Below are 60,948 nucleotides of genomic sequence, written 5' to 3'. Positions count from 1 at the left end.
TTATAGTCATGGCAGCGTGTTCATCGGTTTTTCCATATGCACTTGTTGGTGGAAAAATCCCAGACACACAGTGAAGGAAACCAGAACAGCACAGAGACTCTTTTCACTGGGGCCAATTTTGTGACTTTTTCCATGTTTAGATGGGAAGATATTTATGGAGTACTTTATGGCATGACATTCTCACATATTCATCCAGATAAAGTTGTTTTGTGGTGTTGTTTACTGACTCTATTATTAAAGATGTGCACGAGTTTGTTGTTCTGAACGTGTCGTAAAATAAACCCAATCCCAGGCTCCGACACGCTCCATTAAGGCTCTCAGCAGAAGTTAGTGGAGAATGTGCATTAGCAAAATGACTATGCACGAGACTCCAGGGCCCTTGTTTTACTGTCTACACACACACACACACACACACACACACACACACACACACACACACTCTCAGAAATAGCTGATGCAATGCTTCCAAGATACGTGATACAAAGTCTGCTTTATTGGTTTCGTCATAACAGTCTTCATTCTCATACAATCACATTTGGGTTCTGCATATACAAACATGTTTCAATGGGCTAAAATGATCAACAAGCTTCATTTTTAATGGATTTAATTAGATTTTTGTGACATGCATGTCTGTCCACTTTTGAGGTGGGCTTCAAACATTAAAGTGGCTTTGAGGAGAGTTTATTTGCGGGCTCTCCAAAATGGTTTTCACTCCCTAACAAACCAAACACATTGGGGAACAACCTAGTTTTTAAATGTAAAGTCATGTGAAAGTCATGCAAAAATCATGCAGCAACACAACATGAATAAACATGGCTGGTACAAACTGAACAAAATTCTCTCCTCGCCTTTGTTATGCAATTGTCCCACTCCAGAATTTTTTTTATTAATTCTGGTTTCTTTTTGCATCTGCTCTGACCTCGCCCTGACCCCTCACCCTAGAGAATACTTCACCAGTATCTGCCATTGATTGATTGGGGAAAATGGAAAGGATTCATTAACAGAAAGCATAACGTTAAATCAGGGGAAACATTAACGATACTACATCATGTAGAAATGGCTGGTCCATTAAGATTGTATTGGACTTTTATTTGATTAAAATCAGCATAAATTCCCCCAGTATGTGAATGCAAATACTTACAGCTGTATTTTTGTAATAATTAAAGAGAATTACAGTAGCTACTGAGAACTGAGAAAAGAGGGGGTTTTTTTTGTTTTGTTTTTCATGAAAACAATGCACAATTACTGGTCCTAAAATTAGGATTTTCTTAATGCAAGCTTTAATTTCTTTTGATTTTGGGCTGAAAGTCCCAGACGATTTCACGCCATTCACCCTTTTGATGAGCAACTTTGACTGGGACCGAATGGCAGTTAGTTAATAGTTTAAAAACTGTCCTTGTGCCTCAACTCAGACTTTGTACGTTACGTAATCGGTGGAAAAGTTGAATGAAAAAAGTCAAACAGCTTGTTATAACCTTGAGTCTCAGGAAAAAGCACAAAATGAGCTTTTCTCAGCGGGTGGAGCGGATACTTCAAAACACAGAGAACACATGCTATCAGGTTTAATGGCGCATCTTTCCGTGAAACGGCAATGGAATGAACTGCGAGTTAATTGCGGGTAATTAAACTATCAACCGGCATCCTATGAACCCAAATAAAACACATGGAAGGTAAATGCAGTTTCAACAGCCTCATTTGAGAGATAGAAAATAGCTGTTACTCAACAGAAAAAGATTCAAGCTCATCCAGGTTTGAACTTAACAATCCCACTCCAGTCTCAACCCCACCCGACCGCATTTTCCCAGCATGGCCCTCAGCCAAAGTTCCCTGGGAAACAGATATGCACCTCAGGGATATTGAGCTGTTAACCCGGAGTCATCATCCGAAGAGAGAGAGAGAGAACAAGGGAAGGTAAAACACGATGTTGAAGACTCATGCTCCAAATTATTGAAGATAGAAGTGTTTAAGAATACTTGTATGCAGATATGCACTGATAATTGGTTTTATCGATATTTGCTCATCTACTTGATCGGTCTTCAATGTTAAGTCAATAAACAATCCATGCATATTTCTCAAAAAGAAAGAAAAAAAGATGCATTTACAAGTGTTCATCAGAGTACAAGACAGGACGGGTAAATAATTGAATGCATTACTTGCATAAATTACTCAACTTTTTATGCAACATGCAGAATTAAGTTAGACATAGCCCTCCAAAAAAGAAATTAAATGCATTACTGTTTAGATGGCTAAAACATTACATTTTATTCTCAATGCATATTTTTATTGTAGTGCATGATCCGATCTATTTAGATATTGCGTCAAAAGCAAAAACTGATTCTACATAATATCGGCCATTGTACTTTTTGGTTTTAGTTGTTGGTATCAGTCATTAATTAAGCCAAAACTGAATTGGTCGATCCCTTTCCCTGCCCTCTCTGGTGATTCTGACTCGAGATACTTTGACTGGAACCTTGTTGGATGTGTTTCCGTGCCAGATTTTTCAGTAGCTGAAGCTGTTGAAATGGACAGAAGGCAAGAGTTTCTTTCCCTTCCCAACATTTTTAACACTCGTGCACAAACGAATGAAGTTTCCCTTAGAGTAATAAAAATAATAATAATTTACCATGGTAACCACATCATAATTTTTCACCAAAGTTACTATGATTAATGTTATTATTGGGTTTTCTGAAAACATCTTCCATTGCTTTAACGGCATTCCATGCATTTTTTACTTTTACAGCAGTAACAATAAATGCTTCAACATTGATATTTGTTGATATTTTGGTTGAAACTATGGTTATCATGGTACATTTTTGAAAGGGTTACATATAAAGGTAAAGCACCAAGAGCATCAAACAAACAGGGGCATTCTGGGCATGCACTCAAGCTCCGAGCACTTTCCACATTAAAACAAAACTTATAAATGAAAAAGAAGGAAATGACACAAATGTGGGACCTGACTGCAAGTTTATTTTTATATAACACTTTTAAAAACATGTATAAAATTGGTCCGGCTTTGGAAACAAGGCACGCAATGTCTTGATTCACGATCTCAGTGTTTGTATCAAGCATTCCCTATATAAAAACATCCAAATTACGGAGGATAAAATTCCGAGCAGCGAGACAACCATGCAAATAAACTTGTGTGATGCAGACTGAATGCTTTAATAGTAGGTCTCCCTCTCCACCCAACCTATGACAAAGATACAAAATTCAAATTAGTTTAGCAGGACAATTGCATGCATGTAAACTCTAATCTGTATATCCTGTTCTTGTAAATGCACCAACTTCAATTAACTGAACTGAAAAACATTAGTTCTTTACCAAAACCTAGTGACCTAGGCAGCATTTCAAATCAAACACTGGGCTCAATCACATATGTTCTTCACTAAGACAATCCCAGAATGCATTGCAACATGAAAAAGATCCATCCGAGGTGGCAGATGGAGTCAACAGAAATCTTTAAATGATTGAAAATACTAACTAGGTTTTGAAAAACAAGATTTATCTCATTATGCAAATAAAAATGATCTCCGATGTTTTGAGGCATGGTACGATTAAATATTCTCTTACCTCCTGGGCTGCGTCGAATGATAAGTTTTCGGATTTCATCATAAATAAAGATGAGGAGTGAGTAAGGGAAGGCGCAGAACCACCAGTTTGGTCTGAAGAAGAAAACGTACCAAAGTTACAAATCACACCTGTTCTAGACTATAGCTGTTTGATATGCATTCATTTAGCAATACATTTTCTCGATAAACTCTCTCAACAAAATAAATGTTCACCTCAAAATTCATTTAACATTGAGTGTCACCAAACACAAGAGTTTAGTGACTTGCACGGAAAATATTAATTATTAAAATATAAATTAATGCAAACATTTTTTACAAATAAAACCGTAAAGCCACTATGACATAAATGGCTAAATGTGTTGCATAAACTGTCCTGATATAAAACTATTCTTACACTTAATAAAAATATACAACAAATGACCCCAAAATATTGCAAGACTTACTTCAATGGATACATTCTGAGGGCAACGTCCATGCCTGGACAGTAGGACAGGAAAGCAGCCAGAGCCGTTTCTTCAAACAGTCCAAAGATGAGAATCTTATTCCTGCAAAGGAACAAAAGTCACTTTATATCCGTTTTGAGCAAATCAAATTAGGACAAATTATTGGCCGTCTACTTACTTCATTCCTTGCTGGAAGACTGAGTTTCGTCTGGTCTTGCAGATGATCAAATCAGCCCACTGTACTATTACAATACTGGTGAAGAAGGCTGTGTGGCATGTGAACTCCACAATCTTCCTCTGCTCGTACGTCTAAGATGGCCAAGAAAATTAGTTCAGACGGGACTGTGGAAAAACAGAATGATTGGAACATTGTATGATTGAAAACACTCACCCATTGCTGGCCATAACTGTCCTCCAGGTCGTTCATGTATTTGTCGTCCCAATACACTCGAATGCCCAGCAATGACGATGGCAGGAATCCATTTTCAGCCAAGATGACAAAATATGTGAAGAACCCGGCCAGAGCTTGAATCATACCTGTGGAGAAAGCAGAAGCAAGGAGATTCAATCATCCAACTTCTTTACGCAACTGCTTTGCACCAGGGACGCAGAGAAAAGGGATTGCACAAGATGATCGTTTATACTAATAAAATATGAACTCTTACCGATCTGACCGTAGGCTATGCTAATGAGTCTTTCATTTACAAGTTTGTCAGTCTTGGGGTTTCTGGGTTGACGCTTCATGATGTCACTCTCAGCAGCTTCATAGGCCAATGAGATAGCAGGAACCTTGAAGATAAGAGGACAATGGCATTTATGCAAGAACATGATTTGGATGACCAATCAAAGAAATAATTACTAGTCAAGTGTGGTGCTTACCATGTCTGTTCCCAGGTCAATGCAGAGAATGGTGACGGTACCCAAAGGAAGAGGGATGTTGGCAATGATGAAGAAGAGGAAGGGGGTGATCTCAGGGATGTTACTGGTCAGAGTGTAGGCAATGGACTTCTTCAAGTTGTCAAAGATCAGACGGCCTAAAGTGGAAGACACATTTGAGAATTAAGTCTTAAAGTAATCTTTATAATTCCTCAGTCAATTAAGTTTCCAATAACATGTCATACCTTCTTCTACTCCAGTGACAATTGAGGCAAAGTTGTCGTCCAGAAGGATCATGTCAGCAGCCTGTTTGGAAACATCAGATCCAGCAATACCCATAGCCACACCAATGTCAGCCTTCTTCAGAGCAGGAGAATCATTGACACCATCACCGGTTACGGCTACAATGGCACCCTGTGGACAAACACAAATTAATCTTACACCATGCCAACGACACGTCTAAGTTCTTGTCCTAACCAACTACGAATGCAACAAGCCATTTTGTCATTCCTTTGGTTTCTACTGCTGTTGTGTCATGCTGGGTTCCTGCACCAACAGTTAAATCTCACTGATCCAAAATCCTGCTTCTCATAGCTTTATATTAGACTTCAAATATGTTCAGTGTGGGCAGAAGTTACTTGAAGCTGGAAACTGGTCAAGTTGTACTAGCCAGGTCAAGTATTGACCTCTTATCTTATCAAAACAACCTGGTGAAGGTTTGATTAATCTGAGATAGTAATGGCGACTAACCTGTCTCTGGCAGCCTTCAACGATAATCAGCTTCTGCTGAGGAGAAGTTCTGGCAAACACAATTTCTGTGTGGTACTTCAAGATGTCATCTAATTGCTCAGGGGTCAGATCCTTCAGGTCACCACCATGGATAACACAAGCCTTGGCATCCCTTCAAAGAATATTACATGAAATGAAAAACTAAACGCAATAAATATCTAGACAAAAACATTCAAATCAAGGAGGAGGAACCCGTTACCTTGGGTTGACCTCATTAATAGGAATGTTCAAGCGAGCAGCAATGTCTTCAACGGTCTCGTTGCCCTCAGAGATGATACCCACTCCCTTGGCAATGGCCTTTGCTGTGATTGGATGATCACCAGTAACCATGATAACCTAGAAGTGCGATTTTGAATAAAAAAAATCAAGATGTTTCTGGTTGTTTCTTCAAGACGACAAGCAGTTATTCGCAATGGCTATGACGTACCTTGATTCCAGCACTCCTGCACTTTCCCACAGCATCTGGTACAGCAGCACGAGGAGGATCAATCATGGACATAAGGCCAATGAAGCACAGGTTCTCAGTGGGGAAGTTCACCTCTTCTGTATCAAACTGGAAATCCTCAGGAAATTGTTCGTCGGGAAGGTTGAAGTGGCAGAATCCTGTGGAGAATCAACGTTTAAGAAAAGCGTAGAATAGGAATGCATAGTTTAGAAACGGCATTTAAAAAAAAGCTAAATTACCAAGTACTCTTTCTCCAAGGCCACCAAGTTCCAAGTATGCATTTTGGAAGGCGTCCCTCATCTCATCATCAAGTGGCTGCTCTTTTCCTTGGATCAAAATAGAGGTGCACCTGTCCAGGATCCTCTCAGGAGCACCTTTCATTACCAGCAGGTGATTGGTTTCAGTTTTATTGCTATTGATGTTCTTATGGATGGATAGCTAAAAAGGTCCACAGACAGAAAGCGTTAGACATCATAAATGTATCCAAAGACTTGCCCCAAGCAGGAGATGGCTTTACCTGGTATTTGTTGGTAGAGTTGAATGGGATCTCTGCAATCTTGTTGTATTTCTCTCTCATCTCTTTCACCGATCCACAGCAGAGCTCGATACACTTCAGCAGGGCAGATTCGGAGGCGTCACCAGCCACGTCTCTCTGTGAGAGGAAACAGGAAAGCGTGAGAACAAGGAACAGTCTGTCTGTTGCATGTTAAGAAAGACTGCTTTGATGTTCCAGCAAATGCAAGCAATGCAGTTTCATTTGAGGTTACAGTCCAACAAATTAGTCCCATTACAAAACAAGTCAGAATTGGCAGAAATTGGAGGGTGTTTACAGGGAAACACTGTGTTCCAGTCAAAAGCTCAAGGGAGCTCAAGGGGCTAAAACAATCCCTGGAGGCAAACAGCAGATCTAAGCACAAGCAGTCAAACGTGGCTAGCAAATAGTCAACAACTCTCCAATGGCGTCAGTAACATGCAAAACTACTTTGTGAAGATCTGTCAAAAGATTTTACAGTCTGACAAAGTATCAACACAGACCTTAAGAATTGCGATACTTTCTTGCTCAGCAAGGAAGACGGCACGGTTGCACAGACCAGCGACACGTGCGAGGGCAGCCCAAGTAGCAGAGCTCCTGTCAAACGAGGTTCCACTCTGGTTCTCTGTGGTGTCTGCTTCATGAATCTGGTTGTCAAACCACATGTGAGCGACGGTCATTCGGTTCTGGGTCAAAGTTCCAGTCTTGTCAGAGCAGATGGTGGAGGTCGAGCCAAGAGTCTCCACGGCTTCCAGATTCTTAACCAGGCAGTTCTTCTTTGCCATTCGTTTGGCAGTCAGAGTTAAGCACACCTGGAAATAACAAGAAGGTTAAAGAGTTTTAGATAAATAGATAAAGCGGTTTATCTATATTTGATATTACAAATAATCCAAGCTGTTATTGTTCTGCCACTACACAACTGCAATTATTCTGGCACTTACAGTTACAGTAGCCAAGAGACCCTCTGGCACATTAGCAACAATGATACCAATAAGGAAGATGACAGCTTCCAGCCAAGAGTATCCAAGGATCAGAGAGAGGATAAAGAAAGACACGCCCAGGAAGACAGCTACACCAGTGATGATGTGGATGAAGTGCTCGATCTCAATAGAGATGGGAGTGCGACCAACTTCAAGACCAGAAGCAAGAGTGGCGATACGACCCATGACAGTGCGGTCACCAGTGTTAATGACGACCCCTCTGGCAGTACCTACAAGCAAAACAAATTCCAATGAAAATGGCTACTTTTAACAAACACAAATTTGACTTCCAAAAGGCTTAATGTTTTTGTACCTTCAACACAGTTGGTAGAGAAGAATGCAATGTTCCTGGTCTCAAGTGGGTTTTCATTGGAGAAGTCAGGAGTACGACTCTGGGGCTCAGATTCGCCAGTGAGGGAGGAGTTGTCCACCTGGAAAGGACAAGATTGCTTGTAGAGATGGAATGTGCCAATGGAGAAGACATTTCACCATGATTTAAAATGGTACTTCACTTTGCATCCATGAGCAGAAATGATGCGCAGATCAGCAGGAATTCTGTCACCACCTTTGACTTCCACCAGATCTCCAATCACAACTTCTTCAGCATTGATATTACTCTTCTCACCATCACGGATGACCAAGGCTTGCTACGGACAAAGTGGAAATTCACTTAACACCACTAAAGAAAATAAAAAGATCCTGATAATATGAAAGGATTATTGTCAGTACCTGAGGGACAAGGTTCTTGAAAGAGTCCATGATCTTGGAGCTCTTGGCCTCTTGATAGTATGAGAAACATCCAGTGATCATCACAACAGCAGAGAGCACAATACCCAGATACAACTGCACAGGATAATAGAGGAGGCATTAGGGGTACTGCTAGAACAACAATGTAATCTTAAAAGGCATACCCTTAAGAAACACAAACAGGGTTTTCTCCTTACGTTATCATTGGCAGGTTCCTCCTCGGAGGCTGCCAGGATGCCGTAGGCAAGAAAACAAAGGATGGCTCCAATCCACAGGAGAGTTGAGAATCCTCCAAAGAGCTGCTTGCAGAACTTGACCCATTCTGGGGTTGTTGGAGGTGGAGTCAAAGCATTGGGTCCATCACGTTCCAAGATCTCCTTAGCACGAGCGGATGACAATCCCTGGAGAACGAGATAGGTTAGACAATGAAGATCCAGCCTGAGAGCTTTATGCCATTATTACACTTCAAAAACAGTCAATCTTTAATTTCAAATCCAGTACTGAATCAGATTTACCTTGTTTAAATCAGTGCCATATTTCCTATTGAGTTCATCCAGGGACAGTTTGTGGTCATCCTACAACAGTGCAAAAAAAGAACATTTTACCATCTCATCAACGACTACTGTAATAGTTTTGCCAACAAGTGTTTTGAATCACTAAACAGACTTACCAAGTCCACCTCTTTTTTTAGTTCATCCATGTCTTTATCCTTCTCTTTCTTGCCCTTGGGCTTTGACTTTTTGCCCCCCTGCTCAGAGGTGGCCGCCAGCTCATATTGTTCTCGACCTTCCTGTGGTGGAGAAGGCAAAAGCAAACATTAAATCTAACAATAGTATTTTACTTAAAACGGATGCAACTACTATAATCTGTGAAATCAATTCAGAAATCACAAAGTGTGATGCAAGACTGTCATTTTGAACTGATAACATTTATTGATGGGATTGTTTTTTAGGATAGACTTGTAAATGCACAAGAAACTGGTATTATCCAACTTATGCGTGCAAGAGATGCATGTAAAATATTAGCAAGCGGTAACGTAGTGCTGATTTCACAATCCAAATGTGTAGTAATTGACATTTAACTTGAAGGAAAATTAACCAAGTGACCTCTACTAGTGTTAAGCAACAGTTCTTATCACAACGGCATTCTGTGAATACAATAGGTGACTCATTGTCTAGGCAAGCACATGAGCCGTTAAATGAACCACTAAAGTATAAAGCATGTGATTGCTAGTTTGCATTTGAACCAAGTTGATTGTCATTTTCAGTCAGCTCAGTAATCAACAGGCTCTTTGTTTGAAAAACGATGTGTCAATTTACTGAATAAATATGCAATTATACGTTTTTCAGTATACTGAAAAGAGAAAATCCACAGCATGTATGAGCACATAAGGACAGTAAAAGATAGTCTAGTTTCAGAAAATATCTAACCTACAATCTAATCTAATCAAACTTTCTAACTTTGTGGCATCATAGACAGTCCATTAACATGCAACTGACATCTTTGATGACTACGGATCATCTTACTAAGATATTTATCTCAGCATGAAATCTATTTGGTTTTGGTTTTTGGCAGGTCCTGATATAAATCTGCAAGTACATCAGACTGGATATTTTTTGCACATGAAAGCAACAGCTGATGCAAGTGGCCACAAACAAAGAACTCAACACATGTAGTGCTCAACTGAACATGACAGCTTACTTCAGCGCTCTTTCTCGTCTGCTTATGCCTAGTCATCAGGTTCAATATGCATATGCACATGTGAGTGGAAAATGTTAAAAGGTTGAAAGAAAGTGAGCCAGAGGGTGAAAGATTAATCAACCATGGCAGAACCAACTCATAAATGGTCACATTTGTGAGAGAATATTCTATTTGGATGCTACCATGTTAATATTCTTCCAAATATTTCCTACCTTGCACATGAGCCAAAATCGGTTCGCTCATGCATATCAGTCCTATCATACTGGGACTTTGCCCTGTTGCCATTGGAAACAGAGCCACACCTCTAGACCTGTGAATGGGTTAAGTCACGTGTCAGACCCAACACTCTTTGTTTCAGAAGTGACGAATGAACAGAGGAGGGTGAAAAGAAAACATGGTGTACAAACTCCTCCACACCAGTCACAGGTCAATTAGTGCTAAACTACAGCTTTTCATAAGCTCATTTCAGTTTAGGAGCACGGATAGAAAATTAACAAAAAAGTACAGTGAGGTCCAAGAGTTTGCATTTTAATACCCAACCTGACATTAAAGATTATATTTTTTAGCATAAAAAAACAAAAAACTTTAAACTTCAGAATAAATAGAATATTCTCTCACAAATGTGACCATTTATGGTATTATACATTCATGAACAAAACCTGATGATCATGCATGATTTGAGACGTTCCAAAGAGCATCTTTATTTTCAATGAATGAAGAACATCAAAGGGTCACATGGTCAATGACACTCATTTAACTAGTCGCCTAAAAATTATTAACATTTTCAAAATTCTAAAAAGTGACAAATTACAGATTTCCGATGTAGACTGAGAATTTGGGAACCCAATGTAGTTTTAAAATGTCAAGTTAAACACTATGCATTCTGGAAAGTTATTTCTTTCTCCATTCGTGGAGGAAAAGCAACGTTTTAGAATGGAGTTTAACATAGCATGTTGCTATACTCAGAGTACCAAAAAAGGTAAGGGGGCCATGAGACAGCCTGTCGGGGTCGGCAGCCTCTGTCAGATAGGATTGTCAATGACAAAAGGTCTCACTAACACAGAGTGACCGATGAATGGAAAGAATGTTAAACCCTTGGGAGACGGAATGTCAGTCTTAGCTTATATACACACTCAGGAGAGCGACTACACAGCTGTGGTCAACACCTGATGCTGGTCCTAAAACACCGTATACTAACATTTATGTATGAAACAATACTTTACGTTAACTTCAAAGTACTGTACAGTATAGTTTAAATACTATGGATATGAATACGGTTACATGGCATACGTTTTTGGTACTACCATATAATGCCATCTACAGTACTTTAAAAGGTTAAATTAGAACAGTCAGTTCACATTCTTATTTCAATATGACCCACATCACAAAATAGACTAAATGCTGTTATTTCATTTCAGTCTTTTGTACACAAAGACTACAACAACCCTGTGTCTGCAGAGGCGAGACATCTGCCCCATTGCGGTGGGATTTAATGGGGCTGGGGGCGTAGCTCAATGCACCAAACCCAGATGAAACATGCGGATGGCTGTTTGCTCTCCATCACATGAAGCATCCTGGGACTGAATGCATAATTTACATTTACACTGGTGCTCAGAGCCTCACATTAGGGAGTGGTATTCAGCTCTTATGCAATGCCACTGCACACTGGAATCATATTAGGAGTTAATGAACCCCACAGGAAGCAAATCATAAGACTATGTCATAAGAATGTGAAAAGAGAAATGGAAATTTAAGCATGTGAGATATTTTACAGCGATTAATATCCATTCACCTTGATTGCAAGACACACAAAAACGATGCCCCCATTTATTTTAAGTCAAGCATTTGTTGAACCTACTCAGCCTGAGATAAAGATGACAAACAGACGCGATGAGAACTAGCCCACTAACACGAGAAAACTTTTATCATGTCAGCTACACCCTCAAATGTGACATATTTACTTGGCGTTACTGTACGGTCAGAGACAAAACATGAACCACAACACAACGCCATTACATTTGTACTTCAAATAGTTAAACTACGCGTCGCGTTCATTTCGAGGTTTTTAAACTATCTCGCAGTTTTAAATGTAGTAGTTTGACGAAATAGCTCGTGGTAAAGGGGAGTTAACTGTTTATCTTGTGTAGGAGTTGCATGAATAGTCATATTTTATGGTTGAACGATACATTGAGATTTTCAGTATACGGGTCGTTTAAAACGAGCAATACACGTGCAAGTGTTTTCTTGAAATAAAAATGTGGAGTATTTTTTTTAATACACACCTCTTTCACCTGGAACGTTTTAAAGGGATATTTAGACTCTTAAGTGGATGTATGTCAAGATTTTAAAACAATGTATCGACACCGAATATTTAAACTAAGCACGGCGTTCCATGTCGAGGTTTACGCGGTTCAATTGTTACAATGTATCTCGAGGTTTCGTTAGTCAGAAACACGTTGTCGGCCAAGCTAGATGTAAAGTAAAGGTAAAAAGCTGAAGATTTTTCTCAGAGCTGCTAAACGTAAGGGTTACCCTTAGCTGTTCTCTTATTAGTACAGCAATATAAAAGTCACGAGACTGACTTTATCTGCTTCGACAAGCAGGCCATGCAACATCGCGGCCATATAGGAGGAAGTTTGTCTGCTACATTCCTGAAATCTTTGTACTGAACCAAGAAAGTCTTAAAGGGGTGCTTGACTCTCTTTTAAAGCCACATACCTAAAACCTGTTGCTCCATCCGAGAATACAGACTTTATATGGTTTAGACGAACCCTCGCGCACATTTCATTCATTTAAACCAACTAATTTGAATATTCGAACTGCGGAAGTCTCGCGCTCTGGGAAGCCATTTGGAACTCTTTACCAACACATTCGAATTACTTTGAAACAACCTGTTTGAACACGGAAATTCCAAAACAGCCTTTAAACATTAAACGACAAAACACGTTCACACTTACTCCTCGTCCCATTTTGCTTCTTTTGGTTAAAAACGACCACCTGAGTTTCCAAAAGAAAAATCCAAGTTTTCTTTAAAAACAACAAATTAAAAGTCCCCAATCCCGTTTCCTTTTTTTCTGGGCTGTTTTTCCTTGGTCACCGCTGGACTTGTCGTTCAACCCGGACACGCATCCAAGCCGCGTTACAGTCTCTGAACATTCAATGCTTATATATACAGTGGGGTTTTTCACAGTGACGTCTGCCCGGATTGTCATGGTAACGCGGAGGAAAGGGGCGTGGTCTGCAGGGGAGGCTAGATCTGGCCTGGGGGATTGTGTCAGACTTTTACCTCTGAACTTTGATCACGTTGAAAAAATGCTCATGAATCTCTTCTCCATATCAGAGTGAAGACACTCTTTTTGTTTGATCTTATCTTTATGAAATGCGGGTAGTATATAAGTACTTATAAGTACCCTTGACAACTCTTGAAAGTTTCTACCCTGTTAGAAAATCCAGTTTGAGATTATAGCTGTGTTTTACAACATGCTTTCTAACTGGTCATGTTCAGAAAACCAGTTAATCTATGATTTTCCATCTCTTTAATCACTACATGGTTGCATGCAAACCTGGTTTAAAATGTTTTTAAAAGTATTAAACTATTTACTATTAACAGTTAAAAAGTATTAAACTATTTACTATTAAACTATTAACATGGCCTTCTACTTGTGGTATGTGCTTAGAAAAGCGAATGTAATCATGTTCATGGTGTTAAAGGGATAATTCACCCAAAAATGAAAATTCTGTCATCATTTACTCACCCCCAAGTTGTTCCAAACCTGTATGATTTTCTTTCTTCTGCTGAACACAAAAGAAGATATTTTAAAGAAGGTTGGTAATTAAACAGTTGATGGACCCCATTGACATCCATAGTATTTTTTTTTTTCTTTTTTTTTTCATACTATGGAAGTCAATGGTGTCCATCAGTCGTTTAGTTACTGTCATTCTTCAAAATATCATCTTTTGTGTTCAGCAGAAGAAAGAAAGTCATACAGGTTTGGAACAACTTGAGGGAGAGTAAATGATGACAGAATTTAAATTTTTGGGTGAACTATCCCTTTAATCAGTCTAAAAATCACAACTTGCTTGGTTTTTCATTGTCTTATAACCTACACACTAGTGCAATTTTGTTTGAAAAATACATTTAGCAAATTAAAAAGCTTGTGTTCACTGTAAATAATGTGAATGTTGTTATTTATATGGGTTAATATAGTATTAAGATACCATACACTAATTTGAGCTCAATTTGTCAGGCTATTTTTGATCTTATTTCATGGTCATTATGTATGTTTTTCAGGATTATCTTCATTAGAGGGATTATGCTCATTAAACACATGTATAGTGTGTGTTGATGATGGAAATTGACCGGTTGAAATGGTGCCCGTTGGAGACTGCATCTTCAAAGTAGGGGAGCTAAAAATATCTTGAATTTTATTTACAAGCTGTGGGCTCTAGCCTATAAATGTGTTGTCATGGAAACTATCATGTCACCCCCTAATTTTAGACTAGAAGAACGCCCTCTAGTGACAGTAGTGGATTCTGATGCGCCTGATCACGTGATGTGCCTTTGTTTCTTTTCTGAAATGTCAATAAAGCATATTTTAAATACTTGTTGCTTAGTTAACTTTTGCTTTTTAGATATATTGGTATTGAGCATTAATGTGTTGAAACTGAGCATTTGAGAGGAGTTTTAAAATGTGTCAGATTGAGATAAATCACTAGTAAGCCCAATGATGTCATCATCACAAGTGTTTTTAATCATGATGGAATATTGCATCAGTTTCTATTGTTCTTAAATTAAACTGATTACATTTAATAGAGACTGCCACTACTGTTGGTGTTTTTACAACTGAAGAAGACACACAGTAGTTTAATTAATCAATAAAGTGATTAAAGCAATTTTCCTATCAGTAATGTGATTTTTCTGGTTTTGCATTTTATGTCTCTGTAAGGTTTATTATTTGATTGTTGGCTTCAGTGATTTGTACACTCTTAAAAATAAATGTTCTTTATTGGCATCGTTGGTTCCATGAAGAACCTTTAACATCCAGGAACCACTAACGTTTCTTTAAAGTGGAAAAAAGGTCCTTTAGTTTATTAAAATGTTTTTTTATGCTTAACTCTTAAAAATAAAGGTTCCATAAAGTGCAGTGATCCATAGAACAATACATTTTGGTTCCACAAAGAACCTTTCTGCGATCAGTTCTAAAAAGAACCTTTTTTTTTCTAAGTGTGAAGAGCATTTAAAAAAATCTAAAGAACCTTTTTCAAAATAAAGAACTTTTTATGGAATGGAAAGATTCCATGGATGTTAATGGTTCTTCATGACTACGGAATTCCCAAAGGGACATGGTGATAAAAAAAATGAAAAAAAAGATGGGAAGAAAAATAATAAGTCAATGCTTTTGCGTTCTATCTTTGCGAGTGAAAGCAAAGTTTCTCGGCAGCGCACAAACGTTTTTTTGCGAGGGAACACAAAGTTTCTCGGGGGAACGCAAAATGGTTTGCGAGAGAACACAAAAGCATTGACAAATATTTTAGGGGCTCCATAAGAATTTTTTTTTTAAGAGAACTGTTGACTGAAAGGTTCTTTGGTGAACCAAAACCAGTTCTTCTACTGTGAAAAAAAACACCTTTTGGAACCTTTATTTTTAAGAGTAGAGACACAATGCTCACAGTCAATACTCTTAGGTTACCGAGAACTATAAAAAGAAAATGAGTGGGTGAAATCATGCTATCTTGCTCATATAAATCATCACTTTATCTGCATCTTTTCAGATTCATAGAGCACATTGAAGACACAAACAAACTCAATCTAAGTTCACAGGTTTATTGATTGAAAATGACCAGATTTTGTATCATTTTGAAAATATCAAAACGAATGTCTTCTTGCATGTGTTTGCGACATAAAGTCTTCTTGTTTCAGTAGTATGTTTCTTTTTCCACCCAGCCTGAAACAAAACAGCACAGATATTAGAGCCAGTTCATTCTTAATCTCTCAAAGCACTGAAAAACAACAAAACGCTGTTAGGAAAGTTATCAGAAGTCCCATTCAAACTCCAGCGTTAACAGATACTTTAGCTTTAAAATGAAAGCAAACATAGTTGATATCAATGTCGAAGTCTGTTATTACCTCCTGGGCTCCGCCTAAGGATATATCTTCTAGCTTCATCATATACGAAGATGAGCAGCGAGTATGGGAAGGCACAGAACCACCAACATGGTCTAAATCATAAGAACAATGTTAGGTGGTTAATGGTTTTCCAAAGTCTGCTATATGTTATAAAAAATAAAGATTCCAATTTGAAAAGAAACCTACTTGAGAGGATACATTCTCAAAGCAACGTCCATGCCTGGGCAGTAGGACAGGAACGCTGCCAGAGCAGTTTCTTCAAACAGTCCAAAGATAAGGATTTTGTTTCTATGAAAGAAAAGTGGTGAACATTATGGCATGGCCTTTTAAAATAACACATATTACACACGTTTATGTCTGGACCCTTTGTTTACATACCTCATTCCCTGCTGTACAATGGAATTCCTTCTGGTTTTACAGATGATTAGATCTGCCCACTGCACAATCACAATACTGGCAAAGAATGCCGTATGGCACGTGAACTCCACGATCTTTCTGCGCTCATACGTCTAGGAATATGAACAGATGAGCAATATTAACATGATTGATAATTCACATTTGCAGACATCCCACCACGCATATTGATATATTGCAAATTATATACAAGATCCCTGAAATCGAGCATGAGAGAGAGAAGCCCAGTTTCCATCTAGTTTTACCAAGACAGCAACATAGTGTCTGCCCAGATCCGGGCCACATCTGGTACATGTGGATTCCATGTGTACCAGATGTGGGCCGGATATGGGCGAAACTATGTTGCGATCTGGGTAAGGTGCGTTTTTGGTGATCCAATCACAATTGGTCAGCCAAGAAATATTACCATTTTCACCTGGTATTATCGGAAATTAGTTTTTGCTTGGTGGGATGTCTGCGTTTTTTGTTTAATACAAGTTTTTGATTTATAGAGCTGTGACACCTACCCATTGCTGGCCATAGCTGTCTTCCAGGTCGTTGAGATACTTATCATCCCAGTTGACTCGAATTCCTATTAAATCGGAGGGCAGGAATCCGTTCTCGGCAAGAATTACAAAGTAGGCAAAGAACCCTGCGACTGCTTGCATCATACCTAAAAATATGTATGATGACATTAAAATTTAAGTTAGGAGGGTCTGACAATAGATTAAAATAATTGTGTATAACCTGCAATTTATAGGCAAATTTGCATATTTTTTGTTGTTGTATGTATTTATGTAATACTTTGCATTTATTTTTTGAAATTGTAGTGCATTCTATTTTTATTAAGTTATTTAGATATTCTTTAAAAAAAACAGTAGGTGGCGCTGTTCATAATTAGCAATTACGAAGTTTCGTTGACAGTTTTAAGGTGCTAAAAATATAGCCACCCTTCCTGGTTGTGCTTCATGAAGCCGTGGTTTACAGTGAATTTAGAACAGCTAAGCTTGCTCCGCGTCATGCCTAACAATGCCATAAATTCACTGTAAACCACTGCTTCTAGGGGCTTATTGCTTTAGGGTATGTTCACACGTGTAGTTTGGTTCGCTTGGTTTGTTTGGTCCGGACCAAAAAAACATTTAGTCCTGGTCTGCCTAGCATTCACATTGGCATTTTAACGTTGAACCTAAAGATACCGAAACTAAAGGCATAGGGATGTCGTATATTTCGAGACGGAACTTACCAAACATCCAAAACTATGCTGTGTGCTGGGCTAAATGTGCTCGTTGTATGTGCGTAGCCTTCAATTGATGGTATTCTGACCACCTGAGAAGAGCTTATAAAATGTGTAAAGGCATCAAAACAGCGGCAGGAATCCCTCCGTCACACACACAAATGAAGATCTGCTGCGATGAGACGCGGTTCTAATGCCTGTACTGAACTGTGATGGGAATAACGAATATGACGAGAAAAAAACAGGTATGCTTGAGCATTCTGTCCTTGTTAGGGTCCTTGTGACATTTGGTCCGTGTTGCGTACATATTTCAGTCGAACCGCACCAGAGTTCGATTGGAAGTGGAGCGAGACCCATCTTTTCAGCGGTCTCGGTCCTCTTGTTTGGTGCGCATCATGGTTCGTTCACACTTATTCAAATGAACAGAACTAACACAGCAATCGCACCAGGGTTCGTTTTAATCGAACCAAACATGCAAAGTGTGAACACACCCTTAATAAGTAACAAAGACTGCTGCAATGCATTAGTTCCATTAAAGGTGTGTTTTGCTTATTGGTGATATTTTGTATGTTGAGCATCCATGCTAATTCATTTAAGTGCTATGGTTAGAGTAAAATAGTTAACACTGTTTAAGAACAATACAGTTCTTGTTTAAAACCAGGTCAATGAATGAACATAGAGCTAACAGGTATAAATATCTGTTTAGAATAACCATGCTCTTACCGATTTGACCGTAGGCCATACTGATTAGCCTCTCATTCACCAGTTTATCTGTTTGAGCGTTTCTGGGTTGTCTCTTCATGATGTCACTTTCAGCAGTTTCGTAGGCCAATGAGATAGCAGGAACCTGTGGAAACATTGAAAAACAAATCAAATGCAATGCAAGTGCAATGACAATTACAAGGTTTCATTCTATGCATCCATGCATTGCCAGGATAAGGCCACATTTCCTAGTTGGGATGCTATTCATTGGCATCACCATACGATTATCTGAGAAAAAGCTGGGGAAGATCTGTAAGTTGGTTTCTTTTAAAGATGGTGGAAACCATGATCCAATGAATCAGAAGAAATAGAATAACATGGTTCTAAGTTATTAGCACAAATGTGTGTCAAACATTGAGCTGTTGGTTAAGTTAACTTAAGTCTCTTTGATCAACTGAGCTCACAATGCTTTTGAGAAACGCTGCCCAGATTGTTTATAGAGATGAACAGGAAAATAACGATCAATGATGCAAAGATAATTCAATTCTGCTGTAAAGTAGCTCTAGACAATAGCATCATTGTTCAGCAGAAGTCGGTTCAGTGTTGATTCAGTTCAGTTCAATATCTGTAAAGTTCATCAATTAAAAAATGTGTTCAATTCAGCTGTAAAGCAGCTCTGCAGAAAACATTGATGTCATCATCCAGCTCAGGTCAACTCTCATCCAAATGATCAATCAGTTTACCAAATACGTTTTACCATATGGCTCTAAGGCTGCTAACCCAAAGAAGAAGAGGAAAACTAATCTATACAACAGTTGTATATGCACCTTCAATGCTTGACACCCCTGATTCTCATACTGGACAATATTGTACACACAAAAAAAGTGTCCTTTCACCTACCATGTCTGTTCCCAGGTCAATGCAGAGAATGGTGACTGTGCCCAAAGGTAGAGGAATATTAGCAATGATGAACAAGAGGAAAGGTGAGATTTCAGGGATGTTACTGGTCAGGGTGTAGGCAATGGACTTCTTCAAGTTGTCAAAGATCAAACGTCCTAAAATTGAAGACACATTTGAGAAATAAGTCTTGAAAAAACCTTAAAGGTGCCCTAGAATGTGAAATTGAATTTATCTTGGCATAGTTAAATAACAAGAGTTCAGTACATGGACATGACATACAGTGAGTCTCAAACACCATAGTTTTCTCTTTCTTATTTAAATCTCGTTTTTGAAAAACACCCCTGAAAAACAGGCGAATCTCCACATAACACCAACTGTGACGCAACAGTTGGGATCATTAATATGTACGCCTCCAAAAATTTGCATATGCTAGCCCATGTTCAAGGCCAGGCGAAACTGCACAGCCGAATCATCAGAAGTTCTGCAGGTGAAGAAACAAGCAGGAGGAGGATCATAGGGAAAATGGCAGATCTATCTATAATCTATCTATATATAATCGGATACCGCTACAGTTTAATTCGAAGTTGTTAGTTGCTCTGCCCATTTCACCGCGGACTTTTTTTCTAACCTGGAACAATATCAAGCAGCCAGGCTTCTCTCGGCGTCTCATACTGACGAAGGGGGCAATTTCAACTAACGTTATATTCCCGCAAGCGGTAAGTAGTGATTTAGGGCTGGGAATCGATTAAAAAAATTAACTAATTAATTGCACAATTTCTGTAATTAATTGCAATTAATTGCGCTTCCCCCAAGCTTGTAATCATCAATATTTAAACTTAGAATCACCTAATTAAACAACACAGGAAAAAAAGGGAACAGAAAATAGCCCTATATTAAAATATTAAACATCAATATATCAATATATTATTCTTTTTCAATAATCAATCAACATAATCAATTTAACAGATTATTATTATTATTTTATTAATTATTAAAACAAAATATAGTCCTACAAAGCTATTATTACCAGAGCATGTGATCAGAGCAGGTCATTTTACCATTGTTGCCCAGCATGGCTATACCAGCTCAGCAAACAGAAGTCAACAGAGAAATTTCACGTTACTTGAGTGGACTTTACTTTTCCAGTGCTTAGTACATGATTGAAGCCTTTGGGCCGTTAACGACAGAGCCGCCGACACACACACACACACACACACACACACACATACGGAACGGAGAGCTCGCCACTGCTGGGCCATTAACGACAGAGCGAGCCGACACACACACACACACACACACGCACGCACGCGCGCGCGCGCGGAGCACAGAGCGCGCCGACCGACCGACACACACACACACCACACACACACACACACACACACACACACTCACGCGCGCGTGCGCGCGGAGCACAGAGCGCGACGCACATACCGAGCGGAAAAGACTCGCTCATGAAAGCTGTCCGAGAATGAAACCTGACCGCCGAACATGGAGGGGCGGGACGGCATATTTCGGCCTTTTTAATAGCAGACACAACAGGAAATCATTAAAACGAGGCAAAAAAAAAAAGTGCTGCGTCAATTGCGTTATTTTTTTTTAACGCGTTAAACATTTCAAATTAATCGCAAAGATTAACGCGTTAATTCCCCCAGCCCTAGATTTTACTAACGGTAATTTACACTGTGTTATTTAGATCCAGCGCGATATTGTTTTTTTACTCGAGAGACATTGTGGCTTGCAAACGAGCGAACGAAGCATGGCAGTTGCTCAGTGTTTGGATGTACAAATGAACACAAACATATATTTTTTAGCTCCTTCATCCGAGCCTCTGGAGAACCAGTGGGTTATGTGAATTTCTGATGTGTAATTGTTCAAATTCAGACAGATAATCTTTCTCTCAAAGTCGTTCAACATTGTTAATGCATCAGTAAATCGCGTTGCAGTGATAAGATCTTCATTCACGCAATCAACAGACTGTCATCTGCTCAATGCTCACTGCAACCTTTTATGTGACGGGAATAGATCTAAATACTTAAAAAACTTCTCACGATTTATTAATCCCGATAGCTGTAATAGTAAAAACGTATAAAAGCTGTAAAAGTAAAAGTTTTCCTGATAGCTCTACATTTAATGCCAGATATTTCATATGCAAGCATGTCAGCCAATCACAGCAGAGGGCGTTTACACTGAAGTCTCACAGCAGACACGCCCCTTCAAACTGAGTGTTCAAATCAAAGGATAAAATCAGGCTAGGAAATATGCCTTTTATTTCTAAATTATAAAAAATTTTGATCTAAAAAACATACTAACATTATAAGGGGTAAGGGCACACTAGGAAACATTATAAAATAATAAAATAATCCATTCTAGGGCACCTTTAATAATTCCTCAGTCAATTAAGTTTCCAATAACATGTCATACCTTCTTCTACTCCAGTGACAATTGAGGCAAAGTTGTCGTCCAGAAGGATCATGTCAGCAGCCTGTTTGGAAACATCAGATCCAGCAATACCCATAGCCACACCAATATCAGCCTTCTTCAGAGCAGGAGAATCATTGACGCCATCACCGGTTACGGCTACAATGGCACCCTGATAAGAGCAAAAAATCCATTTAAATGGTCCCTGCTGGGTAAAATCATCTAGCATCAACTAGGATTGGATAGGTAACTCTCTGACGGTACCTGTCGCTGAAAACCTTCCACAATGATCAGCTTTTGTTGAGGAGAAGTTCTGGCGAACACAATTTCTGTATGATGTTTCAGGATATCATCCAACTCGTCTTCACTCATATTCTTCAGTTCTCCACCATGGACCACACAGGCCTTAGCATCTCTAGAGGGGCACTTTGTATTAGCAGACATCTAGAGCAAATGCAAAACGTGTTGTCCATAAAGTTTTTGTTTGAGATGGCGAGTTTACCTTGGATTAACCTCTCCAACAGGGATATTCAAACGAGCAGCAATGTCTTCCACAGTCTCGTTGCCTTCTGAGATGATACCAACACCCTTTGCAATAGCTTTAGCTGTAATTGGATGGTCACCAGTAACCATGATAACCTGTAATAGAAGATTCTGAATTAGCATTTGATTAACTGAATGTCACTGCAACAAGAGCGCAAAGGTGCAACATATCCAAACTGTGGATCTTGAATCAAGAACAACATCTTGATTCAAGACCCTTTACAATAGCCTTAGCTGTAATTGGATGGTCACAAGTAACCTGCGATAGAAGATATAATGCTTGATCATCTGATTAATTTACTTTAATACAGGTACAATATAATCAAGCCATCAGTCTTGAATCAAGGTGAAGCAACACCTTGATTCCAGCACTCCTGCACTTGCCCACAGCATCTGGTACAGCAGCACGAGGAGGATCGATCATGGATATAAGGCCAACAAAACACAGGTTCTCAGTGGGGAAGTTCACTTCATCAGCATCAAATGCAAAACCCTCAGGAAACTGGTCATCAGGGAGGCAAAAGTGGCAGAAACCTTTGAGAAAGAACACAATCACTAGTGTGCATAGTCATAGTTTTTTATGGCACATGGGTCTTCATAAGGTGGCTTTACCCAGCACTCTTTCTCCAAGACCTCCGAGTTCTACATAAGCATTTTGGAATGAATCTCTCATTTCATCATCCAAAGCTTGCTCTTTTCCTTGAATCAAAATGGAGGAGCATCGATCCAGGATTCTCTCAGGCGCTCCCTTCATTACCATCAGGTGCTTAGACTCTGAGGAATTGGTATTCTTGTGGATTGAGAGCTGGAAAAAAGCAGATTAGGTGTTGTTAGGGCGACCAGCCAAATCTGCAAATCTCCAAAGAATACATCAACAAAAATACCTGGTATTTGTTGGTGGAGTTGAAAGGGATTTCACTAATCTTTGTGTACTTCTCTCTCATTTCAGTGACTGAACCACAGCACAGCTCAATACACTTCAACAAGGCAGACTCAGAGGCATCACCAGCAGTTTCTCGCTGCAAAATATTGATTAAGTTATTTTACTAATAGAGTCTTTACAAACATATATTTACTGATGGACCTCTAAAAGTCACTCTAATGGTAAAACATCTAGATATTTCCCTAAATATCCTAAAGTTAGAAATATTGAGAAACTCAAGCACACCTTAAGAATTGGGAGATGGCTCTGATCAGCAAGGAAGACGGCACGGTTGCACAAGCCAGCAACACGTGCAAGAGCAGACCAAGTAGCAGAGCTCTTGTCAAATGAGGTTCCACTCTGGTTCTCTGTTGTGTCTGCTTCATGAATCTGGTTGTCAAACCACATGTGAGCGACGGTCATTCGATTCTGGGTCAAAGTTCCAGTCTTGTCAGAGCAGATGGTGGAGGTCGAGCCAAGAGTCTCCACGGCTTCCAGATTCTTAACCAGGCAGTTCTTCTTTGCCATTCGTTTGGCGGTCAGAGTTAGACACACCTATATAAAGTTACAAATTCAGCAATCATTTTTGGCTCAAGTGTTCTAGAAAAGAATATGAAAAGTAGATACAGTTGACTTAACAAGAAGCATAACGAAAGAAGCACCCTGACTTACAGTTACAGTGGCAAGGAGACCTTCAGGTACATTAGCGACAATGATTCCAATAAGGAAGATGACAGCTTCCAACCAACCATATCCAAGAATCAGAGAAAGAATGAAGAAGGACACGCCCAGGAAGACAGCTACACCAGTGATAATGTGGATGAAGTGCTCGATCTCTTTAGCAATAGGTGTTTTTCCACCATCCAGGCTGGAGGCAAGAGTGGCAATACGACCCATGACAGTGCGGTCACCGGTGTTGATGACAATCCCTCTGGCAGTACCTATTGAATATTGTAACTTTTAATTACATAATTAGGGGTTCAAGCACATCGGCTGAAACCCAATTGTATTGTTAGAATTTCCAAGGATCAGTATTCCCCCATAAAATCGATCGGGCAGACCAAACCATAAGTTGTAGAGACTTGAAATTTTGAGGGATAGTAGTACTTACCCCATCTACAACGTCATCAAAGCTTGCCCCAATCAGCCTGATCAAAAGTACGGAATGGCTCATTACTCCTAAACCTTTTGTCTCAGGCTCAAGTGTCTTATATCGTTGTAATCCTTGATCCTCGAATCCAAATTCGATTGACACCATGGTGAAATTTTCGGGTATTTTGGATTTTTAGAAAAACCTACTTTTGCGAAGTAGTCCTAGGTTTTACGCCCAATCGGAACCAAACCAGTGCATAAAGATTCTCTGGAGTCTGATTGTAAATAATTACAAAGAATATTGAAATTTCGCTTCACGTCCATGGCTACTTTTACTAAAACGGCTATCCCTCTTGAACGGAATGAGATAATTTCACCAATCTTGGTACACCGATGTATGGGCTCAATCTGTGGTCATGTGAGAAAGGACGCAGCGACTGGCCACTTTGTGGCACTACAAAATAAAAAAAACCCACAAAAATGACAATAGCTACACAACTGTCAGTACAATTGAAAACTGGCATGCGGTGTCTTTGTCCAAGGTTCTGCAGTTGTCTACAAGGACATTCGCATATCTCAAAAACATGGCCACCAATGACCAATGATGTTTGAGCATCTGTCAGACAAGGTTAATGTTTTGTCCTTGTCTGTTAATGTTTTGGTTCCGATCGGAACGAAACTCGCTGGGCCTGTTTGACATGTGAAAGAAATCGTCCATCAGAGGGGGGCGCCTCTGGATTGTATATCATGCCATTTTCACACAGGCCCACGGCATTTATACCACATGGTAGAACAACTTTCCCTCAAGAACAACCACTGTCAATCGAATTGTCCGTTAAATATTGGAGATTATTTCAAAAACCAACTTTCGCAAACTAGTCCTAGGTTTTTGGCTCAACCTCGATAACTGTTAAAAAGCTTTAAAAACATATATTTCCAGTAAATTCCCTGTTTTGGCTTTAAATGGTATTTTCCATCTATGAAAAATAAAACATAATACCTTTATACACATGTGCTTAAAGGTCTTAAAGCGCTTGAACCCCCTTAATTGCTGCTTGCAGCTACTGTATATATTTCTGTCATTGTTTTTGTTATCCAACAAACTTTAACTGTCTTATCATTGTACCTTCAACGCAGTTGGTAGAGAAGAATGCAATGTTTCTGGTTTCCAGGGGATTTTCATTGGAGAAGTCAGGAGCACGAGTCTGGGGTTCAGATTCACCAGTGAGTGAAGAGTTGTCCACCTGCACAGAAGGAAGGAAGATTTCCATGAATATCCATGTTGGTCCAGGCTTGTTTATGCTGGTTAGTACTGGTTTGGTGTTGGTCTAGCTCAGGGGTGTCCAATGCTGTTTTACCTCACCCACCAGGAGCAGGTTTGGACACCCCTGGTCTAGCTGGTAGACCAGCATAGACAACCTGTTCACCAACAAAACCTTGGTTGACTTGCATAGTAACTAGGGATGCACAATATATCAGCCACCGATATATAATATCGTTATCGGCCCAATGAGAAAATTTGGCTGATATATCAAAGCCGATAAACAATGGATTATTTCCTTTAGCTGAGATACTTCAGATCCGCACTGTTCGCCATGATGGTTTAATTGAAATTGCTTGAAATATGATTGGAATCACTTCAAAGAAGGAAAATACAGTTCTGTGCATCGCAAGTCTGTCATATAGGCTACATAAAATTATAATAAGAACATTATAATTGTGTGCTTGGGACATGGCTTTTAATGGTAAGACTTCAGGCTCTAAAAAACTATATAACAATTTGGATTTAGATTTATCGGCCAATATAATGATTATCGGCTTTCAAATATAAATAATTATCGGAAATCGGTATCGGACAAAATGTTTATATCCGTGCATCCCTACTAGCAACCAGTTAGACAAAAAAAAAAAATCATGGTTACGCTACTTAAGAAGTCTGGTTGCTGGCGACCAGCATTCTGGCGTCTAGCATTCAAAACACAACATATCTATGCCAGTCTTTTCAACAGTATAGGAGTATGATACCTTTGCCATTCTAATGAGCTTTAGGTCTTACCTTGCATCCATGTGCAGAGATGATACGAAGATCAGCTGGGATTCGGTCTCCACCTTTGACCTCCACAAGATCTCCAGCGACGACCTCCTCAGCATTGATGTTCTTTTTCTCTCCATCACGCACAACCAGGGCTTGCTACAAAACCAGAATGTATTAAAACGACTAGTTTTTTTGTGAGAGCTAAAACGTCTATCAGAATAATATTTGAATTTCAGTACCTGAGGAACAAGGTTCTTAAAAGATTCCATGATCTTAGAGCTCTTGGCTTCTTGGTAGTATGAGAAGCATCCCGTGATTATGACAACACCAGCAAGCACAATCCCCAGGTAAAGCTGCAAAAATTATTATACTTATTATTCTACAAAGAATTGATGTTTGTTGACATTAACTATTTATGCATAATTAAGAGAAGACCATTTTTGCTCCATAGTACATTGTCATTTGCGGGTTCGTCTTCGGAGGCAGCCTGGATTCCATATGCCAAGAAACAAAGGATCGCACCAATCCACAGCAGCGTTGAAAACCCACCAAAGAGCTGTTTGCAGAACTTGATCCATTCTGGAGTCGTAGGAGGTGGGGTCAGTGCATTCGGCCCATCCCGAGCTAAGATCTCCTTTGCACGGGAAGAAGACAAGCCCTGCCAAAAATGATTTTTAAAAAACAAATCAATGAGTTGTCGCAGGGTAAGCAAACTCAAAACAGAAGCTGTGGATTTATTTTAAAAATATATATTTTTAAAAATAAATATGAGACTCCAGGTAGATATTGTGTAATAACTGAAAGGGGCATGCTGTCCTTGAGGCGTTGGAGTGAAGTGAAGGTCAAGGTAGGGCAGAGGGTTTAGTCCAGGTAGGGGCGGAGAGCTAACAGTCGGACACCACCCACTGCCCTATGTCCGGGTTTGCTTAGGATAGCTCAGATAATATTATGCACATAGGTTTCAGATCCATAGGTACATAAGTTGCAAGTGCTTGAATTAGAAGTTTTCCATTACAATTTATAATCTTCTGTTTCCAATACATATGATCTACTGTTTCCAATACATAACAATCTACTGTTTTGCCTTGAACATGTCTTCTGTGATCTGGTTAACATCTTACAGACGTCATATATATATATATATGAAGAGTTCAGATGCAAAAGCCTCTAAGTGCCATCTGAAATTTTCTTCTAGAATGATCATTTTTATCAAGCTCGTATATTTAAGTTCAATCATTTCACTTAAATGGCAATGCAAATGACCTATTAATTGTCATTTACGTGGAATTACTTAACTTAAATATACAAGCTTTATAAAAATGATCATTCTAGAAGAAAATTCAGATGGCACTTAGAGGCTTTTGCATCTGAACTCTTCATATATATATATATATATATATATATATATATATAAAGTTTGACTAAAATGGCTTTGATTTGACAGAAAAGAGCTTAATATTACATAATTTCAATGATTTTTTTATTCAGGTTACTAGCTGTTCTTTTTAAAGGTAGAAGATAACAATAATAATTTATGCTCATCTAATCAGATACAAAATGCATATGAATTATTTTAGATGCAATAAGTTTTCCCAAAAGTGTCACTAAACTCACCCTGGTCAGGTCAGTGCCGTATTTGCGGTGAAGCTCGTCCAGCGTCAACTTGTGGTCGTCCTATGGAAATTAAAAGAGCCTTGAAATCTCAGTTCCCCACATTATGATTAAATGGAGTGTTAAAAGTATGTTAATGCAATATGTATTTTCTAAATGCACTTATATACACACCAGATCCACTTCTTTTTTAAGATCGTCCATGTCCTTCTGCTTTTTTTTCCCCTTTTTTGGCATTTTGGCTCCATCCTCTGAAGTTGCCGCCAATTTGTACTTGTCATTCCCCGTCTATCAAGAATAACAATATACTTTGCATAAGCAATAAACACATTGCTGATTTGAAAAAAAGCAGAGCATGAGATAAAATAAAATAAAAAACACAACAAATGGAGCAACAAGAGCAGGAAAGCAAACTGGCAGTATAATAAAAAATGGTCAACTCACGCCAAGCCCCATTTTCCTCGTTTATTCCAAATCAAAATCTAAAGCTTATGGATTTCAGATGTCGTCGTTCTCCTGATAGCCTCTCCGGAGACAAAAAGCTCCTGTGTGTCCTAGCCAGGTTCACGAAATTTATACCCCGCCAACTCACCTGTTTCAAGGGAGGAGTTTTGAGGAGATTAGGGAGGAGTTTGGCTGCTGTCATCGGGCTTTAACATTTATTCAACCTTCATCCAAACAGGTAGGTCATGTCATTGACACCAAGATGAGGAACTATAATAATCTTATTACTAGACCTTGTGGTAGTTTACACAACAATTTACTAGTATTTAAAAAACCTTCCCTGTGCACTGATTTGTCTTCAACATGAATCATTTATTTGGCACCAGCTTATTTTTATGACCTTTGGCCACTTCTCCATATCAAAGGTAAGTGATGAATGACTGAGTAAACTGTGTCCGTCGGCATTCAACACCCAGTAATAAATCTGATAGATCAAACTACGTTTGCACACGGCCACAAGCGTATCTCAAGAATTCTGAATGTGAGTTTTGCATAGGCTTTGTCCGTGTTTTGTAAACGGCTCGCAATCTTTTCTCTGTCAACAGTGGATTAAGTTTAGTCCATATTTATGCTTTTCAACAGCTTAGCACCACTTATATGTCGGTGAGCATGGTTTGCACATTTCCTTTTGAGTTTGCATCCATTTGTTTGGTAAATAGTCCAGGAAAACCAGGAGCAGCTGGAGCCTTGTTAATGACAGCATGCTTTAGGAAGAAGGGGATGAAGTGTGCAGATATTCAAGGTGAAAACAGGGTTGTGGGAAAGTCAACAGTGACGATCAGCCTTTCAGACAGTCGCAGAAATCCATTTTAGTGGTTACATTTTAATATTTCTTTTCCTTATAGGTCTGGCACTCATTAACTTGATTGGATCATAAAATGGGGCTTTAAAATAGATACCTAACCTGTTTTAAAGAAGCAGTCCAGTCTCTGAAAGGAAACATTATAAACTAAAGTAGGCGGTCTGTGACTTAGCAGAGCTGAATAATCGAGAATATACAATATTAACTAGTGCACTAGTCTTTGAAAACAGCAATGCCTGGTCAGGTAACAGCTAATAATATACCTGTAAACAGCGAAAACTATTATTTAGCGATCCGGTTCCAGTGCTTCATCCCATGATTGGTGTGTCTGACACAGGGATTATTGACTAAAAGAAAGGATGATGTGTTGAAGTGGCTGATTCTGTGAAGGGGGAAGGGCTCGTACTGTATCTCTCTGGCACACGTGATTACAGCAGCCGCTCTATGGTCACAAATGCAAACGAACCTCGTTGCTCAAAGGCCATCTAATGCTATAGTGTCTGGCCCATACAAAAAATATAATAAATTAATTACTTTACAAATGAAAGGTGCTTCATGTTATTTGATTATTATGGAATTCGAGAGATGCAAACCAGAATGTTTAATATAATATAATATAATATAATATAATATAATATAATATAATATAATATAATATAATATAATATAATACAATTCTCGGCCAAAAAAATAATAATAAAAAAACACATCATGGCCATTATTTCAGGATGACAAAGCTGTCAATTTCCATCAACAGGTGGAGGTGGAGAGTGCAACACACACACACACACACACACACACACACACACACACACACACACATAATGTTTTCATGTTTAATTAATGGGGACTTTCCATAGACGTAATGGTTTCTATGTTGTACAAACTGTATATTATCTCCTCTTACACTAACCCGACCCCTTATAGAAAACTTTCTGCATTTTTACATTTTCAAAAAACATCACTTAGTATGATTTATAAGCTGTTTTCATCATGGGGATAAAAGAATTTCTCCACAAGGACAAGGATTTTGGATATTGCCATCTTTGTGGGGATATTTTGTCCTCATAATGTAGGGTTTACCTGAACCACACACACACACACTTGTGCCACCCCAAATTGAGTGATTCCAGTCTCTCTGCCACTTCTTTATTTTCACAATATGAATGTCAGCGTTGTAAGTGCACTCTTCTGCTCATCAATGAGCAATAAGCCGTGTGGAGTGTCTCTCTCAGGAACGCAGCTGTGAGTGTGGAGGGAAATGTCAGACACTGAGAGAGAGAGAACGAGAGAGAATAGTAAACATGACAACTGTGAAAGAAGGCAGTGTCTCTGGTTCGCACGGCTCTCCGTGAAATACACTGCAGAAAGCAGTATGTCACTTCTAGTATGTCCCCGCAATTCTGCTGCTTTATAAAAAGAGACCTGCCTTAGGTCTGTATTCCATAGCATTCATGAATCATTTAAAGGGATAGTTCAGCCAAAAATGAAAAATTCTGTCATCATTTACTCACTATGGAAGTCAATGGGGCCCATCAGCTGTTTGGTTACCCATATTCTTCAAAATGTCTTCGTTTGTGTTCAACACAAGAAAGAAATTCATATGCATGGATGCTTGACGTGCAGAAAGGTTTTTTCTCGTGTTACGCAGCACGTTTGAGCTTCTGCAAGAACCAATGAGGTTCATTCTTGTGTTACGCATCACGTTTGAGCTTCTGCAAGAACCAATGAGGTTCATTCTCATGTTACACAGCACGTTTGAGGCTCTGCAAGAACCAATGAGGTTCATTCTCATGTTACGCAGCACGTTTGAGGTTCTGCAAGAACCAATGAGGTTCATTCTCATGTTACGCAACTCGTTTGAGGTTCAGCAAGAACCAATGAGGTTAATTCTCATGTTACGCAACTCGTTTGAGGTTCAGCAAGAACCAATGAGGTTCATTCTCATGTTACGCAACTCGTTTGAGGTTCGGCAAGAACCAATGAGGTTAATTCTCATGTTGCGCAACTCGTTTGAGGTTCGGCAAGAACCAATGAGGTTCATTCTCATGTTACGCAACTCGTTTGAGGTTCAGCAAGAACCAATGAGGTTCATTCTCATGTTACGCAGTACGTTTGAGCTTCTGCAAGAACGAATGAGGTTCATTCTCATGTTACACAGCACGTTTAAGGTTCATTCTCATGTTACACAGCACGTTTGAGGTTCTGCAAGAACCAATGAGGTTCATTCTCATGTTACAAATCACGTTTGAGCTTCTGCAAGAACCAATGAGGTTCATTCTCATGTTACACAGCACGTTTAAGGTTCATTCTCATGTTACGCAGCACGTTTTAGGTTCGGCAAGAACCAATGAGGTTCATTCTCATGTTACACAGCACGTTTAAGGTTCAGCAAGAACCAATGAGGTTAATTCTCATGTTACGCAACTCGTTTGAGGTTCAGCAAGAACCAATGAGGTTCATTCTCATGTTACGCAACTCGTTTGAGGTTCAGCAAGAACCAATGAGGTTAATTATCATGTTACGCAACTCGTTTGAGGTTCAGCAAGAACCAATGAGGTTCATTCTCATGTTACGCAACTCGTTTGAGGTTCAGCAAGAACCAATGAGGTTCCTTCTCATGTTAGGCAACTCGTTTGAGGTTCAGCAAGAACCAATGAGGTTCATTCTCATGTTACGCAACTCGTTTGAGGTTCAGCAAGAACCAATGAGGTTCATTCTCATGTTACGCAACTCGTTTGAGGTTCAGCAAGAACCAATGAGGTTAATTCTCATGTTACGCAACTCGTTTGAGGTTCAGCAAGAACCAATGAGGTTCATTCTCATGTTACGCAACTCGTTTGAGGTTCAGCAAGAACCAATGAGGTTCATTCTCATGTTACGCAACTCGTTTGAGGTTCGGCAAGAACCAATGAGGTTCATTCTCATGTTACACAGCACGTTTAAGGTTCATTCTCATGTTACGCAGCATGTTTGAGGTTCTGCAAGAACCAATGAGGTTCATTCTCATGTTACGCAACTCGTTTGAGCTTCTGCAAGAACCAATGAGGTTCATTCTCATGTTACGCATCACGTTTGAGCTTCTGCAAGAACCAATGAGGTTCATTCTCATGTTACACAGCACGTTTAAGGTTCATTCTCATGTTACGCAGCACGTTTGAGGTTCTGCAAGAACCAATGAGGTTCATTCTCATGTTACGCAACTCGTTTGAGCTTCTGCAAGAACCAATGAGGTTCATTCTCATGTTACACAGCACGTTTGAGGCTCTGCAAGAACCAATGAGGTTCATTCTCATGTTACGCAGCACGTTTGAGGTTCTGCAAGAACCAATGAGGTTCATTCTCATGTTACGCAACTCGTTTGAGGTTCAGCAAGAACCAATGAGGTTAATTCTCATGTTACGCAACTCGTTTGAGGTTCAGCAAGAACCAATGAGGTTCATTCTCATGTTACGCAACTCGTTTGAGGTTCGGCAAGAACCAATGAGGTTAATTCTCATGTTGCGCAACTCGTTTGAGGTTCGGCAAGAACCAATGAGGTTCATTCTCATGTTACGCAACTCGTTTGAGGTTCAGCAAGAACCAATGAGGTTCATTCTCATGTTACGCAGTACGTTTGAGCTTCTGCAAGAACGAATGAGGTTCATTCTCATGTTACACAGCACGTTTAAGGTTCATTCTCATGTTACACAGCACGTTTGAGGTTCTGCAAGAACCAATGAGGTTCATTCTCATGTTACAAATCACGTTTGAGCTTCTGCAAGAACCAATGAGGTTCATTCTCATGTTACACAGCACGTTTAAGGTTCATTCTCATGTTACGCAGCACGTTTTAGGTTCGGCAAGAACCAATGAGGTTCATTCTCATGTTACACAGCACGTTTAAGGTTCAGCAAGAACCAATGAGGTTAATTCTCATGTTACGCAACTCGTTTGAGGTTCAGCAAGAACCAATGAGGTTCATTCTCATGTTACGCAACTCGTTTGAGGTTCAGCAAGAACCAATGAGGTTAATTATCATGTTACGCAACTCGTTTGAGGTTCAGCAAGAACCAATGAGGTTCATTCTCATGTTACGCAACTCGTTTGAGGTTCAGCAAGAACCAATGAGGTTCCTTCTCATGTTAGGCAACTCGTTTGAGGTTCAGCAAGAACCAATGAGGTTCATTCTCATGTTACGCAACTCGTTTGAGGTTCAGCAAGAACCAATGAGGTTCATTCTCATGTTACGCAACTCGTTTGAGGTTCAGCAAGAACCAATGAGGTTAATTCTCATGTTACGCAACTCGTTTGAGGTTCAGCAAGAACCAATGAGGTTCATTCTCATGTTACGCAACTCGTTTGAGGTTCAGCAAGAACCAATGAGGTTCATTCTCATGTTACGCAACTCGTTTGAGGTTCAGCAAGAACCAATGAGGTTCATTCTCATGTTACGCAACTCGTTTGAGGTTCATTCTCATGTTACGCAGCACGTTTGAGGTTCTGCAAGAACCAATGAGGTTCATTCTCATGTTACGCAACTCGTTTGAGGTTCAGCAAGAACCAATGAGGTTAATTCTCATGTTACGCAACTCGTTTGAGGTTCAGCAAGAACCAATGAGGTTCATTCTCATGTTACGCAACTCGTTTGAGGTTCGGCAAGAACCAGTGAGGTTAATTCTCATGTTGCGCAACTCGTTTGAGGTTCGGCAAGAACCAATGAGGTTCATTCTCATGTTACGCAACTCGTTTGAGGTTCAGCAAGAACCAATGAGGTTCATTCTCATGTTACGCAGTACGTTTGAGCTTCTGCAAGAACGAATGAGGTTCATTCTCATGTTACACAGCACGTTTAAGGTTCATTCTCATGTTACACAGCACGTTTGAGGTTCTGCAAGAACCAATGAGGTTCATTCTCATGTTACGCAACTCGTTTGAGCTTCTGCAAGAACCAATGAGGTTCATTCTCATGTTACAAATCACGTTTGAGCTTCTGCAAGAACCAATGAGGTTCATTCTCATGTTACACAGCACGTTTAAGGTTCATTCTCATGTTACGCAGCATGTTTGAGGTTCTGCAAGAACCAATGAGGTTCATTCTCATGTTACGCAACTCGTTTGAGCTTCTGCAAGAACCAATGAGGTTCATTCTCATGTTACGCATCACGTTTGAGCTTCTGCAAGAACCAATGAGGTTCATTCTCATGTTACACAGCACGTTTAAGGTTCATTCTCATGTTACGCAGCACGTTTGAGGTTCTGCAAGAACCAATGAGGTTCATTCTCATGTTACGCAACTCGTTTGAGGTTCAGCAAGAACCAATGAGGTTAATTCTCATGTTACGCAACTCGTTTGAGGTTCAGCAAGAACCAATGAGGTTCATTCTCATGTTACGCAACTCGTTTGAGGTTCGGCAAGAACCAGTGAGGTTAATTCTCATGTTGCGCAACTCGTTTGAGGTTCGGCAAGAACCAATGAGGTTCATTCTCATGTTACGCAACTCGTTTGAGGTTCAGCAAGAACCAATGAGGTTCATTCTCATGTTACGCAGTACGTTTGAGCTTCTGCAAGAACGAATGAGGTTCATTCTCATGTTACACAGCACGTTTAAGGTTCATTCTCATGTTACACAGCACGTTTGAGGTTCTGCAAGAACCAATGAGGTTCATTCTCATGTTACGCAACTCGTTTGAGCTTCTGCAAGAACCAATGAGGTTCATTCTCATGTTACAAATCACGTTTGAGCTTCTGCAAGAACCAATGAGGTTCATTCTCATGTTACACAGCACATTTAAGGTTCATTCTCATATTACGCAGCACGTTTTAGGTTCGGCAAGAACCAATGAGGTTCATTCTCATGTTACACAGCACGTTTAAGGTTCTGCAAGAACCAATGAGGTTCATTCTCATGTTACGCAACTTGTTTGAGGTTCAGCAAGAACCAATGAGGTTAATTCTCATGTTACGCAACTCGTCTGAGCTTCAGCAAGAACCAATGAAGTTCATTCTCGTGTTACGCAGCACGTTTGAGTTTCAGCAAGAACCAATGAGGTTAATTCTCATGTTACGCAGCACGTTTGAGCTTCAGAAAGAACCAATGAGGTTCATTCTCATGTTACGCAGCACGTTTGAGCTTCAGAAAGAACCAATGAGGTTTATTCTCGTATTACGCATCACGTTTGAGCTTCTGCAAGAACCAATGAGGTTCATTCTCGTATTACGCATCACGTTTGAGCTTCAGAAAGAACCAATGAGGTTCATTTTCGTATTACGCATCACGTTTGAGCTTCTGCAAGAACCAATGAGGTTCATTCTCATGTTACGCAGCACGTTTGAGCTTCAGAAAGAACCAATGAGGTTCATTCTCATGTTACACATCACGTTTGAGCTTCTGCAAGAAACAATGAGGTTCATTTTCATGTTACGCAACTCGTTTGAGCTTCTGCAAGAACCAATGAGGTTCATTCTCATGTTACACATCACGTTTGAGCTTCTGCAAGAAACAATGAGGTTCATTCTCATGTTACGCAGCACGTTTGAGCTTCAGAAAGAACCAATGAGGTTCATTCTCATGTTACACATCACGTTTGAGCTTCTGCAAGAAACAATGAGGTTCATTTTCATGTTACGCAACTCGTTTGAGCTTCTGCAAGAACCAATGAGGTTCTTTCTCATGTTACGCATCAAGTTTGAGCTTCTGCAAGAACCAATGAGGTTCATTCTCATGTTACGCAACTCGTTTGAGGTTCGGCAAGAACCAATGAGGTTAATTCTCATGTTACGCAACACGTTTGAGCTTCTGCAAGAACCAATGAGGTTCATTCTCATGTTACACAGCACATTTGAGCTTCTGCAAGAACCAATGAGGTTCTTTCTCATGTTACGCATCAAGTTTGAGCTTCTGCAAGAACCAATGAGGTTCTTTCTCATGTTACGCATCAAGTTTGAGCTTCTGCAAGAACCATTGAGGTTCTCTCTCATGTTACAAAAGCTCTCAGATTTCATCAAACAGATCTTCATTTGTGTTCCGAAAATGAATGAAAGTCTTTTGGGTTTAGAACGACATGAGTAATTATTGACAGATTTTTAATTTTTGGGTGAACTAACCCTTTAACTGCTGGTTAGATTAGCAGTGTTCAGCAGCCGTAAACAACTAAACTCTGCTTTCTGCCTAACAAACACCCTTTAATAACAAGTTTAGTCTCATGAATGATTTGTTTGGGTCACACTCAACCGGCTGACACATTTTTTTCTATTGCACGATGAGCACTGGTGACAGAATTGTGGTTTTTGGGGTAAGCTACTCCTTTAAAAGGACCATTCTAAGGCACCAGTAATCACACTCGGAGAAACTCAGCACATGATGTCCTTTCACTGCGCTCCGTCCCCGGAGACCCGGATCACTCAGCTCGCTCACATATAAGGGATATTGTGTGAGCGAGGCTTGTCGCATGTGAGAGAGCATTGTTCCCTCTCAGAGACCGTAGCTTTACCTAAGATTTGTGTCTCCAGGGTTCAGGTTACCAGACGTCACACCCCCCCAACTCTATCTGCCCACTTTGTTCCTGAACAGAATTTTCCACTCGTCTTTTCCAGGGAAGACACCTACATTCATCCGCTGCACTTCTCATCCTCTCATTATACACACGCCTAAAGCAAGAAATAGACACTAATTGTGAGGGATTGAGCGCTGCGAGTGTAAACACAGAAGAGGAGAGAGTCATTTATCCTTAGAAAATCCTCCAGAAGAGTCAAACAAATTATTTTTAGTGATGAAGATAGATAGTATTTTATCTGGTTCATTGTTGCATAAACTTGCATGAAACATATGTTGCACAAGGCTAAATTACATATGGCCTCTTGCTGCAAACAAACATCTTTTCAGTAATTATATCCTTTAAGCAAAACAATTAAAATGCCTTGTGTTGTGACTGTGTGTCAAAAATAAGCTCAAAACGTTAACCAGAAACTACAAAAGTTTGGGAAAGAAATTAATACTTTTATTCAGCAAGGATGCATTAAATTTATCAAAAGTTTCAGTAAACATTTAAAATGTTACAAAATTGCTAATCAGCATATTAGAATGATTTTTGAAGGATCACGTGACACGAAGTAATGGCTGCACAGTTATTTTAAATTTGATTATTATTCCACTGTTTTTGCTCTATTTTTGATCAAATAAAAGCAGCCTTGGAGAGCAGGAGAGATTTCTTCAATTTAATTGAAATAATTTCTATTTCATTTTAAAGTCTCCCTGTAGTCAATAATTGTATCCCTTAAAACTCATCTTTGATCACCAAAATGACATATTTAAACGTTCTTTCCTTGAAAGAAATTCTTCATGCATTAAAATAGTTTGAGAGTAACTCGACACCCTTGCCTCATTTAGAATACGCGGTTCTATGAATATGCAAATGAGCCCCGCCACACGTTGATCTGATTGGTTACAAGGTAGTTTGTGACGTCAGAAACACCAGCGATTTCAAAGCGTGTTTTTGAGACTGTCTTTGGTTCACTGCAGTTTTAAGGAGAAAATACTCAGCAATGGTGTCGACTTATGAATCTAGACATGGTTTGTCTTAAAGCGTATTAAAAACACCACATAGACACATAAACTACATTAAAAGCTGGATTTTCACCACAAGGGGACTTTAAAAAATCTTACCGACCCCAAAACATTTGAACGGTAGTGTAACATTATGGGGAAAAAACTGCCCAAAGTTGCTTTTTTAAAATCAAAATAACAATTAAAAAACCACAACAATAAAAAGGAAAAGAAAATGCATGTGCAAAAAAAAAGGCAAGCTGCATGAATCAACTTACATAAGACATAAGTTAAACCTAAAATGTCTGTTAATATGTTACCATTTCCGTTATTTATTATCTGTCATTAAACTTTTAAATATCTGTACTCTGTACTGCTAATTTATTTGCATGACACCCATTACGCTTTGCCCGTGAACCTTGAACAGTTCTGCCCTCGAGACGTCTTTGCTTACCTATAAACAGCAGGAGAAAGCAGAAACGTAGAAAAGAGTAACACGAACGTCTGAAGGCAGAATGGACAGTGAAAGTAAAGATCTCGCAGGTTGACACAACAAACACTATATGTCACACGGGGTCATGGAAAAGCACTCTACCGAAACTCTTTGTGAAACATTGTCCCATAAGGGCTTGACAAAGTTCTCTGATGAGATTGTTTTAGCCCTGATAGCGATTAACATGAAGTTTAATTTCGATGGCCCTCTACTAACTATAAGTAACTTTGCAACTACATGTCAAATATTAGTCATTAGAGTATTAGACTTTCTTAATATCTGCTAACTCTTTATTTTGATGCTCCTCAATACTGACTCAGAGTAACTTTGCAACTATATATTCTATTTACCCTAACCTAATCTACTAATACTCTAATGACTGCTAGTTGCAAAGTTACTTATATAATGTCTAAAGTGGACCATAAAATTAAAGTGTAACCCTAGAAGCAGTTATTAGCATCAGGCCTACAAGCACCATTAATGATTGATCTCATCCAGAACTTCTTGACTTGTCTAAGTCCTCCACACAGCAAACCCTCATATACTGGTTTGGATGTGTGTTTGACACCCGGCTGAAGAACACAATGATCATAAACATATCAGAATATCAGACTCCCTGCGGTTTGGTCTACAGGAACACAGATTAGAGGTCGCCAGAGTTCACGTGGATGAACTCAAAACTTTACAACCACTTTGTTAACAATGAATATATATATATATTAAACAGATCAGAAGTGACAGTAATGTTACAAAAGATAAAATTTCGAATAAATGCTGTTCATTGGAACTTTCTTCATCAAAGGATGTTTTCATGGGATCAAATGTTTTCAACATTGATAATAATAATGAATGTTTCTTGAGCATCAAATCATCATATTAGACTGATTTCTGTATGATCATGTGACACTGAAGACTGGAGTAATGATGCTGAAAATTCAGCTTTGATCACATGATATAAATTACACTTTATTAAATATTCACATAGAAAACAGCTGTTTTCATTGGTAATAATTTTTCACAATATTAAAGTTTTTACTGTGTTTTTGATATGTATACAGACACACACACACACACACACACACACACACACACACCTGTTAAAACAGCTTGTTTTTGTGATGTAAAAAATGACAAATCGTATCAGAACTTTTCAATTGCAATTTTAGGTAAAACATGTTTTGCAAAATATATCAATTACATTTTTTAATGTTTAATAAAAAAAATATTCTATTTGAATTGTTTTTGTGCATTTTTTACAACAATAAACGTAAAATGTATAACTTTTTAAAGTTCGCTTTTTAAAACTTATAATCTGAAATTAAAAAATTAAAAATTAAAAGCAATAATCTGACAACTGTCATCTTTAAAAATAGACCAAATGTAATTCTTCAACGCATTCAAGATGATTGACAGTTTAAGTTGGAAATTTCATTTTTTTTAGATCAAACAGTGAGTAAATGGATTATAACTCCTGCATAAATATAATTTAGTGCCACAAAATCCCCTAAAAATACAAGATATTAAATATAAAAACATTATCAAACTTAAATCTAGTACAATCATTTAATTTGAAAAGTATTTCATTAATATTTATATTATTAATTATTCCAGCCTTCTATTGTATGCTTTCGCCAGCTAATGTATGTGCACCACTCATTACGCTTCACTCTTGAACAGTTCTGCCCTCGAGACATCTTTGCTTACCTATAAACAGCAAGAAAGCAGAATTACAAAAGAAGGAAGAACACATGTATAAACTCAAAACAGTGAAAGTATTATTATTCTGCGGGTGCACGCAGGATCAAGCTAGACATAATCACTCATATATATAATTTTACAGACGTATTAGCCCTGTAACAGTGCTATAAAGGTTATAGTAACAGACAGTGTCTTAAATCAGCCAATGCTGAAAGCACTTTTAGGTTTCGACACTAGACGGTGCAGATCCAGAGCACCACAGATATGCATGGAAAGCATTTATAGTGAGTTTTCAGAGTCGGTCAGGGCAGATTTGGCTAGCAAGTGCTCTCAGAATAACACAGACGTCAAGTCTGACCACTTCATAAGACTCAAAACATGGATTTATTCGCTGGACGGGCATTCCTGTTTTACAAACTGCTCATTTTTCCACAAGAACAGCATCTACAAACTAAGGCTCAATGCCCCCAAAAGCATGGCAGATTTACAATCAGAACAAAGGTAGCTCAACGTTTAAAGAGCCTCGTGCTTAAAAACAGCTTTATTCATAAACTCGGGGAGAAATACAGCTAACTTTAGTCTCTCGGCTTGGCAAGGGCTGAGAAACGAGCTGGCTCAGATCCCAGCTGACACAATATGTCCAGTGCTAACGTTCCCACTAAGTTATATCAAAACCTCCAGTTTTTTTAATGTTTTAGAAATGCTTTTTCTTGGTTATGAATGTGGACATTCCAAACGTTTGTTCATAACTTTGCAGGACGTTCGGTCAGCTGGGGGAGTGGACACTTCTTGGCATAATCTGCATTCGGTGATTTACTCTCAGACGGGAAGTTACTGAATGACTTACTGAGGAAACAAATGAGTAAAGCGAAGGAGAAAAGCATGTGTGTGTGTGTGTGTGTTCACCGGGATTTTGCCAAGTAAGACATGTTCCTGGTTCAACACATTTTGTTGATCCTGGAACAACATTCCTGTCCTGAAATTAGTCCTAACCCTATCCCTAACCCTACACATAATTTATGATGTAGAAGCCCCTAGCCCTGGTTTTAAGTCTAAACTTGACATAAACTGTAAGCTTGTCCCTCAGATCTGATTGGTCGACTGGAATGTTGATCCGGGAACATGTACTTAGTGAAATCAGGTTCACAGTCTGTTTGCCAATGACATCATCGAGCTTCAAACACGCCAAGGCGAGGCAAAGCTTTTAATGAACAAACACAAGGCCACAAAATGAAGACCAGAGCAAACAGAAGATACAAAAGCTGAGCCGTCCACTTGCTTAGGCTTGCCTGTGTGGTTCCGACAAATAAAGTATTGTGTATTATCCCATAGGAAAGAAAAATCACACTTTTATTCAAGACAGGAGTGACAGTTATGGAGAGATAAATCCTGCGACTCAGATTTGCAAGAAAAAGACCTCAGACACTATAATCTCATTTTAGAAATAATGTCTCAATATCCACTATATCTAAAGTTATATATGTTAAAAAGAATTTTAAATAAATGTAACATAAATAACTATATTAGAAATGAATACAGTCTATAATAGAGTACATTATAAATGTATACCGTTTGTTTTTATTTCTCTTAATGAATCTTATGAGAAACAGCCGGCAACAAAATAAAATAAAATAAAATAAAATAATAAAAAACAAAATACAAAAACCTCAAGATCAGCTGATCTGAGCCGGTGTTATTTTGATATTATTACAGTTTTTATTAATATTTTATAATGACAATAAATAGTTTCTATTTTTAGATATCAGGTTTTCATTTTAATTTTAGTTAATGTTTTAAACATTTTGATTATTTAAAAAAAAAAAAAATTAAATGTCTAATTAGTTTATATAAAATTATTTTATTTATTTTTTATTTTTAGTTTGACTTATTTTAGTACATCAAGTTAAACTAAATGACAGTGATGAATGCAGCCTTGGTAACTATTAAAGTTTGTTAATATGTTATTTTATTTCAGTTAACGTTTATTTCATTTCAAGTAACAACATTTTTAATAGTTTTAGTTTTATTTAAATATAAATAAATATTTTTATTTTTATAAATTTAATATTTTTAATATAAATTTACAATTTATAATAAAGTGTATTATAATTTATAAATGTATACATATAAGTTTATTTTGATTCTATATTTTCATTTAATTTTAATGAATTTTAAGAGAAACAATAAAAAAGATAATTTCCATAAAAAAAATTATTTAAAAATAATAATAATAAAAATAAAATAAATAAAATAAATATATATATATATATATTAAAAAAAGAAAAAATATATATAATAAAAAATATACACACATACACACACACACACACACACACATATATATATATATATATACTGTATATTATAAAAAATAAATGGAACAGTTCAGAACAGTTGATCTTGGGAAATTATCTTTTTATATATATATAATATTATAATTATAATTTTAGAATAAACAGCTAAGGCAATCTATCTAAATAAAATAATAATAATAAACTAATGTTCCTCTGGCACTTTATCAATGCAAAAAGCATCATAAAGACCAGAACATCTCAGAACAGTTTCCCAGTACATGAGTCTCTGTAAGTCCCTGTGAAACACTCTTCAGTCCCGCGTGAGGAAGAGGAGCTCCAGAGAGCGTGAGGAAGAGGAGCTCCAGAGAGCGTGAGGAAGACGAGGAGAAGTTCCTCACAGACGCTCCGGATCTGCAGAGGTCATTCCTCTGGTCCCACACACTTCTCTTCTTCTCTTGTGCTTGTTCATTCACTCCTTTAGTTGTGCTGGAGGGTTTCAGACCTGCCAGTTGTCATTGCACAATGTCATTTCCAAACAGCTAAAGCTAAAGTTACGGGAAGGCCAGCGATGCATTTACGGTTTCAGAAGATAATCCCTGACACATTCCAGGACACGCATTCACCTCCAAACAGATGGCAGTCTATTAACATGTGTGTGTGTGTGTGTGTGTGTGTGTGTGTGTGTGTGTGTGTGTGTGTGTGTGTGTGTGTGTGTGTGTGTGTGTGTGTGTGTGTGTGTGTGTGTGTGTGTGTGTGTGTGTGTGTGTGTGTGTGTGTGTGTGTGTGTGTGTGTGTGTGTGTGTGTGTGACCGGGGAAGAGGACACTGGGAGAATGTTGATTTTCAGAGTTTGGAGGCTCTAAACAATTCAGCCTCAACTTTGGATCTAAAAATAGAAACCACATTTGCATCCAGTAATGCGACATCCTGTTTGGAATAGGATATTAAACAAAAAGAAAATAATAGGGTGGGATTGATTTAATCCATTAGGAATTGATTGTTCCCTCTCAAAAACAGTAACATCATCATCATCATCATCATCATCATCATCATCATCAACAACAAGGTTTTAATACACAGACATCAGTGCTTTTTTACCACCGCTGAGATATAGTTTATATTCATATAAAATATTACATAGACTTTTGTAATTTTAGGTTTTGCATATATATTTAAATTTTAGCTTCATTTTTATGAATTTTATTGTACACTTTTGTCATTTTAATTATTTTTGTGCTTTTTAAATATGTCTATTTAGTTTGTATTATTTTTTTATTTCAGTTATTTTATTACATCAAGTTAAACTAAATGAAAATGAGAAATGTTGCATTGGCAACTAGAGCTTGAAATGAGATAAGCACGTTTTTAATGTTATTTTATTTCAGTTAATGTTTAATGTTTAATATATATATATATATATATATATATATAGCCTATATATAGAGAGAGAGAGAGAGAGAGAGAAAATTTATTATTATTATTTTTTTTTTTTAAATATACATTTTCAAAATGTTAAAGTCCCCCTGTGGTGAAATCCAGTTTTTAATGTTGTTTATGTGTCTATGTGGTGTATTTAATATGCTTTAAGACAAATCATGTGTAAATTCATGTCAACACCATTGCTGATATTTTCTATTTCTAACCCTAACTCGGCTCATTTGCATATTCATAGAACCACGTATACTAAATGAGGCAAGGGTCTTGAGTTACATTAAAGATATTTTATTTTTAAGGAAAAATCTTTTAATTATGTCATTTTGGTGATCAAAGATGAGTTTTAAGGGATAAAATAATTGACTGCAGAGAGACTTTAATAGTTTTAGTTTTGTTAGCGATAATAACCCGGATGCACACACTGATAACATGAATAAGTGTATTTGCATAAAAGCGTAATAATGCTAAATGAAAATGTTTGCATGGTAAAAAGTAGGATTTCCATACCGAAACGCAGAACACAAATGATATTGATACTCAGATACATATTAATGAGACCAAGACCATGTATAAAGGACGTCAATCTAGATTTCATGTTGACTTTAAAGACTCCTCAAGAAATAAAGTGGCACCACAGGATCGGCCGTGTCGTCGGTTCGCTGATAATCATGTGTAATCAGATTATGGTTAATTTTAATGTGACTGATCAAACACTGAGCTGGCAGAGATGCGCTGGTGTGTTAATACTCCTAACACCACGATTAACAGAGACTCCTGCGGTCACCGATCACAGAGAACAACACCATGGATGCATATTCACAGATTAATATGTGCCTGAAATCGCCTCGCCGATCGAGTCCTGCAGATGAAGAATATATGATATGCTCTGAAATACACAGCGATGAGTGAACAAGAGGAGGATGAGTCTAAATATAGCCAAACACAATGATTACAAGAGTGCATTTATACACTTCATGAACAGGTTTGGTAAGGTTTTTAATGTTTCTGAAAGCTCACCAAAGCTGCATTCCTTTGATCAAAAATACAGTAAAAATTTTGAAATATTATTATAACGTAAAACTGCTGTTTTCTATGTGAATATATAGTCAAATATAATTTATATCCAGTGATCAAAGCTGAATTTTCAGCATCATTACTCCAGTCTTCAGTGTCACATGATCCTTCAGAAATCATTCTAATATGACGATTTGCTCTAATGTAATTTCAAAAGTCAATAGTTGTCATACAGTACGAGTTTAGGAGCTAAAAAGCAGCTCAGATCATTTGGCATGAAATGAGTTCATATTGAAATAGCTATTAGACTTTTGATTGCAGACTTTAGCATCAAATATTAAACCCCACGGATCCATATCCAGTTAGATGTTTTTCCAATTAACTATTTTTCCTTCTCTGGTTATGATCACAAAAAGAACATTTGATTGTTTTTTTTATTTAAGAGGTGCAGTGGAGAGCCATCAAGATCACACTGTGCCAAAGAGAGAGAGAGAGAGAGAGAGAGAGAGAGAGAGAGAGAGAGAGAGAGAGAGAGCTGTTGCTAGGCAACCTGTGCATGCCTGAGATTATTGTGCACAATCCATGAGGCTCAAATGTCTTTTCAAATTACAGCGCGACCCAAGACGAGCAATCTGAACACTGATTTCCTCGAGAGTACGGCCACTGTGAAGGAACGACTGAACAGCTTTGCTGCTAAACAAGTTCATATTGAACTTTCCCACGCTGCAATGCCCAAACATGCTAATGTTCATAGATTAGATCCGCATGGAGGGCCTCATCTCCTGTCATGCATTCGGGGACCGGGGGGGGGGGGGATCAGCCTCTAATACAGTGGACAGAGTTCAGTGGCTAATGCATTATCTCAGTTATTCACGAAGGAACTGCAGCCTCACTGGACAAACGCGCCTGTGGCGATCAATGTTTTGTGGAAAACGACCTTACATTGCTTCTTGTGCATTTAGCGACAGATTCAAAGTGAAATGTGAGATGCGCGTTCAGTTCGATAGACATTTGTCAGCATGTTTAAAGGGTAACTAAACCCCTGGTCAGAGCCTGACTCCACCCATCTGAGTCTCTCTGTAAGGCAAGGGCGTGGTTAGCTAGGAAAATTCAACTGCAGTAGCCACTGTTCAACCTGAAGAGGGCAGCACTCAGACGTTTTGGCACTATATTGTAGAATTAAAACACTTTAAACCCAAAGTTACTTTAATCAAGGAACGGCATTAATAAAGCCCCAGTCTAACAGATCATTAACTAAAAAAAGTTGTTTTAGGGTTTCATTTCCCTTTAAAGCCCCCCCGTGAAATCAAAATGTACGTTTTTTAGCTTTTAGTATGAATATGTTAGCCTTAAGGTTATGAATAAGCTGGTGTGCTCCAAATCAATGACAAAATTTGCATTTAAGAGATATAAGCATTCAAAACCTACAGTCTCTCACTTCCGCTAAAATTGATCAGGGTTTTTTTATGACATCACCGCAGACTTCAGCTTCTCATCACATCTTCTGTCCAATCAAATGCGCTAGAATCTAAAGCTCCGCCCCCTACGCTATAAATAACCAGGCGTTGACACATCACAGAGCAATATGGGTAGGAGATGTGTGTTCGGTTGCTCAAACGCTCGAGTTTTATTCCGTTTTCCAGCTGTACGTTGGTTAAGACTGAAATGGCTAGAATTTATTGATACTTCTACTATTGAATCCAGCGTATCATCAGCGCTCGGATTCGCTTCCACGGTGCTGTCTGTGAGGTAAACTAAACGCTATTGGCTATTAGAAAAGGGGGAGGGGCCATCCAACATGTTCCGCCTTAGCTTCCCTTTTCAGTGCAAATTACGTCAACGCATCAAACAAAGCTGCGCGTTTCAAGGCACTTCAAGAAACCAAAATTTCACCTAAATTTATAGAAATGCTTCCAAAAACCAAGATATGGTGCAAAAAGATTATAGATTATAGTTTATAAAGTTATCAATATGGATTTTTTTTCTTGGCTTCAGAAGGCCTTGAGTCGTATGGATTACTTTAATCATGGATGGATGGATGCGCTTTTTAGGGCTTCAAAATCTCAGGCTCCATTCACTCCCATTATAAAGATGGGAAGAGCGAGGAATTTTTTTTAAAGCTACACTGTGTAATTTTTTTATTTGATTCTTAGCAAAAAACACTTAGTTCTTTCAAAATGATATGTGCTCATTAATGTGTAATTACTTCTACCAACTAATCAAGTATTCTCGTAAGCGTAGAATCTGCCATTTAGAATACACACGAGCGACTCGCTCGAATGGCGGCAGCCATGTTGCGCCTCCATCTTGAAAATACATTAGCCTAAGAGGGACATACCTGGAAATTCAAGCTTCGCCTTTCGCGTTTTGACACTCAGTGGCACCGTGACGAATGCAAGGGGGAGATTACTCGCGACCAGAGGTGGACGAAGTACACAACTTCCTTACTTGAGTGAAAGTACAGATACTACTGGTCAAATATTACTCCGTTACAAGTCAAAGTTGTAAAGACCTATTTTTACTTAAGTAAAAGTACAGAAGTACTCGTTTTTAAAAATACTTAAGTATCAAAAGTAAAAAGTAAATGTCAATGCATTGTTTTATTATTGTTGCATTGTTGTATGTAATACTTAAAGTACCGTATGCCTCTGAATCTATGCCTGCATACCCTCATATCAATATCACATTTATTTCTAGAACACAGTTCCAGTAGTGGGATTGAATGTGAGATTGAATAAGTGCACTCAATAACGTCCACAATGGTTTCGGACACCCAAATGGCTGTTCCCTCAAATACTGCCCTATTTAAAGTTTTTTGGCTTTTAGTATGAATATGTTCGCCTTACTGTTATCTATAAGCTAGTGTGCAAAAAAGTGACAAAATTCGCATTTAGAAAATCAAACCCAACGTTGAAAATGAAAATCAGGTTTATGTCAGAATCCAATGTCAGATTGACGTTGATCTCCAACATTGGACAGACGTTGTATTGTGGTTGAAAATGAAAATCGGGTTAACGTCAGAAACCAACATCAGTCGAGTCCCGACGTCAACCCTACTTTTATTTTCAATCAATATCCAACGTCAATCTGACATCGGGTTCTGATGTCAATCAGATGCAGGGTTCTGACGTCAACCCGAGTTTCATTTCCAACCAAAATGCAACCCCTGCAACCAAAATCATCCACTGACTGATGTTACTTTCTACTCAAGGACCTGTCACGTGTCTGTTCTGTCTTGTGCTGCACATGGGTGTTTGTTGTTTTGTGCCATGTGCTCTCCTGTCTATTGTCTAGCCCCTCCCATCTTGTTATCTGATTATTGGTTAATTTGTCCCACCTGTCTGTCTCGTTACCCTCCTTTGTTCCCCTATTTAGCCTCCTTGTGTTTGTAGTCTTGTGCTGGTTCGTTGTCCGAGTTACCTGTCTTTGATGTTCCTGTCTGTTGATTATCTGAGTTCTGAGTTTTCTGTATTTTTGTCTGTGTTTGTTAATTAAATCTCCTCTGCACTTGAATCCTAGTCTCTCGCTCACTCTCCCGTGACAGAACGAACCAGCCAAAATGTGGATTCAGCGGAGCGAGATTTTTTCTTCAGAGGAGGAGAAGGGAAATTCCATTTCCCTATTTGAATATTTCTCCAGATGTGTTCAGAGGACTTTGGAGGAGGAGAGCACCATGTCAGACGGTGATCAGATCGGAGGAGGTGGTCTGGTGGTCCGGAGACGGAGGAGGAGAAGGAAGACCTCCTCTGTGACTATTCCGGTGGTCTCAGTTCCGGTGGTCCCAGTTCCGGTGGTCCCGAGTCCGGTGGTCCCAATTCCGGTGGTCTCAAGACACAGGAGGAGGAGAAGGGTTCCCTCCATAATTGTTCCGGTGGTCCCAGTTCCGGTGGTGCCTGCCGAGCCTGTGTCTTCGGACAAGATGGCCGCCGCCGAGTCTGTTCACGTCACGTCTGCCGGGCCTGTGTCTTCGGACAAGATGGCCGCCGCCGAGTCTGTTTACGTCACGTCTGCCGGGCCTGTGTCTTCGGACAAGATGGCCGCTACAGAGACTGTTCACGTCACGCCTGCCGAGCCTGTGTCCCCTGACAAGATGGCCGCCGCCGAGAGTGTCCACGTCACACCTGTCGAGCCTGTGTCCTCTGTCAAGATGGCCGCCGTCGAGCCTGTGTCTGTTCCTGAGCCTGAGCCGGTGGTGTCTGTTCCTGAGCCTGAGCCGGTGGTGTCTGTTCCTGTTCCTGAGCCGGTGGTGTCTGTTCCTGTTCCTGAGCCTGAGCCAGTGTCTGTTCCTGAGCCGGAGCCAGTGTCTGTTCCTGTGTCTGTTCCTGAGCCGGTGGTGTCTGTTCCTGTTCCTGAGCCGGTGGTGTCTGTTCCTGTTCCTGAGCCGGTGGTGTCTGTTCCTGTTCCTGAGCCTGAGCCAGTGTCTGTTCCTGAGCCGGAGCCAGTGTCTGTTCCTGTGTCTGTTCCTGAGCCGGTGGTGTCTGTTCCTGTTCCTGAGCCGGTGGTGTCTGTTCCTGTTCCTGAGCCTGAGCCAGTGTCTGTTCCTGAGCCGGAGCCTGTTCCTGTGTCTGTTCCTGTGTCTGTTCCTGTGTCTGTTCCTGTGTCTGTTCCTGTGTCTGTTCCTGTGTCTGTTCCTGTGTCTGTTCCTGTGTCTGTTCCTGTGTCTGTTCCTGTGTCTGTTCCTGTGTCTGAATCGGAGCTTGTGGTGCCAGTTCCAGTGCCTGAGCCGGTGGTGCCAGTTCCAGTGCCTGAGCCGGTGGTGCCAGTTCCAGTGCCTGAGCCGGTGGTGCCAGTTCCAGTGCCTGAGCCTGTGGTGCCAGTTCCAGTGCCTGAGCCTGTGGTGCCAGTTCCAGTGCCTGAGCCTGTGGTGCCAGTTCCAGTGCCTGAGCCTGTGGTGCCAGTTCCAGTGCCTGAGCCTGTGGTGCCAGTTCCAGTGCCTGAGCCGGTGGTGCCAGTTCCAGTGCCTGAGCCGGTGGTGCCAGTTCCAGTGCCTGAGCCGGTGGTGCCAGTTCCAGTGCCTGAGCCGGTGGTGCCAGTTCCAGTGCCTGAGCCGGTGGTGCCAGTTCCAGTGCCTGAGCCGGTGGTGCCAGTTCCAGTGCCTGAGCCGGTGGTGCCAGTTCCAGTGCCTGAGCCGGTGGTGCCAGTTCCAGTGCCTGAGCCGGTGGTGCCAGTTCCAGTTCCAGTGCCTGAGCCGGTGGTGCCGGTTCCAGTGCCTGAGCCGGTGGTGCCAGTTCCAGTGCCTGAGCCGGTGGTGCCAGTTCCAGTGCCTGAGCCGGTGGTGCCAGTTCCAGTTCCTGCGCCGGTGGTGCCAGTTCCAGTTCCTGCGCCGTGGCCGCCCGAGGGAAAGTCTCCGCCCTGGCCGCCCGAGGGAAAGTCTCCGCCCTGGCCGCCGGATGGACTGTTCGCTTTGCCCCGGCCGCCCGACGGTCTGTTCGCTTCGCCCCGGCCACCCGACGGTCTGTTCGCTTCGCCCCGGCCACCCGACGTACTGCTTGTTTCGCCCCGGCCACCAGATGGACTGTTTGCTTCGCCCTGTTCCCCCGATGTACTGTCTGTCACCCTGGCCCCTTTGAGTCTGTTACCCCCTGTTTCTGTTTCCCTTCTTGGACCTGGCCCCCCGTCCCTCCCGTCCCGCCCTGGTCTGTCCCTCCCGTCCCTAGTGGAGCGTCTGGTAGCCGCTCCTTAAGGAGGGGGTAATGTCACGTGTCTGTTCTGTCTTGTGCTGCACATGGGTGTTTGTTGTTTTGTGCCATGTGCTCTCCTATCTATTGTCTAGCCCCTCCCATCTTGTTATCTGATTATTGGTTAATTTGTCCCACCTGTCTGTCTCGTTACCCTCCTTTGTTCCCCTATTTAGCCTCCTTGTGTTTGTAGTCTTGTGCTGGTTCGTTGTCCGAGTTACCTGTCTTTGATGTTCCTGTCTGTTGATTATCTGAGTTCTGAGTTTTCTGTATTTTTGTCTGTGTTTGTTAATTAAATCTCCTCTGCACTTGAATCCTAGTCTCTCGCTCACTCTCCCGTGACAGGACCTTGACAGAATTGTAGTGGAGTAAAAAGTACGATATTTGTCTTTCAAATGTAGTGAAGTTAAAGTAAAAAGTTTCCAGAAAAAATAATACTCAAGTAAAGTACAGATACTCAAAAAGTGTACTTAAGTACAGTACTCAAGTAAATGTACTTTGTTACTGTCCACCTCTGCTCGCGACTGCCGGCAGATTTGAAATAATACGGCCACCGTAGGAGTTAAAACGCCCTCGGAATGGGAGGAGCTAGAAAGTAATATGCAGTTGGTAGTCATAAACAATTTCACTGCTAGATGGGAGAAAATCCTACACAGTGTAGCTTTAATATAACTCTGATAGTGTGTGGCTGAAAGTAGAAAGTCATATACACCTAGGATGGCTTGAGGGCGAGTAAATGATGGATACTTTTATTTTTGGGTGAACTACCCCTTTAACTTTACGTTGAAAAAGCCATGTTTATTTGATCATATTTCTAAGGTGGTTTGTTCAAATCATAAGCCTAACTATGAGAAGTATATGTGATGCCTCAGCAAACACCACTTATTATGGTAGTTTTCAGCTGTTCTAAATATAAATGCATGTTAAAAGTGAAGAATGCATCGTAATAATCAGTTGTGCCGCTTTTTTCTTATGGGCACTTGTTAGTTATTTTGTGTTGCTACTTTCTCAAAGTGTTCTTGACTCTTTCCCTGCGATCACATTCAGTGTTCAGCACGTCTGTCCTGCAGCTGTTCTCACCGCATATCTTCATCTGGAACGATAGCATGAAATAACCCTGCTGGCAAAAAATAGACATTCTACAATCAGCCTGTTTGTCTGACTCCTAAGCTCATCGTAAAGACCGAAATCAAAAATTGGACTCTTTAAGCTTGTCTACTGTACTGTCAGATGTACTTTTATGCATTTTTAAAAATGACTTTTTCTTCTAAAAGAATGAACAAAATATTGATGCACTCTAAATGTTTGTCTAATTAATAAACACAACGGCTGTGATGTAAAACATAAAGTATGGAAAAGTCTCTCGTATCACTACACACTCTTTCTTCTCACATAATAAGATCAATTGCACTCAAATCAATATTTCATATGACCAGTGCTTTTCATATGAGAATAAGTGCTGCATATTTGGAGGATATTCGGCTGATTAGAAGATAAAAGAGAAGCTTAAGGTCAGTGGTGTCAGTCTGTGAATCTGAGAGCTCAACACAGACGCGCTTCGTCAACTGTCAGTCAAATTGATGGGCGGAGTCTATGAGACACGAGATACGGTGAGCCGTTTTGACTTTTATTCATTCTCAGGAAATTAATTCTTGATATCCATAATTCAATTTACACCAGATAAAATACTAATTGTTTTAAATACGACTAGCAAGGGACACACATGAATGCACAGAATTATCAGCAGCAGAATTTCCTTTCAGTGACATTTACTGTATTCAGTCAAAAACACACATGTGAACTCTTTGTGATTCTGGCTTAATGTGCCTCTCGGGACTCGGGGAAGGAGATAAAGGAAGTAAATATCGTGTCATGTCTCTGAAGTCATTTCCCATCTGTGGGAGCTTTGTCAGCGAGAGACCTTTCGACCCGCGGCTTCTATCGGCTCATCCTTTAGGGAATCTAGAAAAAAAAAATAATAATTTTAAAAAAAGTGTGCTGTGGTTTATGTTTGGCTTATCATTGATCTGTGGTTCTGCGTGTCGTGATTGTCTCTTGAAGAGAAAACGAAAGTGGCTTCAGAACATGTGACGGAAGAATAATCTCGCACATCCCAGGCCTTTTTAAAAAGCTTTCTAGTTTGGACTTTGTCCAGAATAATGTATTCAAATCCCAACCTTTATCATTATAAAGTAATCTGCAAAGCTGGATTCAAATCCCCTTTCAGCATCATAATCTGTTCCATATACAAAGCAAAGATGCATTTCTTTAAATATATGACGACGACAGTCATTAATGTAACTCAAAATGGGGTCAAGATGATGTAAAGACGCTCGAGAGCGAATCTCCTGCTGTGGGAAACGGTGACCTGTTAGAATGAGTCATTTCTCACGGACGGAGCTTCTCATCTCTAGTGCTCTAAGACCCTGATGTTTAACATAACAAACCGGCATATTCTTGCTCTCTCCATATCATAGTTTTCACTTCTTTAAAGTCAACATGAAATTATAACTGTGGATAATGCATCATTGCACATTATTCTTTTTTTGGTTGGCATCATCAAACCCTCATATTTTACAACACGTATTTTACAATACCTGTCATATTTACTTGTATGCATTAGTATAAAAAGTGACTTACATTACATTCAAGACATATTTTAAAATATATTTTGCCTATGTCAAGTCTCACGCAGAAATAGGTCACACTGTAGAAGTAAAGTGGGTTGGAAGTAAAGTTCTCTGCTGTGTTGCATGATCTACTATCACTTCATATTATCGTGTTTTTGTAACCTTAAATCCTTGTATTCATCATTTTGCATTGCATTAAATCATCTGTCACAGTGATGTCTGATACAGACGATGCTATATGATTTACACAACATTCCCACTCACACAGAACATTTCTAGACCTGAATATCACCTCATTTATTACGATGTTGAAGGCCACGGCGTCACAAAGACGCTCACGAACATCTGTTTTACTGAAACGCCATCCTACACAGGATTCATTTTTAAACACAATTTGCCTGCCATAACTCTAATTAACATCTACTTCGCAATGTTAATTGGGCGCTTGTGGCCTGAAGAAAAAGCGTGATTCTGTTAATGAAGTTTTTAATCATTCGAATGCTCCTTGTACAATACCGTATATTCATATAACAGCCTTACGGCTTCACAGCTCAGATGAAGTTAGCTGATCAGAATCAAACCCATAACAACAGATGATTCCTTTACCAGCTCACAGAGGATGTTCTCAGAACGTTCTTACAAGGTTCCTCAAAGTAACATTAAAAGAATGTTACAACTTGTTTTAGAATGTTCAGAGAACATTCAAAAGTAACGTTCACATAATAATGATTACAAAATGGAATGTTTCCTTAAGGGGGACATATCATGAAAATCTGACTTTTTCCGTGTTTAAAGGGATACTTCAGGATTTAGCATTAAGCTTTGTATTAGTAGAAAACCTGTAGTATTTTCGAATTACTGTGCTTTCCTCCCTCATATCCCCCTGAGACGAGAGATTTATGTATTTTTTGTCTGGAAAAAATCCTATTTTTTAGCCAGAGGCTAGAGAGCCAGTAGTAGGAGCTGTCCCGTATGTGTTCAACCCGCCCATAGAGATCTCACTCACAGAATGTACACATAGTGTCAGCCGTCTTTCTTTGGAAGCTAAGCTAGCAGGCTCTTGTTCTGTGGAGAAAGCTGAGTAGTAGGGGTTACCATCCTCTTTTTCCCGGACATGTCGAGATCGTCCAAAATGTCCGGGATTCGGCTTTTGCTTTCTGCAGTCGCCATTCATTGTTTACATGCACACCTTTTGTTTCAATCTAACTGAATTCATTCCGATTGGTGAATCTGAATGTAGTGTTTACATGAACGCTAAACAAGTGATCGGTTGATGTGCGTTTTTCCCGCTCCTCCGTGAGAGATACGAGACCGGTGCGTTTCAATAATCACGCCACCGGCCGCGCGCCGTTCTCCCTCGCCCCTCAGCCTCGTCCTGCTCGCCACAGTAAACATAATGAATGGCGAAAGCCGAATCCCGGACATTTTGGGCGATCTCGAAAACCCAGGCAAACTCGTCAGAGTCTCACTCATAGACTGTAAAAAAATAGGTCTCACTAGTAGCCTAGCCTTGTTGTTTTCAACTGTGCTCTCTTACCGGTAGGCGTGGCTTGGGAGTGGCGTCCTAGGGCAGCAAAGCAAGTGCATTCTGGGAGTTGTTGTCTTTCATCCACATGAGCCAAAAATACATTTTCTGGCTTTTCTCAGTCTAGAAAGTTCCAAATTCAAAAATAATTTCACATTTCTTCTACATAAATGACCCATTTTAAATACACATTCATCTTTCCAGAGGTGAAGTATCTCTTTAAGTGCTATAATCGCGTCCCCGGTGCATCAACCAACCCAGAAAACGTGAAAAGTGAAACCCAGCAACTTTGTTTTGGTGAGCCTTTCTTTGCAAGCATGTGAAAAAATAAGCCGATCAGACTTCGCTCTCCTTCTGACGTATGAAGGGGATCTTATTATAATATTACCGGCCCTTGGTGCGTTCAAGTCATCTTGTAAAGATCGTATTTACGAGTTGAGCGTACATGAGCGCCACCACAATGTCGTAAATACGAGTGGGAAGCTCTGGATTTTCTTTAAGCGCCAATCTTTACGAGTTGTGGGCGTCAGTGAGAAACATGGTGGAATACCACAATACTGAAAGGTATTTAACAGTGATATTGCTGGACTTTTCTATTTACAGCGAAGTAAGCTAATTGCCTGCACTGAATATGATGGCATTATAATATAACACTGTAATATGTAACGATAAAGTTTGCAGTTGCTTCATAAATTAATTAAAAGCATAAAAAAACAAATGCACATTTCTATGTTCTTCATTTTCTAGAACTAGAGTTTAAGAACCTTGCTGTATTTTTGTGTAATTAATGAAGAGAAAGTACACACCGCCATCTTACTCCAACGAAAGTGACTTGAACGCACATGCCGTCATAAACACGACTTCCCACCTCGTAAGTATGAACTTCCCAGGAGAACGCACCATTAATCTGCACGTTTACACACACCAGCCGACATTTGGTTTCGCAGGCGACAACAGTGACCAGTTCTAACGCAATGGCAAAAGATCCATAGAGAGAGAGATCTGTTCTGTCGTTGAGCACAGACGAGACAAACATTTCCCAGAAACAGATGAATCACTCTAACTCCACAACAACTACATAAATGTATCCTAACCATTCAGAAACGTCCAGGAAAGTGAAACTGTTCCTGAGTCTCTCCGTAAGGCTGCACTGGTTCCCAATCCTGGTCCTGGGGACCCACAGCTCTGCACATTTTGTATGTCTCCTTTATCTGACACACCCAGTTCAGTTCAGAGCTCTTTCCTAACGAGATGATGATCTGAATCAGGTGTGTTAAATGAGGGAGACATGCAAACTGTGCAGAGTTGTGGGTCCCCAGGACCAGGATTGGGAACCACTGCGCTACTGGTTATTTCTGAGATTTGGATGAGTGAGATTCGCTTGTTTTGTTATTTCTGGAGTATCTGAAGCTCGTGTAAAGGGTCAGCCTCTTCTGAACGGAGGCGGCGGAAAAGCAGCTCATTTGCATTTAAAGGGACACACACAAAAATTGCGCGTTTTTTCTCGCACACAAAAAGTGGCAAATTTGACAAGCTATAATAAAAGATCTGAGGGGTATTTTATGGTACAAAAAAAAAAAGAGGATGTTTTGAACGTTCATAGAACATTCAGACATAACTTCATAGTTTAACTTGAACATTCTTGGAACGTTTTTATTTTAATTTTTTTTTTTTAGCTGGGTTAGTTGGATTATTTCAAAACCTTTGACTTATTTCAGCAAGCAAGCATCCAGAATCCAACGATGCCCTAGAAAGCATCCAGAACTCACTAGCATGGTTTCAGCTTTACCACAACAGACCTGTGACCCGCTTTCAAGTCTGTGACCTGCTTGAAAGCCACTGTAATGGATCACCTGTATTTGTGTTTGCACCTGCATGTACTGCTCTCTCTCTCTCTCTCTCTCTCTCTCTCTCTCTCTCTCTCTCTCTCTCTGAATGAGAGTATAGATTGGTGCTGGATGTGTCAGCGAGCTCAAGGGTGATCATTAAAAGCACACACCTCTTCAATCTAGAGGTGTGTGGAGTGTGAATGTGGAAGGATATTGATGGATCCGACTATAATGTCCTGTGTGACAGGAGCTGGTGTGTTTTGAACAGCAGGAGGGCTTTATAGAGTGGATATGAGCATGAGAGGCTAGAAACGTGACGAGAAACATATGACAAATGATATTCACAACACTGTTCTGCTCCATAACATGATGTATTTTGAGTGCAACTGGATATTTAACACACACACACACACACACACACACACACACACACACACACACACACACACACACACACACACACACACACACACATACACACACACACACACACACACACACACACACACACACACAAAGTAGGTTCGGACTTTTATTCAAGAGGAACTGACAGGATCATGCAAAGACTCTCTAACTGACCAGTGGTTGAATATTATAATAGTTTATATCTATATAACATATATAACATACAAATAATATTTATAATACACAGAACAATATGTATAAATTAACATGAACATAAATGAATAAAATATGTAAAAATGCATTGGCTTATTTTGCTTAGTTCCTGATATCCAATGCATTAGTTAACGTTTCATTTTGATATATTTATTGTAATTAAACATTAATTAAACAAGTTTTTAACATTAAAATTTACATTCTAAATTTTTTTATTTTAATATCTAAACACTTCCTATATATTAAATTAAACTGAACATATTTAATTTTAACTTGACTGTCTGAATATGCACCTGCTCTGTTCAAAGCACTTATTTTGGGCTCTGTCGTACACACACAGGCTAACGTCTGCGTCTCTATGACCCATTTTGGTTCAGTGGAATTCCGAGACTCATTGCCCTTCCCAATCCCAACAGAGCACAGGTGCGGATCAGAACACGCTCCACAAACACTGATCATCAGGGGGGAATCACAGTCTCTCGGTGCGCTCGATGTGTTCATGACACACGTGTGCAACATCAGCCTCTCGGAAAACTCAACACACCATTAAATAATGCAGAAGAAGTGGACGAGCTTCCTTATCAAGACACAGAAAACAACGAGCGGAAGTCTTGAAAGATGGTCTATAATCAGAGCATTGAGCAAGAAGACTAACACGAGTAAAAGTTGATTATTCTAAACTTTATATAAAAAAATTAAAAAAATACTCAGTATTTTTTGTAGTACAAATATCTTAAACATTCTTAAATCAAGATACACTAAACAATATCTAAATTTAAAAATGTTAATAGAATTATAAATTATATTAAACTGACTTAAAATGAGTTGAATCTTGTCAAACAAGATTTTTATTTTTTTTTTACTTGTTTTGATGAGTTAAAGTAAAAACATGTTGTCATGACTTATTGATCATATCATTTTTTTTACAGTGTTACATTTACTTGAGATGGTAAGATATTCTGGAGATAAGTCTTGTTTTCTGAAAAATTTATCAAAATTAAGTGAATTTTTGCTGAAACTCCCCTGTTTTTCCTTTGAATTAAGTTTTAATTAATCTTACCTCATTGGCAGATTTTTTAATTATTATTATTTCAAGCATGAACTCACTTAATTTACTTCACTTAAAAAATCAAGACTTCATATTTTAAGTAATTTTGCTTCTCAAGAAAATATATCTTATATATGACGTAAGAACGTTTGGATATTTGTGTAGAGAAAACAAAACAGAAATACCAAGTAAGAAAATAATATTTTTGCAGTGCATTATCGAGGAACGGAATTTCAAAAGTGTGATATATTTCCGTATTGCCAGTTTTCTTGTAATGTGGTTTCATCCTTCCTGAAATTTCAGAACATTTCCATATTGTCCACACAAAAAGGGCCTCATTTTGCACCAATACATCTGAGAAACAAATGCATCCCATGGGCAAAATAAATGTATATCAAAAGCATAATTCAGGAACAGGAGGATCTGCCATGGACCTGTGAGGGTGTTATTTAGGGTACATCAGTTTTTGACTACATTATCAAGCTCACTTCAAAGGCTTCGGGTGAAATGTTGGAGCACCTTCCGGTTTCAGTACACAGCTGAAAGCTCTGTAAAATCACATTATGCGAAGTATAGAGAGGCCTTTTCTCATTATCAAGCATAAAACAGCACACGTATATGTATACTGAGGCTGGCTTTGATCATGGGGGCCGATCGATTGCAAAAATCACACAAATACACACATTTACATCCTTGCTATTTTTTTTTTTGCATTATGGTCCATCAAACTCCCTGTAGCTTCAAAAACTAGTGAGCTGCATAAGCAGTGAACTTCATCCATCACACACACATTACATCACTTCAACAGTTCTGACTTATCCAAATAAAAAAAGGTCACTCTTGTGCTCCTCGCTTCAAAAATGAGCGCATTGGAAATGAATGGGAAACGATTTTCATCTAGTGGAAGCGTTTGGTACTGCGGCCAAACTAAATCCTTTTTTGAGATATCCAGCTCAAATTTTGAACAACTTGTTTAGATGTATGGCTTTGATTTTCTCTCAGTTTTAGAGTAAAATAATGTTTTTGAAAATTTAGATTTCATATAAAAATTAAATATAAGTTAATTTCATTGAATTAAAAAACGTAATTTCTGTCATTTTTTTCGGACCGAAATGCGAAGAGCACCAGAGGGTTTATCTTAAAGGAACACGCCGACTTTTTGGGAGTTTAGCTTATTCACCGTATCCCCCAGAGTTAGATAAGTCCATACATACCCTTCTCATCTCCGTGCGTGCCGTAACTCTGTCTGACGCACCCACCGCTAGCATAGCTTAGCACAAAGACTGGAGGTAAATGGCTCCAGCAAGCATACTGCTCCCAATAAGTGACTAAATAACACCAACATTTTCCTATTTACATGTTGTGATTTGTATAGTCACAGCGTACACAAATAACAAGGTCACATGAGACACAGCCATCTTCTAACCATATACATACTGGGAACTATATTCTCAGAGGGCAAAGCACTGCTACTTCTGCGGAGTGATTTACTCCAACTCTGAGCGAACTCTCTGCTCGCTGTGACTATACAAATCACAGCATGTAAACAGGAAAATGTTGGCGTTATTTTGTCACTTATTGGGAGCAGTATGCTAGCTGGAGCCATTTACCTCCAGTCTTTGTGCTAAGCTAGGCTAGCGGTGGGTGCGTCAGACAGAGTTACGGCACGCATGGAGATGAAAAGGGTATGTAAGGACTTATCTAACTCTGGGGGATACGGTGAATAAGCTTAAGTCCCAAAAAGTCGGCGTGTTCCTTTAAGAACAACCCTTAAATGCCGTCTAGATAATGGAAAAGAGCTTGAAAGTGAATGTCCAGTTTGCTATGAGAACTTTATTGGGTTTGAACCATTCAAAACGAAGCCCTCCAATCTCCCATTGCTCACCCTGACAAAACAAAAACAGCTCAGCTGCGCAAACTGGCAGATGTTGTTTTGCAAAGACTCCAAAAAGGCCCCGGTTTCCCGGAATCCAGTGTTATTTTACCCAGCATGCCGAGCGCTCGCAGGTGCCTGTGGAGTGAAGGAGGAGAGGAAGGTCACGAACGGAGACATTCTGAATCTGCACACACCTTATCTTATCCGCTGTATGTTTGTTCAGATGGACTGATAAACGCTTCCTCCCACACACACACACACACACACACACACACTCCTACTGATCTTCATTAGCGCTTCACTTTATGAGTCGAGCTGCTGAGCGCTTGAGGCCATCGATCATCATCTCAATGCGTTTTAAACTTCCTCAACTAGGCCTGTTTCGAAAACACCAAATGCAGATTGATCGATCTCTAAACTAAGCTTTCATTATAAAGAAACTGGGTTTTTGAATGCTGGTTGCCACTGAGTGTTGCATAGCAAATGTGCTTCAGTTTCCGAAAGGATGCAAGTGTGTTTCTGGGTCAGAAAGCGAACAGGGAATGTTCTGGCAAGATTATGAGCAAACGGTCTTCCAGTAACATTAAACATTTAGTCTGTAATTATACATTTAAGGGCTGAGTAATATTAATTAACTACATGAACTAGGGTTTGGATTAGGGTTAGTTGCATGAAGTTATGCATTAAAGTAACTACGGTTACACTTTATTTTAAGGTGTCATCATGGTTACAGTGTAATTATGCATTTAAATATTGAGTAATAATAATTAACTACATGTGCTTACTATAGGGTTAGAGTTAGGATTGGGGTTTGGTTGAGGGTTAGTTGCATGTAATTATTCACTACATGTAACGTGTAACAATGACACTGTTACCTGTTTTTCTGAAATGTTTTGTTGGATGTTGACCTAATGTTTTA

General features: G+C 39.4%; 1 protein-coding gene across 2 annotated transcripts; it reads right to left on the bottom strand.

The window, feature by feature from the left end:
- Positions 1-2,950: 2,950 nt before the first annotated feature.
- LOC309494427 (sodium/potassium-transporting ATPase subunit alpha-1) lies at positions 2,951-28,665 on the bottom strand. 2 transcript variants are annotated; one of them, XM_082163771.1, is made up of 22 exons: positions 13,043-13,244; positions 9,055-9,174; positions 8,900-8,959; positions 8,582-8,785; positions 8,367-8,480; positions 8,150-8,284; positions 7,951-8,068; positions 7,599-7,867; positions 7,161-7,469; positions 6,643-6,777; positions 6,365-6,563; positions 6,108-6,283; positions 5,880-6,016; positions 5,642-5,792; positions 5,137-5,305; positions 4,895-5,049; positions 4,681-4,804; positions 4,407-4,552; positions 4,194-4,324; positions 4,016-4,117; positions 3,574-3,665; positions 2,951-3,193 (listed from the first exon to the last, which is right to left on the bottom strand). In XM_082163771.1, exons 1-22 carry the CDS (start codon positions 13,052-13,054, stop codon positions 3,165-3,167), a joined length of 3,087 nt encoding a protein of 1,028 aa, XP_082019897.1. In that variant the 5' UTR covers positions 13,055-13,244; the 3' UTR covers positions 2,951-3,164. The 2 variants fall into 2 exon arrangements, with proteins under 2 accessions (XP_082019897.1, XP_082019898.1); XM_082163772.1 differs by lacking the exons at positions 2,951-3,193; positions 3,574-3,665; positions 4,016-4,117; ... (17 more) ...; positions 9,055-9,174; positions 13,043-13,244 and adding exons at positions 15,894-16,030; positions 16,213-16,304; positions 16,399-16,500; ... (17 more) ...; positions 28,237-28,350; positions 28,507-28,665.
- Positions 28,666-60,948: the final 32,283 nt, after the last annotated feature.

Source organism: Leuciscus leuciscus (genome assembly GCF_965113295.1).
Source record: "Leuciscus leuciscus genome assembly, chromosome: 3".
NCBI classification, from domain to species: domain Eukaryota; kingdom Metazoa; phylum Chordata; class Actinopteri; order Cypriniformes; family Leuciscidae; genus Leuciscus; species Leuciscus leuciscus.
This window is presented reverse-complemented; position numbering and strand designations above follow the sequence as displayed.

Bases quoted from the DNA above. Each gene is read 5' to 3' on its own strand.
- LOC309494427 (XM_082163771.1), bottom strand. The intron at 8,481-8,581 runs GTAAGGAGAAAA...TATCCTGTGCAG, and splicing joins AGGAACCTGCCAATGATAAC to TTGTATCTGGGTATTGTGCT. The intron at 6,284-6,364 runs GTAATTTAGCTT...GATTCTCCACAG, and splicing joins CCTTGGAGAAAGAGTACTTG to GATTCTGCCACTTCAACCTT.